At 47.0% G+C, this 69826-nt stretch overlaps 4 protein-coding genes and 1 long non-coding RNA gene across 5 annotated transcripts; 3 read left to right on the plus strand and 2 right to left on the minus strand.

Annotated features, from left to right (window-relative positions):
- The first annotated feature begins 8059 nt into the window (after positions 1–8059).
- Positions 8060–11886, plus strand: PAX4 (paired box 4). The gene is made up of 9 exons (XM_074316212.1): positions 8060–8179; positions 8462–8677; positions 8994–9069; positions 9611–9736; positions 9950–10032; positions 10378–10447; positions 10791–10846; positions 11143–11278; positions 11795–11886. Exons 1-9 carry the CDS (start codon positions 8060–8062, stop codon positions 11884–11886), a joined length of 975 nt encoding a protein of 324 aa, XP_074172313.1.
- A 3198-nt stretch (positions 11887–15084) lies between these two features.
- On the minus strand, positions 15085–23859 carry FSCN3 (fascin actin-bundling protein 3). Its single transcript, XM_019757135.2, has 8 exons — positions 22301–23859; positions 20583–21279; positions 20150–20268; positions 18354–18513; positions 17721–17891; positions 17198–17403; positions 16663–16717; positions 15085–15142 (listed from the first exon to the last, which is right to left on the minus strand). Exons 1-6 carry the CDS (start codon positions 22442–22444, stop codon positions 17198–17200), a joined length of 1497 nt encoding a protein of 498 aa, XP_019612694.2. The 5' UTR covers positions 22445–23859; the 3' UTR covers positions 15085–15142; positions 16663–16717.
- Positions 23860–23957: 98 nt separating this feature from the next.
- ARF5 (ARF GTPase 5) lies at positions 23958–26977 on the minus strand. The gene is made up of 6 exons (XM_019757139.2): positions 26799–26977; positions 26203–26283; positions 25764–25873; positions 25226–25297; positions 24566–24691; positions 23958–24445 (listed from the first exon to the last, which is right to left on the minus strand). The coding sequence occupies exons 1-6, from the start codon at positions 26863–26865 to the stop codon at positions 24359–24361; spliced, it is 543 nt and encodes a 180-aa protein (XP_019612698.1). The 5' UTR covers positions 26866–26977; the 3' UTR covers positions 23958–24358.
- On the plus strand, positions 26362–46824 carry LOC109461151 (uncharacterized). Its single transcript, XR_012490463.1, has 2 exons — positions 26362–26685; positions 41388–46824. It is a non-coding gene; the product is annotated as an uncharacterized LOC109461151 (long non-coding RNA).
- GCC1 (GRIP and coiled-coil domain containing 1) lies at positions 28985–34760 on the plus strand. Its single transcript, XM_019757138.2, has 2 exons — positions 28985–31042; positions 31921–34760. Exons 1-2 carry the CDS (start codon positions 30011–30013, stop codon positions 33214–33216), a joined length of 2328 nt encoding a protein of 775 aa, XP_019612697.1. The 5' UTR covers positions 28985–30010; the 3' UTR covers positions 33217–34760.
- Positions 46825–69826: the final 23002 nt, after the last annotated feature.

Consider the following 69826-nt stretch of genomic DNA (forward strand, 5'->3'; position numbering starts at 1 on the left):
TGAAAATAGGGGAGGCTCTACATGTGTGGGGGCAAAGAGAGTATGGGAAATCTCTGTACCTTCCTCCCCATTTTGCTGTGAACCTAAAACTGCTCTAAAAAATAAAGTCTATGGGTATGTTAATGTCTCTTTACCTATAAGACCTAAGACGTTATTCATGAGAGAAATAATTGATGAACTGGATTTCATTGCAGTTAAAAACTTCTCTTCTAAAGACCAGATCAAGAGAATTAGAAGACAAGCCACAAACTGGGAGAAAATATTTGCAAAAGACTCGTCTGACAAAGGACTGTTGTCCAAAATATCCAGAGAACTCTTAAAATTCAACAAGAAAACAAACAACAAGATTACAAAACGGGTCAAAGACTTTGACAGACACCTCCCCAAAGAAGATGCACCGATGGCAAATTAGCCTATGTCATGATGCTCCGACTCACGTGTCATCAGGGCAATGGAATATTATTTTGTACTAAAAAGAGAGGCGCTACCAAGCCATGAAAAGACATGAAGGAAGCTTAAATGCATATTAATAAGTGAAAGAAACCCATCTGAAAAGGCTATATACTGTGTGATTCTATTATATGACATTCTGGAAGAGGCAAAACTATAGTGGTGGTAAAAAGATTAGTGGTTGCCAGGGGTTTGGGGCAAGGGAGGAAGGTTGAATAGGTGAAGCACTGGGGATTTCTTAGGGTGGTAAAACTGTTCTGTATAATACTGTATTTGTGGATATATAACATTATGCATTTATCAAAACCTATAGAACTTTACAAAGATTCACGAGTGACTCTTAATGTATGCAAATGTTTAAAAATTATGTAGAGGTCAGGGGTTCCTAAGATGAAATGTAGAACGTGATTGTATTACAAATGCATGAAACAACTTCAGTGAAGGGGGGGGGAAGGTGCTGACTCAAGTAACTTTGGAAATGAGTGGGGTCTGTAAGAGTAAAGGTAAAATAAATGGTACATATGTATGGTACAGAGTGTACAGATAAGCAAGGGGGGACACTAGAATGATCCATGTAATAATGGATTTGGAGACATCAGTATGAACTCATGTTAGTTTAATATAGATACAAATTGTTACACATACAGGACTATGGGTAGAAATGTCTATATACGTGGGTTAGCACACACACATGCACACACATATATTTCTTTGCTCTGAGAGAACCTAGATGCACTGACACCCCAGTAACAACAAGCATACTTAGGGCCCAGATCTTTGTTTCTCATACCATTCTCCCACAAAAGGTACAAGGGCTCCTCAGAGAAATGGCTGATATTAGGAAAGGTGGCGCATCTTGCAGTGCCAGAAAGTAAGAAAGTGCGCGCGCACACACACACACACACACACACACAACAAAAATCAAACTCCGCACTAATGAGAGTAAGCCAACGGGACACAGGAGTCAACTCCCAATGGCCAAAGCTGGAACAATTTGAAATCAAAAGAAACAAAATACTATATTGGGTTATAATCCAAAAAGTAAAATAAGCATCCATAATTTCCTACTGATGTAAATTATTGAAAAAATAAATGGGAGACAAGAGAGAAATCTCCTGGGCAGGAGAAATCCAAATGATTTCTGTAGATATCCTGCCCTCAAGCAGGTAAAGCACAGCTCCCACTCCTTAAGTCTGAGCTGTGCATGAGGATTTCCTTCAGAAAAGGGTGGGAAATCCAACACACACGACCTCAGTGAGGTGATCCTGGTCAACTTCCACAGAGATAAGCCAGGTTGACAGTACATGATGAAACGGCACTTTACACCCCACCCGAATCCTTTTTTGGGTCTTCTTCCCCCAAATCTGTGAGCCCAGTCTAGTCATGAGAAAAACATCAGACAATCCACTTGAGGGATGTTATACAAAACACCTGACTCCCCAAAATGTTCAAAGTTATCAAAAACAAGGGAAGTCTGAGAAACTGTCACAGCCCAGAGGAGCCTAAGAAGACATAACCAAATATAATGTGGTGTCCTGGAGGGGATCCTGGGCCCGAAAGGGGACATTAGGGGAAAACTGAGGAAATCTGAATAAAGTGTGTGGACTTTAGTTAATAATAACATCTCAATATTGGTTTATTAATTATAACAAACATACAATGTAAGATATAAATAATAGGTGAAACTGGGTGTAGGGTGTATGGGAACTCTGGATTATCTTTGATATTTCTCTTAAATCTAAGACTGTCCTAAACAACAAGGTTTATTAAATAAAGCGTATTTTCAAGGAAGCACTTCTATCTGCTCCCCCAGATCCTCCACAAAGCGAGGTCGGGGGTAGGGAAGCGTTGGGGCGCGCAGAACAGGCAGTCCCCAGGGAACAGACTGAACTTTAGGTTTCAGTGACGAGGTGGGTCTAAAACCCCAGGCAGGATGCACACAGCACCTTCCCCACACTGGCAGGGCTGGTGCGCACGCAGACCCAAGGTGGCACTCTCCACAGGTGGCTCACAGAGCATCGTCTGACCGCCCTGGTCAGCTGCGGACAGAGGCACACAGCGCCCGTCCTGACGGCTCTGGGCTGGGCTCTTCCCAGCCTGCCCTTCACCTGCCCATGGGTTTCTTCTCTTGGCCTCCGTGGGCCCTTGGCTGTAAGCCCTGAGCTCTGTAGTTCTGCTGGGGTTTGTCCCTGGGAGCGCAGACTCATCATCCCACCAGCAAAGAGAAACGTGGGCAGCGATGAGCTCAGAGGTTAGGGCCTCATGGGGAAAAAGAGGGGAAAGGGGAGCTTTTCCTGTGCCCCCAGTCAAAGCCACAGGTAGGAGGACGTGGTCTTCTCTCCCTTCCAGGGGAGTTCAGAGGGAGGGAGCTGGGTAGCCAGAATTCTAAAAGCTGAGCACAAAAGCGCGGGGGATTTGCTGGTGACCGAGCAGGGTCTGAGCTGGGAGAGGAGGGTGACCGCATAAAACTCTGGGAGTAGAGGGGTTGCAACTTCAGCACCAAGTTTAGGGATATCCAGGGACCTTGAGGATTCCCCATATTTTTGTAGCAAGGAAACTGCTATGACTTTAAACTGGAAGGCACGTGCTGCCCAAGAGTGGGTTTGGAGACGGGGGCGTGGTGCGCTCTGGAAAGTAGAGGGCTGCGTGAGATGGGGTCTCGATGGGGAGAGGCAGGATGGGAGCCAGAACGCACAGCCTGCTAGGAGGCACCACAGGGAAGGGTAGAAACAGCCTGGGACTGGTGTCACCTGCCCCAGGGAGTCCAAAAGTCCGAGGGAGGGTGTCAGACCGAAGCTGGCGGGTCCCTGTGCTGGCTGCGCCCTGCCCTCTCCAGCTTTACGCATGGGCTTGTCTTGTCTTTTGAGGAGGGCTGGGGAACTCCAGCCGTCTCTCCTGAAGACAGATCTTTTCCCACAGCCAAGAGGCTTTATACTAGAGGCTCCCAAGGGCAGAAGAAGCCAGTAGTCAGGGCTCTACGTTAGGGTGAAGGACCAGCTGGGATGGCCATGGCTGCCCCAGAGAGGGGCGCACAGCCTGGCTGGCGGGCAGCAAGACCTCTGAGTTAATGTATAATTGTGAGCAGATGGCGGGGGCTGGCGGCAGCCTGGGGCCTGGGCCCAGCTAATGAGGGACAATTAGCCCCAAACCCAGTGGGGGCGGTTGAGAGAATCAGACGGTGAAGGTAGATATTTGCTCCTCAAACAGTCTGGCGCACTGAGCAGAGGGCTGAGTGCTGAGACTTTGGGCTGGCTAGGCCCCCCTGCTAGGGCCCTTTCTCTCTTTTCCCTCCCCCCATCACCTCTGGGTCGAAAGCCTCTGTTTGTTCAGACCCAAGAGTGCGTTGTAAAGGCGGGGGGAGAGGGTAGTTTATGGGGGAAATCCCTGCCACCACCATCTGCCAGGGCCTGTCCCTTCTCCCCCTGACACCCCTCTCTCCACCCTCATGCAGCTGTCTATGGGCATAGCGGGTCAGCACACGGAGCCTTGCACCCTCAGATGCAGGGGTCGATGGGGGTGGATGAGATGAAGCAGGAAAGGGGAGCTAAGATCAGGTTACCATAGGCTTCCTTGGGATCCCCTCTCACCCAGGCATGGCTCAGTGGAGCGACCAGCAGTCCCAAGTGCCCTGGGATTAAATGGACTGGCAGGCACTAGGGGACGTGCTGTCCTGTCCTGCTCATGGTGCTGAACCACCGCTGTGGTCTCCCCTGGCCCCAAGGCTCTGCACCAGCCTGAGCAGGTTGGAGGAGCAGAGGAGTACCTGCTGGGTAAAGTAGAAAGCCCATTTCCTTGCTTTGCTTGGAGAGCAAGAGTTCCCAGCCCCAGGATCAAGCTGAACATGCAACACACACCTCCACTTCCTCCCAAACCAAAGCACTTACCAGTGAAATCCATTCTCCCCACTCCGGGTCTAGTCTTCTTGCCCCACAGCCTGCCTACTTCCATCCTGACTTTTGGGAGGCTTTCACAGAATCCAAGGTATGGTATGGACCCAAAGGGTTTTCCACGTTGGCTCCTTCGCAAGGGACCTGCCCAAGGTCATGATGGCAACGAAGTTTCTATGCACTGGGGACGATGTTTCGCTACCAGCATCCCACTTTACAAGAACCACTGGTACTGGTGCCTCCACCCGATCAACGATCCAGAAAACCTACGGTGTCCTCTGTGGGAGCAGGAGGGTCATTCATAACGTAGACTCTAAAAGCACCAAATCCTCAGTGGAATGGAGCCTGGTAACACCTAGAGATGGCAGAAGGCAAACCAGGCTGCACACCTCCTCATAAACACCCCACCTGCGTCCTAACTCCCTTCAGAGGCTCGTTCCCACCGCCCCCACTGCTCTCAGTATTATGAAGTCCAGGATCCATGATTCCTGGGTAAGAATTCACACCTGGTGTCACCTCCATCAAGGAGCCAATTGGAGAATTGGTGAGGACCCTGTGGAGAGAATTGGTGCTACGTGACGCCAACCCTTCTAAATGCACCCTAATTCTCTCAGATTTAGGAGTCAACTTAGCCAGTGTTTGGGTCTCCGTCTCTATAGACATTAATCTTTTATAATAATACACAGGACCCAGGAGTTGACCCCCAGACCCAGGCATGTGCCTTCTGGCTGGGAAGCTGCGTCTGTGGTTCTGGAGGTAACTTTGGCGCCCAAGGCTGTGTATTTGAAGCCTTGGACACACAGTCTGCAATTCCCCACCTTCTATAATCACCATTCCCTCCAGGAGTACTGGCCCCTGCACGGGTGCGCTCAGAGCCCGGGGCCTTCGTGAGACTGGCTCTGTACCTGATTTAGGTGGCAGGTGGACACAAGGTGGGCTCTGAGGACTTCCCCTGGGAGGACACAGTGGGTCACTGGCTGTGGTTTGCCCTGCCTCAGGGCTGGTGTCAGTCAGCTCCATGCACACCTCCCTCCTCCTCTCTCCTCTGATCATGGCCTGTGACATCACTGGCTGCTCCCAGAAGGCTGCCCTCTGCTCCTGAGCACAGGCTCTCTGTAGCTCTGGACCCCCAGGCAGGACTGACACAGGAACAGAGTGGAGGCTGTTACCAGGACCAGACCACCAGCACCCCTGGAACCTGCAGGGGTCTTGGGAGCCCACGAAGGAGCCGGAGACCCTCCCACTGAAGCTCCCTCCTCATCGCCTCCACACAGGTAGCTCTCCTGCAGGCTCATTGTCTGCTCTGCCTCCCATGCTGTCTCCACGTCTGTGTGGCCAAACCAACTTCTTTCCTCCTGTCTTTGCAGCACCCACCCACCTGCCCCTTCAAGCCCCTATCCTGCTTTCCCATCTTGCGAGCACCAGTTCTTTGATCAAACAAGTTAATATGAGTGTTGGGATATGTGGTGTGGCTCCTGGCACTGGAGCTTGTTTGTGAGTTGGGGCATGATGATTTTAGGTTTGGAAATGATTTAGGTTTACGTACTGAAACTCTGAGCTCTCGTCACCTAGGGGAGGATTCAGGGTTTGGCTGATATTCTGAGCTCCCACCCCCTTATCTTGGCAAAGCCCCTCACGTTCCCAGCTTGGCTCTCCTCTCTCCATTGCTTTGGTGGCAATTACAGGAACATGACGCAGGGATGAGGGCAGAGAAAAGAGCTGGACCAGTTTCTGGTGAGGAACTGGCTTCTAAACCTCCTTGGACTTAACTCTCTGGGTGGTCCTTGGCTTGTGTGAACCCCAGTCTGTACCTCAGTGTTCTTTTTGGAAAAACTTCTGCCTTCCTTCCTGACTTTCTGTAAAGATGAGAGCTTGAAGGGGGATGTGTCTCCACCCAGAGAGGAGTGGGTGAAAGCCAGTTCAGCTACTGAATTTCAAAAGTAGCTCTGGATTCCATACTCGCTGTGAGCTCATTGTTATTTCACAGGTGCCAGGCTCCTCTCCGCGATGCACTGTAATCTCTTGGAAGGCAAAAACCTTGTCCCTTTGCTTTTTACCCCCTTCATCCTGAACAACTGGCAATATGTCCGTGATTAATACCTTATTCAGGAAATAATTGCAGATTAGTTAACTGAACCAAGATGGCGTGGTTATCATAGGAAAGTTCTATGCCTAAGCTATTCTCTGCAGTGAACTCCAGCCCTGCCAGGGTTCCAGGCATGGAAGGAGGAGACTTACACTCCCGAAAGACACGGTGGTCCGTGACTTGTGTGCTCAGACACTCTCTCGTGCTCACAATGGCTTCTCTGTGGGTCAGCAGACAGCTCTCTCCTGCCTCTGACTCCCTTCCCCCCACATGCCTTCTACAAATGTTACTTGAGTGAGTGAGTGAGTGCTCCCAGAGAGTTGGTCTCGCAAAGTGAAGCTTTCCTGAGCGATCTAGAACTGTCCAGAATTAACAGGAACCAACAATCCCAGCAGGTCAGAAACTGTCAAGAGATGTGTCATTTAGAAGCCAGGATCTCAGGGTCATTTATCTCTACTTCTGATATGTGGGGTCAGAGCCTCAATGCCCGGGGCGGAGCTGAACCCCATGTTTCCCAGCGCTTCCTGGAGAGTTGAAGAAGCAGGAGCAAGACCTTCCCTTAAAGTGCTCTGCAGAAAGCTTTCTGGCTGGTGGTTTGGGGAAGCTAACCTCAGCAGCGACCTGGGAGTGAAGGCAGAGCCTTGAACTTGGTCAGACCAGGGCAACTGGGGTCTTTGGTCACTGGTGCCCTTTTCTGGCTGGACAGAATATCCTAAGTTTTGGGTTTCGACCCTATTGAGCCCGAGCTGAGGAGGCAGGAGCCCAAGTGTGTCACGTGGGGCTGAGAAGGCTGTGGAGGGGCAGAGGTGACACTTGTCCGTTTGGAAAAGGGACACGAGCATGTGGAAGCACCATCCTTTTCTACCTCCTGACCCCTTGTAATGGACGTTTGAGAAATGGGAGCCCTCCCACCCTCTCAGGCCCCATGAAGACACCCGGAAAGATCCAGTCCTCTGCTAGTCCTGTGATGTTTTAGTACATCACAGAAGGATTTAAGAAGATTTGAATTTTCTTAACCAATCTGCTAGCAAATTTTAGAAACCTGACCCTCTACGCCAAAACACTACATCCCAAGACCATTTTAAGCAAGAGACCAAATACACCCTGATTATTGCAGGCCCAGCCCCACGACCGGACGACCGAGGAAGGAGCTATCAGGAGGAACTGCCCACCCCAGGCTTCTTAGTTCCTGCCCTTCCGTGAGGGGGCTCAGCATGCCACAGGACGGTAAGAGACCTGGGGCCTGGGAGAGTGAGGAAAAACAGGATGGTGTCAGGACGGAGGGAAACTCGCAGGGCTTTGCTTCCATCCACATGGTTGACCAGTGTTCTGGGGAAGCTTCGTCCAGTCACCCTCCCTGCTCTACTCTGCTTACCTTAGATGACAAGGGTCAGTACATGTGCTTGCAGAGCACAGACTCACCCAGGAGACAGCTACCAAAGACACTGGCATGTTTGGGGGACCCTGGGAGCAGAAGGGGAGCAGTCCCTTTGGGGGCAGGACTTTATGGTGGGAGGCCAGGCTGGAGGGGTCTGAGTAAGTCTCTCCCAGGAGGCTCCTTCCTGTCACAGGTGGGCCGGGCAGAGGGGGAATATGGTGTGTGGAGGCCTCCTTCTCATGCGCAGGAATCAACAGTATGAACCAGCTGGGGGGCCTCTTTGTGAATGGCCGGCCCCTGCCCCTGGACACCCGGCAGCAGATTGTGCGGCTGGCAATCAGCGGGATGCGGCCGTGTGACATCTCACGCAGCCTTAAGGTAGTGTGCTGGGACCTTCACCTGGTGACGGGGACAAGAAGCAGGGAGAAGGGACCTTTCTTAAGGCAAGTCTGGGGCTGCTGCAGACTCTGAGGGCCGTGGGGGCTTGGGCTACTTCCTACAAGACCCTCTTGGGGGCTGGGATGGGAAACTCAGGTTGGACTTTCAACTCTGTGACCCGGTCCAGTAGGTCTCACTTTGCCTTGTAGCCTCCTGTGTTCCCAGGGACACTCACCCTCTGCCCACCGTGCCATACCTGTCCCTAATTCTCACCTGACCCAGGTATCTAATGGCTGTGTGAGCAAGATCCTAGGGCGTTACTACCGCACAGGTGTCTTGGAGCCCAAGGGGATTGGGGGAAGCAAGCCACGTCTGGCCACACCTCCTGTGGTGGCTCGAATTGCCCAGCTGAAGGGTGAGTGCCCGGCCCTCTTTGCCTGGGAGATCCAGCGCCAGCTCTGTGCTGAAGGGCTTTGTACCCAGGACAAGACTCCCAGTGTAAGTACCCGCCCCTCCCTGACCAGGGCTGGCAAACAGGTTCTCTGGGGAGAAGATCCCTACTTACTTGGTAATGGGGTCATCTCAGGCTGGGGGCAGGGCTCCCAGCCTCTCTTCTGACATATAAGTTTCTCTCCTGAAAAGTAGTGGTGGTGAGATAGGTGAGAAGAAGAAAGCATGGCGGGGAGAAGGGGCTGCCCTTAGGAGCTATGTGCGGGGCAGGACAGGAGGAGAGAAAGGATACTGGGGAAACATCCTTAGGCTGCAACCCTGGGACTGGGCATCATCTCCCCACTCAACACCCGGACACTCCCAGGTCTCCTCCATCAACCGAGTCCTGAGGGCGCTACAGGAGGACCAGAGACTGCCCTGGGCACAGCTCAGGTCACCAGGTGGGTCTTGGAACCAGACCTCAGCATTTTACAGTTCTCAAAGCCCTTTCTTGTTCTGTCATGGATTGCCTGCATAACAAGACAATAGGATGGCCTGGCAGGCATCTTATTCTGTCCTGGCTGAAGAAAAGGACGCCCAGAGAAGGGACGTGAGGTACCCAAGGTCACCAGCTAGTTGCTGGCAGGTCCTGGAACAGAACCAGGTCACCTAGCCCCGATATTCACACGATCTTCCACAACCCTCTCTGCCTCATGCACAGCTTCCCAGAGCACCCTTTGTGTTCTGTGGGATCACACGGACCTGGGCCAAGCGTGCTGCTGTTTCCCCCCCAAACACCAAGTATGGACCCAACCATGGCGTTGAGTGTCCCTCCCACCGTGTGCTCCTATAACGACCTCCTAGTAACTGAATGTGCCACCAGAGCAGCTCTGCTCTTAGACCCATGCTGTCCCCTGTCCACAACGCCAGGGCCTCAGGGACCCCATCTGACCAGACGACTCATCATCACAAACCACCACAAAGCCATTGTCTCCTTTGCAGCTGTTTTAGCTCCAGTTCCTCGCAATCCCCACAGTGGCTCTGAGGCTCCCCGGGGTCCCTATCCAGGGACTGGCCACCGGAATCGGACTATCTTCTCCCCAGGCCAAGCTGAGGCGCTGGAGAAAGGTGCTGGGGCCGGGGCCGAGGTGCTCAGGGTGAGGCATGGAGGCAATGGCCCTCAGGCCTGTGGGCAAAGATTGAGAGGTGGAGGCTATGGATGTCCCTGCTTTGGGGAGGAGGGTAGTGTAGGGTTGTAGCGGGTGGCGAGTGGGGCCTGAGGGGGAGACTCATAGCTTGCTCCTCTCCCCATGCCCTTGCTATGAGCCTCAATCTCTGCAGAGTTCCAGCGTGGGAAGTATCCTGACTCAGTGGCCCGTGGAAAGCTGGCTGCTTCCACCTCTCTGCCCGAGGACACAGTGAGGGTGAGTGAGCTTTGCCACACAGTGTGCGCAAACCACGAGGACAGAGTCTGTGCCAGGAAGGCTTTGGGTTCTGGTGAGGTGAAGAAGGGGGCAAGGTGTGGAAACAAATTTGTTTGGAGCAGAATTAGAGACAAGACCCTCCTGCTGATTTTTCTCTTCTCCTCTCCACTCCATGCCATTGAGTTGAGGAAGGGGCCAGAGAGCAAAGGCCAGAGCAGGAAAGGGAAGATCTCAGGTCTGAGGAAGAGTCTGCACTCTGAGCCCAGCCCAGGACCAAGTGGTGAGAGCAGTAGGTGCCAGGTAGTGGGGGGCACAGCCAGTAACTTTGTTTCTGCCCTTCCTCAGGTCTGGTTTTCCAACCGAAGAGCCAAATGGCGCCGACAAGAGAAGCTGAAGTGGGAAACTCAGCTTCCAGGTGATTTCTCTATCCGTCCGTCCGTCCATCTGTCCATCCATCCATCCACCCCCCCATTAAATATTTAATTGGCACCTCCCATGAGCCATGCCCTGTGTGAAATGCTAGGCACACACAGTCCCTGCTCTTCAGGGATGCACTGTCCTCAGTTTACCATCCCTGGGATTTAACCCTCTTCCCCAGTCTCCCAAGCCTCTCTCTGCCTTGCGGAGGAGGGCAGTGTAGAGTCGTAGCATCCATCTTCTCTTACCCCTTTCCTAGAACCTCCTTGCCTCTCACCACCAAGTCCCCTTTCCACGGACCCCAGTTCTTCCCTCTGAGTGGATCCACCCTCACCTTGTAGGTACTTCCCAAGGTGTGATTGTATCGAGTGCTTCCTCAGGGACCGTGTCTGCACAGGTACCCAGGAATCCAGGAAGAGAGAGGGGAGTTTGTGAAGGGGGATGACTGAGGGCTCACTGCTTCTCCCATTCCCAGGGAAAGCCTGAGCTACATTTCACAGCTCTCCCGGGCCCCCACAATGCACACTTCCAGAACGTGCCACCCTCATAGTCTACTATGTGAATGGCACCCTCTGGAGCTGTACAGATACAGCCAGGGGGTGGGCGTGCGGCATGGGCAGCCCTGGGGTCCCAGTCCTGCTAAACGGGAAGCATTACTGGCATCTCAGGGTATCCTCTTGCTTTTCCTGGCAGTCCCCTACCAGTGTGCCCACTGCAGCCCTGCCTGCCCTGGAATCTTTGGGTGCTTCCCGCTATCAGCTGTGTTGGGGGACAGCACCCGACAGGTGTCTAAGTGACACCCCACCCCAAGCCTGTCTCAAGCCCTGCTTGGGTAAGAATCAGGCTAGGCCTCACTCTTGCAGGTGTGGGGAGGGCTAGCTGATTCCTTAATCCACAGGAGGGCATGGGTCTCCAGTCAAGGTCACCAAAGGAAACTTGATACAGCCTTCCTTCTTCCTTACATGGCCCACGAAGTTGGGGAGACTAGTACCCCTTGAGTCTATAGTACCACTGACAGCCATAGCAGGAAAAGGGTTTGGGGTTGGGATTTGAGCGTATCCATTCAGGGTAGAGAACTGATGTCCGTGTGTCTCCCCAGCGACTTTGGGGGTGGGGTGGCAGCAACAAGCCCACGCTCACCCTCTCTGTCCCTGCAGGCTACCTGCCCCCCACAGCCGAGCTCCCTGGACTCAGTTCTGCTCTGCCATCCTTGCCCTTCCTGTCACTGCCCCCGCCGCCAGTCTTGGTGCCCCTCCGTCCTTGCTCTGGCCTGGCTCCCCACTACTGAAAGGCCTGCGATGAGAGAGGAAGGCCGGAGTGGACAGGAGGCGGAGTGGGCAGGCTCTCACACTGGCCTCCTTCCTCCTCCCTCCGCCCTCATCTGTGGGCCTTGCCCGGCCCTGCCCTGCTGCCCCTCCTGCTCATCGCCTGATTTGAGGGGCTGGAGAAGCCGTGCCCACACATTCTCACAGTGGCCTTACAAGGCCTCCACTTGGCACTAATAAAAACATTTTAAAATTAGTAGTAGTTCCTGCTGTCCATCATGTTTACCCCACGAGCACTCATACTCCCACCTTTACCTTATATCTAACAGTTATAAACAGTTTGCCCTTCTATCTTATCTGTCTATCTATCTATCTATCTATCTATCTATCTATCTATCTATCTATCTATCTAATCTATGTATCCATCTGGTCTATTTATCTATGTATGTATGTATCTATCATCTACCTAAATGTATTTATGTGTCTATGTAACTATGCACGTATGTAATTATGTATCTATGTATGTATGTGTATATGTATCTATCTCAGTGTTTGGGTGCTCATAGGCGCACACTCCTCCCCCCCCATAGTATATCATAGCACGTCACCCATGTCCTCCAGCAGGTGTCTCTGAAAAATAAGAAACTTTTCTTACATTACTACATCTAAAATCTACAAGCATTCCTTAATTTAAAAAAGTAGACATTAATTTCTTAATTGCATATGTATTTTTTGCCTAGTAGCAGAAAGGAAATGCCATTTTTCATATTCTGCTTGTCCCTTTATACATGCTCCTGGGCCATGTTTGCTTGCTGCTTCTTGGCAGTAAGTTCCAAATCTATTCAATTTTGTCCCCTGCAGAGAAATCTCTAGGCTTATCCCTAGAAACCTTGGGATATAGGGGAAGATGATTATGGGGAAAGGGAGTGAAGGAAGGAGTATTTGAAATGGGGGTTGGGCTGAGCCTGCCAAATTCTTTCCCTTTTGAAGATCAGGGATGGAATGATGATGGTGCAAAATGGTACTGGGGAGGGGCATGATTTTCACTCCCACCTGGGACAGGTACTGGTCCGGAAATTGTCCTATAAGAAGTCTGTTGATCATCAAACACTCTAGAACTATGCTGTGCAATAAGTAGCTACCAACCACTTGTGGCTGTTTGAATGTAATTCAAAGTAAATGAGTAATTCATCTCCTCACTCACACTAGCCATATATCAAATGCCCAACAGTTACATGTGGCCTGTGGCTACTGCATTGGACGGTAAACATTTCCATCAGCACAGGAACTCCTATGGGACAGAGCAGCTCTAGAAACTCTAAGGAGAAGAGAGCACACCCTGCCCCAACCTGCCCTCTCTACCCTCAGGCTGGAGGCCCTGCTGGACAGACTGCCCAGGGAAACGGGCGAGACCGTGCGGGCTGACAATCTGTACAGCACAGTCCAAGAAGAAACCATTCACTTCAGTGATAGGACTGACCTCAGCCATGGAAGGAGCTGTCAGCTGAGCCCTCACGGCTGAACACAGTCAACTGGCGGTCGGACAGGCATTGTGGGGGCGTGAGAGACAAAGCACACGCGTGTACGTGTGTGTGTTTCCCCATGCCATGCACGTCCACACATCTCAGCGTGTACATTATTTATGGAATGCTGAGGAAGAGGTCCCGCATCAAATGAACTCCAAGGTCCTCTCTCTCTGAAAAATGTATTCTACTCCATCTGTGACCTGTTCTTGATATTCTCTAGGAAAGGAGGTGCCCTGGTCTCTAGTGTTCTCGACGTTCACTTATTGGATTAAAATATTTACAAAATTCTTTTATAGCTCTTGAGGAGAAACACACGTACAAAACCTTGAGGTCATTTTCCTCTATTCAAATGGAATCTCTCTCACCTCCTGGTTTCAGCTTTTCTGCTCAACGGCCTTAAACACCAGCCACTCATTATAACACAGGCACAATTTTCCCAAAGTGGGGTTGAGGCATCAGTGTTGGTATCTGAGAGCGTTTCAGCAGGAGTGCAGATGCTGCTTTAAATAATAATGAGTCAGAAATGAGAAAATGATTCCCTTTTCAATTCCTTCTCAATTCCGATTGTATCAAAGAGAAAGTCTTCATTTTGGTCCTGATCTTCAAACCTCTGTAACAATTGTTACTGTGTTTTAACAGAGGGAAGGGGAGCCTGGGGCTCTGAGCCTTGGGCAGGGAAGGGAAAATCTAACTAGAATTGATAACATCACTTTGTTTTCATTGTATTTATTTTTTATGGCCACTTCCTGGCAAGGGATTCTGGTCTTTCGTTTTATGGTAGCATTTTTTATTTAAAATACTCTTTTCTAGGTTTTAAGCCAGCCCTGTCCATTGTTCTTGTGCATTTAGGTTAACACGCCTTTGAAATACCCCTTGAAGAGAGCACATAATATCGTTAACTATTCTGTAAATCAACCCCTGCCTTGCTTTCTCTAATCTTCCTTACATTCCCTCCTTCATTTCAAACTCATAAAAGAAGCTGCAAAACTGTTTTTCTCTAGAGCATTTGAGATCTTTTTGCTCCCCAGCATATGTTGTCAAGTTTGGCTCAAATAAACTCATAAAAAAATTTTAAAAATCCTTTTTAAATAAATGTACTTAAGAATCTATGTCAATAAAAACATTAATAGGGCAGATGGCAAATCGATAAATATCAAAGTTAGGAACACAGTACAAGACTGACAGTCACTTTGGAAGCTCTGTTTTCATGGAAAGAGTAGTGGACTTTAGCGTCCTTTCTGAAGAATTGAGTGAGACGTCCCAGTCCTTTTTGGCAAATCCCTCCAGCTCCCTATGAAAGCTGGGCAATGATGGGGAAAGTACCTGCTGTGCCCCACGGACTGGATCGAAGGTAATAATAAGGTAGGATGATTGGTAAACTTCATGGGGTGTTGGGATGGTGGTGAGGGGTAGGCTATACAGGCATATTGGGCTATTACCATTACCCAGTGCCCGCAGGATTAATAATCCCTCCTTCTCTCTAAACCAAAAGGACATTCAGTCATACCTGGATTCTGAATCCTTTGGGGTAAGGCTGACTCTTCATGGGATCACTGGGAAAAGTCTGGTGGTTCTGGTGGGGACGGAGAGGATCAATGGAAGAACTGATTACCGTTTGGTCTCCCCTCTTCTGGCTAGAACTCGGAGCAGCCTGGGACCTCAGTCTCACCGCCCCCGCCCCCATCCAGACCCCTACTATGTACTGAGTCAGACGCACACCAGGGTTTTGGGGGTGGCCTTTTGTGATGTATTATTGCTCGAAACAGGTGTTTTGCAAAACTGGGTAGGGAAAGTTGTGTAACATAATTCTTCTCATGGATCTTGACTCTGGAGTTCCTATTCCATTCAGTGTAGTAGTTTCTCTTGGAGGTATTGGATTTCCGTAGTTGGCATCCCATTGGTCTGGGGAGGGAAGGGGAAACAGAAACCTTCAGTCAGTCATTTGCTGGTCTCTGGCTTTTAGGAAAAAACTTGGTGGGAAGAGAGAGAATAAAGTGATTTGTTCTATTCTTAATGAGGTGAGTGATCATATAGACATATGAAGTTAATTTATAGGAAAAGGCAGCAGAAATTATTTTTAAAAGTCAAATTAATGGTACAAAAATATCATCAGAGTTCGTAGGGAGAATGCAGTCAACAGGTAAAATTTACTAAGAATTCAAAGTGGGTTGGGAAAGACCTCTGATAGAGTGACAATGTACTGGTGCCAGCCTGTTTACTAAGCATTTTGTAATCATTATCTCATGTGACAATAATCCTATAAGGTAAATACTATATTCCCATTTTATCCATGAGAAACAGACTTTGAGAGGTTCATTTGCCCAAGGTCAAACAAGTTTAACTGAATCTAATTAGAACCCAGTTCTGTGTCCAGAAATGAGCTCTTAACCACTACAATACACTGTCTAGAATGAGGGTTTCCAGGTGGGAATTCCTGCCCGTTCTCAGGAATTTTTTTCACTTTTTCTTCCCCGAATCCCGAGATATAAACTGTTTTTTGTTCTCCATGATGAATCGTTTCCACAAAGTGGCGGCTGATACTACCAACCTCCTGGGTTCATGGAGCTGATTTTCCTCATTTCCCGACCAACTTTTCTTGGGATTCAGGAACAGAAAAGCGAAAAAAATTTCTGAGAACGGGTGGGAATTCCCGCCTGGAAACCCTAACTAGAATGTCAGGCTTAGAAGGAGCGTGAGAAGTCCTTCATGAAATAGATCAGAAAACGGGCCCAGTGGGATTTCATTTTATTTTCTCCCAGTTTGGCCATAGTAAAGGGTTTGTGTAGAAAATTAGTAGAAAATGGAGGAGAGGAGTGAACACATATTGGGGGTCTATACCTAGGTTCACGCTGTCATTTAACCTTCACACAACCCTATGAGGTAGATATCATTCCCATTTTCAGATAAGGAAACCAAGGCCTATAAATGTTAACACAATTTCTCTAAGGCTACAGAGCTTACTAGCTCTTGGGACCACAGGTCTATATGATATCAAAACCAAACTCTTTCTGCAACAATCTCATGACTTTTCAAGTCAGGAAAGGGAGGTAGATTGTGAAGGGGCAGGTCTAAGAGCGCTGAGGTGTCTGCCCGAGAGCTGTGAACAGGGAATGACGGCATGGAGGCAGCATTTGAGGAAAGCCAACTTAGTACGGAGAACGGATGAGGTAGGGCTGGCTCCTGGGACTGGGAGCGCTGCTGGGGTCCGTCGTTGCAGAGCAGACTTTTGATGAAAAGCCTGGAAGCACTGGTGGTGACGGTGATTTAGGAGCAAGCATTCCGTTGGCGGTATTAATGAAGTTGCCAAGAATGTTTGTGAAGGGAACGAAAGGGAGGAAGGAGAGATGGTGCTGGGGTCTTGAGCCTGAGTGTCTGAGAGGATGGCAATGCCCTAGACGGCCACGGGGACAGCAGGAAGTTACCTTTGAAGGGGAGGATGAGGAGGCTGATTTTGAAGGGATGGCAGGATGAAGTCAACTGTCAATCAGGAAGGAAATGAGGTTAGAGTCCAGGAGAAGGTTAAGGCTACAGATAAATATCTGGGAGCCATCAGCACCCCAGGGATTGAGGGGGTAAGGATAGAGGTTCATAGGGTAGCAACATGTCTTCAAAGTCACTCTTCCTGAAGAATGAGGCAAAAGTCTGCATCTTAATGAAGAGAGACGGATACTTAGATACACCTCCTCCTGTCCCCTGCAGGCTTGCTTGTGTCAGTGTGGCATAACAGTGAGAAATCTAGACCTGACTGCTCCTCTCTCTAGCATGCCTAGGGTTAGAGGCCCTGAGAGGAAAGGCATAGATGTGGAATAAATGTCTGGAGCTGATCAGGTTGTGGGACAGAAGTCAGCCCAGGGTACGTCCTGGTCTTACTCTCACATGCCTCCCACCCACCTCCCTTCTCCTCTTGCCCCTCAGCTCCTGCTCCCCCACGCCAGGCCCTTAGCCACTGCACCTTACCTAAAATTCCCAAATACACTCCTTGGTAATGTCCTCGCTGTCTGCCAACAGGGTGCCGCTTCGGTCGGATCGCATGTAGAAGCCATTGGGTGCTAGCACTGTAAGCAGGTTGCTCCCCTGAAGCTCGATGCAGAAGTTGAGGGCGAACTTTCCCCAAGGGCGGAAGGTGCCAAAGGATGTGATTGACCAGAAGGCTCCACCCTGTACTGGGGAGGGAAGAGCTCGGGTCCGTGGACTACTCGGAAGGGGTGTCCTCCAGCGGCGCAGCTCTGAGGAGGCTCCCGGGAGACATGCCACCCCCCGGCTGCCTTAGCCTGCCCATGTTGGCAGATTCCCTCCATGGAAACGCAGGAGGGCTGGTTTCTGCTCCGCCAACCCACTCTGGGGGCCGTGAAGCGTGAAAACAAACAGAAACTCTGCTTTTCCTTTTCTCATGAACAGACCCTGAGTGTCAGACCCTGATGTCTGAGCCGGGGCTGAGGCACCGCTCGACGTGAACTGAGGGGTGAGGGTGATTACTCACCCCGGAAGTGATAGATGCCCTGGCGGCAGGGCAGCAGGTGGATGCACTCGGGCTGATCCATGTTGCACTGCATGAGGTCGTGTTCCGATGAGCTGCCCACATACCCGTACCGACCTCGCAACACGAGGAAGGGGCGGTTGGCTAACAGAATCCCAAATTCCTCATTTGGGCCTGAAAGACATGGAAGGAGTTATCCGGGTGGGTTGCCTCTAGATGCTTCTGCAGATGGAAGCAGGTAGGGAGGCACTAATTGCAGACGGGTGTTGTCACTATTTTAACATTCAGTGAACACCTACTGTGTGCCAGGTCTCATGCTAGGTACTCGTGGAATGTTGGTGAATGCACTTAGAAATTTTAACATTCTTCCTTCCTTTGAGATGTATGAATCTATTTAACCTTCATGATACTCCTGTGAGGCAGACAGGTGGGACATCACCTCCATAGATAATGGAGACAATGAAACCAGGCTCAAGGAGGTGTTCTGCCCAAGTGATGACAAAAATTCAGTGACTCCCCAAGTCTACAGACCCAAACCTTCTGACCCCAACTCCAGTGCTCGTTCTAGCATAGCCCAGCTCCCGCTGAAAGCATCTTGGACTTGGAATAAGCTGGCTGGCGGGCTGCTTGGCTCACCTGGAACAGTGGCATTGGCCATTAGCAGGCTGTTTGGTGCAATGCCCAAGAAGCGCCCGCTGGGAGACTGCAGGATGATCCTGCCGCAGTTCCAGTGCACCCGGAAGACGGTGTCAGGCTCCAGCGGGTGCCCATCAGCCATCACTGTCCTATGGCGCCTCTGGAGAAGATGTTGGGAAAAGCAAAGGGAAGCAAGGAATGAAAATCTCACCTTTTTTCCCATCATTTTTATTCCTAGACCCCCTTTCCCACACATCACCAGTAGCCTTTTTCACTCTCCAGAGTATGCTCACGCTTTCAGATCCTTTTTGGAAAACATGGTGTGGCCTCAGTTCTCCCACTTCCCCAGTCTGCACTGTATCCCAGAGCCCAATATCAAAAAGGAACCTGGATACCCCATATGCAGAGAAATAAAACAGCCCAGATGCCAAAATTTCAAAATGAATCATAGACATAAAAGTGAAAGCTAAACTATAAAACATCTAGAAGAAAACATAGGAGAAATTCTTTGCAACTTTGGGACAGGTAATAATTTCTTGGGATAAGAAATCACCAACTATTTGCAAAATGGAAAAATTGGATTTCATCAAAAAATTGGACTTCATTAAAACCTGTTGCTCAAAATACACTATTGAGCAAATAAGAAGGCAAGCCACAGACTGGGAAGGAACATTTACAAAACATATATTAGGCAAAGGACTTGACCTGAGAACATATAAAGAACTATTATGACTTAATAATAAGACAAACAACCCAATAACAAATGGGCAAAAAATGTGAACAGACATCTCACAGGGAAAATATATAAATGGCCAACAAGCACGTGAAAAGATGCTCATACATTATTAATTACAAGGGAAATGCAAAATAAAGCCACAATAAAATGCCACTACACATTCATCAGAGTGGCTAAAATTATTATAAAAAGACAGGCAATTCCAAGGGCTGATGAGGGTGTGGAGCTATTAGAACTCTCATACGTGACTGACGAGAACGTAAAGTGGTGTAGTCATTTTAGAAATCTGCTTGACATTTTCTTAAAAAGTAAACACACGTTTATCCTATGACCCAGTAGTTGCAATCCTAGGTGTTTGCCCAAGATAATTGAAAACAAAGGACCACAAAAACACTCGTACATGAACGTTCATAGCAACTTTATTCATAATAGCCCAAACTGGTAACAACTCAAGTGTTCATCAACAAGTGAATGGATAAACAAATTACGTTTGTGTTTGTGAATAATATGAGGAAATACTGCTCAGCAAGGAAAAGGAATGAACTGCTGATACATGAAACATCATAGATGAATTCAAACACATAATACTGAGTGAAAGAAGCATACATACTGTAATATTGTATGATTCTATTTATATGAAATTCTGGAGTAGGGAAATGGAATCCACAGTGACAAACTACCTGTCAGTGGTAGTGGGGAGGGCAAAGGTGGAAGGGAACTGACTGGAAAGTGGCAAGAGGGAATTTCTGTGGTGATGGAAATATTCTCTAACTTGTGAAATGGTTGTGGCATGGTTGCACGGGCATATACATTTGTCAAAACTTACTGAACTGTACACTTAAAATGGATGCATTTTATTGTATGTAAATTATGTCTCCATAAAGTTGAATTTTTAAAAAAGAGGCCCCATTGGATGAAAATAGGCCCACTGGGCGAAAACGAATGTTTGACAAGAGTTCACTTAACAATCTGGTCATCTGACTTGAAGAAGAGAAAGAGTGTCTAGAGAGGGAGAATTCAGGGCTTAAGGGTTGTCTTGCTCAGAAAGCCAAGACCTTACCTGGGCTAGGTAGCAGCCATTGGTTGAACGAAGCTGCAAGGTGTGGCTCTCCTTGTCACTTTCAAACTGGAACAGTGACATTGGGGTTAAGTGCTCAAAGGCAGCATGCACCTCAACATCTGCAGAGGGAGAACAAGAACGTGTCATAAGAAGCCTGAGTCTCGTCTCACCCTGTCTCAGCTCCTCCTCCAGGCTTTATGCTGGGGTTCCCTCTGCTTTCCCTCCTCAGCCCTCATTACCTTCTGCTGGAGAAAACCCAGACCATTTCCCCCTAAAGCCCATGCCCCTGCTTTATCGCCCTTTCCCATGGCACAGAGAAGCTCTTGGGACCCCAAGATCTTCCTGAAAAGCAGCTTCAAAGATCCTCACTGGTCCCTCTTTTTCATCAGCCAGCTCTCCCCCACTCCGTGGCTGCGTTGGACTCTGCACTTGCCGTAGATGAGGGAGAGGAACTTCCGAGACTTGGACCTGAGGCTGACCCAGGTCGGACAGCGCTGTAGGATGAACCACTCCTCGCCCCTGTGGGGACTGGAGCCCAGGCCGAGGAGCAGGCGTGAGCCCTGTGCATACAGCATGCCTCCTTCTCCATCACTGAGGGCCACGAGACCTCCAGGCCGCACTTGCATGTGAAAAGCTGTCTGTGTTGAGGGTTGGGAGACCAGCCGGTCTAAGTGGGACAAGAAGAAGTGGGTAGAGGTCTCCAGGTGGTAGCATCCATCTTCGAAATGCAACAGGAAGCCACATTCCTCCAGGCAGGGAACTGGTGCGTCCACCCAGACTCGACACGTGGTGGGGTCAGCCCTGGCATAGCACTGGTTGAAGGGACTGTAGAGGATCACGTGGGCATGCAGGGCTGGCCGGGGGGTCCACATGTGGTAAGCTGAGAGGACCCGGGAGTTGCAGAACACATCCTCACCATCAGACTCCAGATAACGACCACTGATTATGCACTGGAGGGTCCACTTGCCATTTCGGTGGAAACGGAGTAGGAAGCATCCATGGTGGCTGGTCCTCGGGCGGCCATAGCACAGACTGCCATCTGCCTCACACAGAAGGTAGAGGCCCTGCAAGCTCCTTAGTCGTACCACAGCCTGTGTGTCATGCTCATTGCTCACCAGGATCTCCCAGGTCTGGAGGCATTGGGAGGGAGGAGAGGGAAATCAGTGCTTCCAAGTGACTAGACCAAGCAGTCCTACGACCATCACCCCAGCACTTTCACTGAGACCAACCGACTTCCCGTCCACGTCAGTCTCCTTGCTGATGGCTCCTCTACTCTCTCACGCAACAGTCATCAAAAGATCTCAGGGTACCTCGAGCACTGGAACCACAGGGATTCTCAGGGTCCCAACAGAAGTTCTAGATGCCCACCTCCTCCAGCTAACAGAAGGTGAACCCCCCTCTCTCTCTTCCTTGACAACTTCCTTTAATACCTAATTTCCCAAGAAATGTTTTGGTTTAAGTCTTACTTCTCTCTTCCTCACTGTTGCCCCTGGATAGCACACTCAGCCAACACTTCCACCCCCAAAGGCCACCTCCCCAACATGACAGGAGAAAAGCAAGACCTCTTATAAGCAGGCCTGGGCTCCAAGGATGAGGTTGGGAGCCCAGACAGTTGAAATGCAATTGTTTGCTTCAGCTGTGATCAGCCGTTATAGAAGACCTTGTTACTGCCTTACTAGTATGTAGTACCATTCCGGATGTGCCGACATCCTTTCCTAAGATAAGAACCAACTCTCCTTAGGGCTTCTAGAGTACCCCATTCTCAAACTATAACCTGGACAGAGACATAGGCCTTGCGATAACGCCACTGCTCCAACTTCCCCTGGATGCCCGCAATTCCGCCTTCTAGCCTGGGCTCTCCACCTCTCCTCTTTGTGATGACACAAGCACTCTGTGCTGGAGTGGAGGGTAGGTGACAGCCAGAGCAAGCCCAAATAGCAAGGCCAGGGCTGGGGCTTCACCTCCTGGGAGAGGTTTAGAGAGGGGGAGATGGAGCAATGGAGACCGTGAGCCAGAGCCTGGCGTAGAAGGGTCTTGTCCTGGCAATGGCAGAGGTTAGAAAAGACATTAGGTAGAGAGTGCACTCCCACCATACACACACAGCTTAGTTAGCCCGGGAAACATGGTCCCAGTACAGGTGTGCTTTGTTACCTGTCTCCGGCCCAAACCCTTGGCATCTGCAGTGACGGTACTTTTATACGGCTCGTAAGTGAGGTAGGCTCCTGCCCAGCTGATGAGCCCGACCCTTAGGTCCTCCGGCTTGGGGTGCCGCGGTGTCCACTCCACCTCATCCATGGGGCCGGCAGCACTGCTGATGACTCCGTCCGGCCCAGCCTTCCCCCCCGCGGTGAGGTTCCACAGGCCATAGGGACCGGAATCAGGCCCAAGTACCCACCAGGCCCAAGATGTTCCCAGGGGGACTTTCCAGGTAGAGACTGGCCTAGGGCCCAGCACCTCTGTGACCCGGAGGGCATTGTGACTGTGAGGGGTGCCTCTCACCCCGTGGGGAAAGGGCACTGGGCCAGCAGCATCAATCCATGGCCCAGAGGAAGTGGGTCCAGGTCTCCTGTATGAGCCTCCCCACCCCACCCCAGGCACCCAGGTGGGCTGACCTGACTGAGCATCAGAGGTTTAGCCGGTGCCAGTGACCACCTGTGACTTCAGGCAAGTCCCTCCCCTTCTCCACCTCTGTTTCTCCTTTTAATCACAGGATAGAAATCAACCCCTTTTCTCCCAGGAAGTGGGTGTTGCCTGGCTCTCTTGGGGCTCAAGTGTTTTTGGAGTTCATGATATCCAAGAAAAAGCTATTGATCTTTATGGCCCTTGGGAGGATAAAGCCACAGTCTCAGAAGGTACTTTTCAGGGCGGGTGAGGAAACCCTGGCTGGATAACCAGCAAGGATCAAATTTCCCATATTAATCAAGAAGGACTGGCTCAGTGGCAGCGTGGAGAATGGTCCAGGTGGGGCGAGTCCTGTGCACCCTTGTCCTAACCCCCAGCGGCACCCCTGCTGCAGTCAGAGCTGCCTCTCAGGATACCAGCCCAGGCCCGTCTGTTGGCCATTAGCCTCCGGACTCACTTCCTACAAAGCTCATGGAGAAAACCAGCCCACGACCTGGAGAAACTGACATGAAAAAAGGGAGAAAGGCAAAAAGAAATAATGGTGTTGATGGTGGGTTTCAAGCTTTGCAGGGATGCAAAGGGAATGGGCGGTGAACCACGCTCGGAGAATTGCCCACAGACTGGTTCCTATTCCCTGTGGCAGGATCTTCCCAGGTAGGAAGTCCCAGTGATGCCCAATGAGGGACTGTAATTCCCGGTTTTATAAAACAAGCCTAAGCGACAGAATCACCTGGGTGATTTTAAAGATGCATATTCTTGGGCCTCAGACCAGTCCCGATGAATTTTTTCTCAAGTGTGCCTCAGGAACCGTATTTTGAATGAATATTCTCTCGCCCCCAAATTTTAATGTGCATCGTAATCACTAAGGACCACGGCTACTTAGGAGGTAAATAAGAATGGGGGTTAAGTAGTTTACAGAAGCATGAAGGTAGATCCTGTTAGCCTCAGCAAAGGCCCCTTGAAATTGGGGAGGGAATGGGATTCCCTACACTGGAACCCCTATGATACTTCCAGCCTCAAGGATCAGGAGGGAGAAGCTAAGCTAGACGAAGGCAGCAATGTGTGTGTGTATCCTTGGGGAGCGGGGGGTTGGCCCTGCAGCCTCAGCTGCTTTGAGCCTCCCCCATATTGTCTCTTTGCACCCAATAACCCAGCGCCCCACTTCTAGGCTACAGACAACACCGTGTACAAACCACAGCAAATTTATTACTCAATATCCAGTGCCATATCATAGCACCACCTGGAGCCCTCACCTTCCCTCCCCACCTAGCCCAAGGGTACACCCAAAATGGAAAAAACAAAAGTGAACCCAGATCCCTGCTCCTCCTCTGGAAGAAGGGGCCCCGGCCCTGGAAGTCCCTTCCACAGGTCCCAGCAGGCAGGAGAGTAGACCCCTCCGTGCCCGGAGAGCAAGGCTCCAGGCTCCAGCGACAGAGAGAACATGCAGGCAGGAGGGGCAGGAGCAGAGACCTGTGTCTGTGGGAGGAGGAGCAGGAGGGAGGAGCGCTGCCTGAGGAGTCCGGGAGTCTGGGCATCCCGGGGATGCACGCGGGGGCTTCCGGGCAGCAGGGGCTGGCCCCTGCTTGCTTAGCGCTTTGACAGCTCATGGGACAGCCAGTCCAGCCCATCATACAGGCCTGTGCCTTGGGTGGCACAGGTGGCCTGGACGTACCACTGTGGGGCAAAAGAAAGAAAGAGGTCAGTAGCAGGGAACAAAAAGGGGGGCGGTGCCTTTACTTCCTGCCCCCCCCCCCACCCCGCCTGTGGCTCCCTTGGGAGAGGCAAGGCCCTCACCGTGCGGCTTCGCAAGTGCTGCAGGCCCAGTTTGTCGGTCAGCTCGCTCACTGGCATGGCGTTGGGCATGTCCTGCTTGTTGGCAAACACCAGCAGCACCGCATCCCGCAGCTCGTCCTCCTGCAGCTGAGAGAGGCCAAGGGAGTAGAATCTGGGGTCCTTTGGGGTGTCCAGGCTCCCTCTTTCCCACTGTGTAGGGGAGCCCCCTTTCCACCTTCTAGCATATTTGTAGGAAAAATATAACATTGTGTAGTCTCCTGCTGAACACAACACATAGTTATAAGTCAGCTGGAGACCATCTTGGCGTTAAGTCCAGAAACGACCTTTTTCTAATTTGTTCTAGTACTTGTTCTAGTCTAAATGACAAAATTTCCCAATGGAAACACAAGAAGGTACGATGATGTTGATCTCCACCGCATGTAACTTCCCTTTCCCCAACTTCTCAGACTCAGATGTGAAGACATGAGAATTCACAGAAAAATTCAATCCTATACTTTTTACCTGACCCAAAGTCAAAACAGGGTGAGATTCTCCATGTACCTGTGTCCACCAAGAGAACTGCACATTCAAGGCCCATGAGGCATTTCCTGACATTCACGCCAGCACAGCGACCTCTGTTTCCAAACTAAGGGCTCAGTTCCCAGGGCCCTGGGTGCTCACCATTTTCTGGAGTTCATCAGCAGATTCTTGGACCCGCTCTCGGTCATTACTGTCCACCACGAAGATGAGGCCCTGGGTGGGAAGGAAGGAAGGAAGGAGGAGCAATCACTCCCACCTGGGACATACCCGAGTCTGGCTTTCTCTCTTTAAATGTGTCTAACCCCCTCTCATCTAGTAAACTTCCACGAAGGCTCTGCAGACATCCTGGCACAAACTGGTGACACCCTGCAAAGGATTCATACAGCTTGTGCCCTCAGACAAGCAGTCTAGTTAGAAGATATGCATGGGAACAGGGAGACATGTGATGAGAGCTAAATCAGCCTGGACCCAGAACCCTGCTTCTCAGAAGATGCCAAAGGTGGCTGAGTCTCAGAAGACAAAGGCCAGTTCTGAAGGAAGAATAGAGGCTTACCCTACAAAAGGGGGGTTAGAAAAGGGTAAGGCTTTTTCCTGCCTTAGGGGGCCCAGCCTAGGCCAACAATTTTCCTAATGCTATCACCTCCTCCCCTGGAGTTGGGGAGACACCCTTGCCCCCCACCTGAGTGTTCTGGAAGTAGTGCCGCCACAGAGGTCGAATCTTGTCTTGGCCTCCTACGTCCCAGACTGTGAAACAGATGTTCTTGTATTCCACTGTTTCCACATTGAAGCCTGAAGATAATTGGAAAAAAATATGAGGAAAAAGTCGTGATAGGAAGGAACTCACTAAACTACAGTGCATTCAGCAGGGACACAAATCAGAAGGTAATGAGCGAGGTCTAAGGGAAGAGAAGTCCAGAAGACTGGCAGTCAGCTGGCAGGGCGGGGCTAGGTCACATCCACCCCTCCTCGACACCATCCAGCAGGTAAAGATAATGTGACCCACTTCTCAGGTAGCTGTATCTGGTGTCAGGTCCCAGCACGGAGATGCACAATGAGGAGCAGACCCTGAGGTCGCCGCCACGCTCCCGCTCCTCCCAGTCTCACCTCCTCTGACTCACCTATGGTGGGGATGGTGGTGACAATCTCCCCCAACTTCAATTTGTACAGGATTGTGGTCTTGCCAGCTGCATCCAAGCCAACTGCAAAGAAGAGGGGCATAGGGCTGGAGATGGGAGCGAGGGAGCCCCCTAGAGACCAGGGAAGGGGAGAGGCCAGGACAGCTGACGGTGACAGGGGCGGAGAGCCCGAGAGCTTCCAGGTGCGCGCTGTTATCTACCTTCCGGGCCTTAAGGGCAGTCCGGGTGGTGAGCGCCAACTCCTGCCCCTGAAGCGGGCGAGGACTGGGGGTGCAAGGGGTACAGGAGGAGGGCCGCGCTCCTTTTAAAAGTGGCCTCCAAGGGCGGAATCCTCCCTTCTTACCATCCGGGCTGGGGCGGAGGGAGCGTCACCCCACCCAGGCCCGCAGCTCCCGGTTTCAGGCCCCGGGAGCGTCGCTGCAGACTGTGACCCGCCCGAGAGCAGTGGCCCCAGGGGTTTAGAAGGTGGGTGACTCAGAGTCAGAAAGCGGGGTGAGCTGGCCTGGAGGGACGCGGGGGCGGGAGGGCTGCGCGGGGGCCGGTGCTCCCGTCCGGGCCGCGCGCTTGATCTGCCTCACCCATAAGGATCCGCATCTGCTTCTTCCCGAAGATCCGCGAAAAGAGCGCGGACACGGTGAGGCCCATGGCGGGGCCCGGGGAGGGGGCACGGACACGGACACCTGGTGCAGGCTGGAACCGGCCGGCCGCGGGGGGATGGGGCGCAGCAGCAGTGGGAGGTGCCGCCACCGCCTCCGCGCGTCGCGGCCCGCCCTACGTCATAGCGGGCCCGCCCCCATCCGCGCTCCGCTCCTAGCTCCGCCCCCTGCCCCGCCCCGCGGCTCGGGCTCCGGGAGAAGCCGAAGCTGAGCGAATCCCCGCAGCCTGGCTGGGTCCCGCGCCGGTTTTAAAGAGGGAAAGGGCCAGGGTCTCCCCCTGTTTCTAGCACGCCTGTCACATCTGTGGCTGTTGCACCGGCAGTTAGAGGGGGGCGGAGGAAAGCCTTCGGTGCTCCGCAGCGGCCGCCACCCCCATCTTCCGTGGCCCGCCGCAGGGCTTTGGTTTGTTGCGTCCAGCTCACTCTGGTCTCCGGTTTAGTTCTTTCTAACTGGCAGCGTCGACTGTGTGCACCACCGTCCTAGAGGTGCGTAAGCTCGGTGCAGTCGTCTTAAGACCTCCCTTTTGCCCCCTCAGCTCCCATTGAGGGAGGGGCTTTGAGCATAGTAGGTGGTTCAGGGACCGTGGAATCGCGAGAGGGCTGTACCGGCTGTGCCTAGAAGCAGTGCTTTTCAGTCTGGACCCAGGCAGCCTTTCTGAAGTCCTTCCTCACTTTGCCACAGACCTGGCAGCCTGGATTATTAATGCACACCTATCCAGGATGTGAGGCTGTTGTTGCCTCCTTAGGCCCGAAGAGCTTCTCCAGTAATTTCCCCATTCATCTTAGCGTTGGAGGGGAAATAGCCAGATTGGAATTCATTTAAATATCTTCTATGGCAAAAACTGGATCATGCCAGGCTTATGCTTAACAAATGCTTGTGAGGTTGAACTGGACTGATAGGTTGCTCAGTGGAGCATGGACAGGTGTTTTGCCTGTTCTGGATCCCAGTTGCTTATGGACTGGACATGGTGAGGTGAGCTGGGAAGCAGAGAACCTTCATTCACTGAGTCAACAAATATTGAATGCCTACTGTATGCCATTGTTCCAGGCCTCAGTTCAAATCTCAGTTCTGTCTTTTTTTGAGGGCTTGCCTTCAACAATCCTCACAATCTGTCATTTTCTTATCTATAAAAGGAGACTGATATTTGTCCTATCTCATGAAGTAAAGATTAAAATAATGAGATACTGTATTTGAATGTTTTGTATAAAACAGCTGGATGTTTCCTGGGCCACTAAGAAACTGGGTCTGAACAGAGCTCCAGGGCCTGCCCCATCTAGATCTGCAAGTCTGTAAAGAGAACAGACTTCGGGCATCAGGTCTGAGTGCATGACTTTACTCTTCAATCACACTTGCATTCCTAGGATGGCTTTTACAAGGTCGAAGAATACATTTAAAAGAGTCCCAATATAATAACACAACTAGTGATGAACAAGTCAGGTCAGTTCTACATCTTCAGCTCTTTTATTAGCCTCTTTCTGTCCATCATTGTTGTCACCGCCGTATTTCACTACCATCTCTTCTCCACGACTGCAATAGTCTCCTCACAGTTCTCCTGCCCCTTGGTATTGCCACCCTGTCATACAAGTCTTGATGATACCACTCTTGTGATTAAAATCCTTTAGTGTCTTTTTATCATATAAGATAAAATCTAATGCCTTAATTTGGGTCCCCACCGCCTATGCCAGCCCGTCTGTTGCCACCTCCTTCACATACCCTAAACTACTGCCTCGAGATGCTTCTCAATGCTTTCCAGGTGAGCCAGCCTCCCTGATGCCACAGGCGTCCTTGTACTCTTTTCCCTCTGCCTGGAATGCTTGTTTCCCTGATCTCTGGTTAGATGGGTAGTCACTACTCATCCTTCACATCCCAAAGTATTTTCTCCGAGAGCCTTCTCTGCCTCCCCTAGACAGGACATCCTCCACTTAACTTCCGTATCACTGAATATACTTATGCATAGCGGTACGATGGCAGGACTTGTGTTTGCATGCCTGGTTCTTCACTAGATGGGAACTCCGTGAGGGCAGGACCTTGTCTCCTCATAGTGATCACCTGGCACAGCATTTGGTATGTTGAGAGTTGGATTGATCTGAATAGCACCCCTAAACTTAGTAGCTGTGTGACCTTGGGCATGTTACTTACCTCTCTGTGCTTCATGTTTCCATATCTGTAAAACAGTGCTGATAATACCCACTGAGCAGAAGTATTGTAATGACTACATAGCAAAACTCTTGCAAAGCTCCTGGAATATAGTTGGCACTAAGGACAGACGTCCTGGCCATACGGATGCCCTTTACAAACATTTGTTGCATTAACTCAGCAGAACTCAGGAAGGGTGCTAATAATTATTATACTATACGCCTTCCAGGTGCCAAACACTGTACTAGAAAGGGTTGCAGTGTTCGTGGTTTGAATGAGAGTCTTAATTGTTGTTCTTTAGGGACAAACGTACTGAGCCCCCAAATAGTGGGGACGCGTTGCGAGCTGTTCAGTAAGGACACAGTGCGACGTCGCCCCGTCCCTCGCTGATCGTAGCCTGAAGGAAAGCTCGGGCGAACCTCACGAAATCAATGTCACTCGCGTCCTTAGCTCGGCTTGTTCTGCTCTTCCAGGAGCGGGAAAGCCCCGCCAGTTTCCCAACAGGCCGCGGCCGAGCGCTCCCTGGCTGCGGTGGCCACGCGCTCCTCCGGCCACTGGGGCGGAGCCTGCGGCGTCTTGCTGTCGTCATTTCCAGCGGACCCGGAAGCGCCCATGTTGGGCCGCTGTAGTTCGGAAGTGGTGATGGGGCTGCGCTCCGCTTACACCCCTGGCGGACAGTGGGCCGACGTCCTGCAGGGGCTGCCGTGGCCGGGGCAGGCGGGAGCGCGGAGCAGCTTCTGGGACAGGGCGGGGGCGCCCTGGCTGTGTGCTCCTCTCTTGCCCGGGTCGCCCCGCCTCTAGGTGGGAACCGCCCCCGCCTTCCGTACCGGGACCCGGTGGCGCTTCTGCCCCGCCGCCCCGCCTCCCCGCGTCGGTCTCGGACTACTGGGAGGAGCGGGTGTGCGGCCGCGGGGACCACAACGCCCGCCAGTGTCCCCGCGACCCTCTCCCGGGCTGCCCCAACGCTGACGACGTGGAACGGCGCGTTCTGAATCCTCATGGAGAAGTTTGGAATGAATTTCGGGGGTGGCCCCAGCAAAAAGGACCTGCTGGAGACCATTGAGACGCAGAAGAAGCAGCTCTTCCAGTACCAGGCACGTCTCAAGGATGTGGTTCGCGCCTATAAAAGCCTACTGAAAGAGAAAGAGGCGCTAGAGGCCAGCATCAAGGTGCTGTCAGTATCCCAGGAGGCGGATGTGGGCCTGGCAGATGGCCCGCCTCCAGGCCTCACCTGTCCTGACAACGTGGATGACCGATGTTCCATTCACAGCGAGGATAGCACTGGGACCGCCACTAGCTTGGATACTGTCGCCAGTCTCACTAGCACCAAGGGTGAGTTTGGGGTAGAAGATGACCGACTGGCCCGTGGACCACCACCTGCAAAGTCGGAAGAGGCCAGCGGGTCGGAGAGTGGTGTTAGCAGTAGCAGTGGGGATGGACCGTCTGCAGCTGGGGAGGTGGACAAACGATTGCATCAGCTGAAGACTCAGTTGGCTACTTTGACCAGCGCTTTGGCTACAGTCACCCAGGAGAAGTCCCGCATGGAAGCTTCTTACCTGGCTGACAAGAAAAAGATGAAACAGGACTTAGAGGATGCCAGTAAAAAGGCAGAGGAGGAGAGGGGCCGTCTGGAGGGAGAATTGAAGGGGCTGCAGGAGCAGATAGCCGAAACCAAAGCCCGACTTATCACACAGCAGCACGACCGGGCCCAGGAGCAGAGTGACCATGCCTTGATGCTGCGCGAGCTTCAGAAACTGCTGCAGGAGGAGAGGACGCAGCGCCAAGACTTGGAGCTTCGGTTGGAAGAGACCCGAGAAGCCCTGGCGGGGCGGGCATACGCAGCTGGTCAAATGGAAGGGTTTGAACTGCAGACCAGACAGCTGACCCGGGAGGTGGAGGAGCTCAAAGGTCAGCTGCAGGCTCTTCAGGAGGAGAAGAATCAGCCAGACCCCCGGCTGCAGCAGCTGCAGGAAGAGGCTGCCTGCCTTAAGAGCCATTTCCAGGCTCAGTTGCAGCAGGAAATGAGAAAGGTAATTATCTTCATCTCCTTCAAAAAGTCATTTAAGCCTGAAGTGGGAAATAATTTTTTTCCTCCTTTGATAGATCTGAGTGGCTGCACTGTCAATTCTGATGCTATTCAAAACGTTTTATTGGTGAGTTGGAAATTCTGTTCTATGTGGTGTTGATAGTATCCACAGAGCACGTTTCCAACAGGATGTAGAGTTTCTAAGTGTAGGCTGGGTTGGAGCCAGACGGATCTAGCATTGGCGTCTTACCCACTGTGCTCTGTGAAGCAGTACTGAGGCAGACACGCAGTGAAAAGGTCGTGTGTCTGACTGTAGCTATATGCCTGTGTGTAGGTAGTGGTATATCCCTATAGGTAGGATGGCTGACGGGGGAAAAGGGAGTTTTCTCAGAAGAAATGACCTTTTGTAACTGCTTTCAGCCAAGATTTTGCCAGCTCTGGAAAGGTATTCTATTTTATAGTGCTTCCATTCCATGTGGAGAGAGGTCCAACTCAGTTGTGATTTTCCAGGAATATTGGAAGAGGAAGAGAATGTCATATGATTCCTTAATAAGATTTGGGGAAACACATGATAAATGAAGATAGCACTCTTTATATGTGAGTTCGGTGTATGATAGGAGACAATGGAAGTGCTAAACCAGAATAGGAGCAGATATGCAGAGGTTCTTAATTGTCTGGTATAACATGTGTCTGTGAGCAGAACCCAAGCAGATTACAGGAACTTTTGTTAGCTCCCAGATCAACCAAAAAATCCCCAGTTCCCATTCTTGCCAGGCCATCCCATTCGGTGCCTCTTTTGCTCTCCTCTCTGTGCTCTCGAAGTTTGCCATAGCGCTTTGTGGCGTTTCTGGATGCATTTCCATCTGTTTCCTTGTTTTACAGACAGCCCTCGCAGAGGATCAACGACGTCAGCAATCTCAGCTGGAAGAGCAGAGGGTGGCAGCCCTGGAGAACCAAATATCTGAGGTGTCGGAACTGCTGGGCACGTATGAGAAAGCCAAGCAGAAGGACCAGCTGGCCATCCAGAAGCTGAAGGAGCGCATTATGCAGCTGGACCTGGAGAACAAGACGCTGGCTCTCGCAGCCTCCAGCCGGTCCCCTCTAGACAGCCATGGAGAGGAGTCCAGTCTGGACGTCAATGTCCTGAAGGACAAGATGGAGAAGCTGAAGAGGCTACTGCAGGTGGCGACCCGGAAAAGCCAGGTGACCTTGGATGTGGAGAAGCTCTGCGACCTGGAGATAACGCCCAGCTCCGAGGCCGCTGATGGGGAGAAGGCGACTGCGCTCTACTACCAACAGGAGCTAAAACAGCTGAAGGAAGAGTTTGAGAGGTACAAGGTGAGGGCCCAGGTCGTCCTCAAGAGCAAGAACAGCAAAGACGGTAACCTGGCCAAGGAGCTGGAGGAAGCCCAGGAACAGCTTGCAGAGCTCAAGGAGAAGTATATTTCCCTGCGTCTGTCCTGCGAGGAGCTTGAGCGCCAACACCAGCAGGAGGCCGAGGCCTGGAAGCAGGAGCTGGCCCGGCTACAGCATCACCACCGGCAGGAGCTGGAGCGGAGCCAGCTGGAATTCAGGGACCGCACGCTGAAACTGGAGGAGGAGCTGCACAGGCAGCGGGACCGGGCGCTGGCCGTGCTGGCCGAGAAGGACCTGGAGCTGGAGCAACTGCGCTCTGTGGCCTTGTCCTCCGGGCTGCCGGGACGCAGAAGCCCTGTGGGTGGCGGAGGTCCTGGGGACCCGGCCGACATCACTTCCTCGGAGAGCCTGACCCAAGCCCTGCAACTAGCTGCGGCCAACGAGCCTACTTTCTTCCTGTACGCCGAGCAGTTGGCCCGCAAGGAGGTGGAGATCACGTTGCTGAGGAAACAGAAACACAGGCTGGAGGTCGAGGTCCGTCAGCTGCAGGAGCGGCTGCTGGAGGAGGGGGAGCGGCATCGCGAGGAGGTCGGGGTCCTGCAGAGCCACATTGAAAAGAACTTCAGGGACCAGAGCCGGGAGGGAGCCAACCTCGAGTACCTCAAAAACATCATCTACCGCTTCCTGACCTTGCCCGACAGCCTGGGCCGCCAGCAGACGCTCACAGCCATCCTGACTATCTTGCATTTCAGTCCCGAGGAGAAACAAGTAATAATGCGGCTCCCACCCAGCGGGAGCTGGTGGCCTTCTGGCAAGAGATGATGCTATTTTCACTGACTGGAAATTTCTGTGCCTCTTCTGTGGGAAGGAACAGGCTCTGGTTTCTACTGCCTCTTCTCTTAACCTTTTCTTTCTTCACTGTGTTGAACTGGCAGGAGTCTTCAACGTAGGGTGGGATTTTCCGCCAAATGCCATTAACACCGCTTTACCCCTTGGGCCCTAGAGACACTGGAAGAGTTGGGACAACATCTTCTGGTGGTGTGTGTGTGTGAGGGGGAGAGGCAGGAAGAGGTTGGGATTGAGAGGCGCAAAAGTTGGGGAAGTGGTGAAAGTCTTTAAAAATAAGACTTCTCTGTTTTAATATTATGCTCCTAGTGCAGAGCTAGGAGTAAATGTGACTCCAAAGGGAGTTCAGTTAATTTCTAAACACGCACAAGGACCAGCTGTTTTCTCCATCAGCACAATCTGAGTCTGGTCCACTGCCGCCCCAATTCTCTGGGGACACACATCCAGGCTGAAGAGGGACCAGGAGGTTTGAAATAGTGACAGCTTGCCCACTAGTCCAAGGGGCCAAGGAATAGGGAGTTCACCCTGGAACTGGGAAGCTTGGTTCAGTTAGGGCTGGTACGACTTAACCGGTCTGGACAAAACGCTCCACTTGTGCCCATTGTAGAGAGAGCCCTGAGCACCAGTTCAATCTGAGGGATTTCCTGAGTGACCTGCTTTTGGTCTGGTAGGGTTGTCATAGACCCTTCCTGCTTGTCCCTGCCTTAACCTGCCTGCCTAAGGTTGGCCTGACATTGTACGGGAATGACTTTGCTATCTTCAGTGTTGAACTTCCATTGCAAAAAAAAATTCTAGCTTCTTACAGAGAGGGGTCTTATCCGGAAGCTGTGGTCCTGCCTGGATGCAAGGAGTTAGTTCAGAGATACAGAGGGCAGAGGGGGAAGACCGACTGCAGAGGATTCCAGAAGATTGCTGTGATCCTCGTAGGAAAAGTGGCGGGAGTTCAGCCAAGGCTGGGCCAGGGTGCTTGCTGCTCCGTGGACAGCGTTCTGGCTAAATGTCCAGGTCCCTGCAGCCATGGTGTTCATGGGTGACTGTTACCCGGGTATTTTGCCCACTCCCTTGAGGAGGTAATTGCGTTTCAGCCCAGAGTCCTCGTCTTCCCCACTTGTGTTACTATAACTTCTCCTCCTCCCACGGAGTTTCTTACATTTGGTGTTGCATAAGTAGATACATTCTGCCCTTAAGGAAAGGAGGACACAGACTTCTAAGTCAGGTTCAAACAGTATCTATGCGTTCCTTGCCCCCATCTGCTCTTGCTGGTCTTTGGAGCTTAAAGACCAATGCTTTGCCACTCACTGAACGAATATGTTTTTTTTTTTTTTTTTCTTTCTGTTATTTCATCATAGAGATCTGGTTTGTGAGGGTTTGGGGTGCAGAAAACTTTGATTAAATGTTCTGATTGGGAGGCTGGGCAACCTGGACTATCTACAAACAGTGAGTGGACTTAATGGAACAGAAGTGATGTGTTCAAATGATAATACCATAAACCATGGAATCATTAAACCTGAACAACTTGACCTGTGTGCTTTTGAATGGTACACACACACACACACACACACATGCAAACAATGCGACTATAAATGGTAAGTTCAAAGGATGGAAATAATATATTAATCCATGAGCTTGAATCTAGGGAGGAATGCCTCAATGCTTAAACAGTCTCAATTACAACGCACATTTTTTAGCCTACAATTATGTGTGTATGTGTATGTTTGTGTGTAGGCAGCTACACTGGAAAAAGATGTTTCACAGATTTAGTGAGTGGGCTTGAAACTTCCATAATTACTTGTAAAACTTTAGAAGTAATCTCTTTATGAATGCTTTGCTCTGCTTCCAGTCCGGATTCATGGTATCCCAGAAAAGTTTCTCAGTACATCAATAACTAAATCATCATCTCTTCATTTTCTTACCTGATCCCTTTACATATAGGATATATACTTGTTGTTTCTAGGTGGTTTTAGACAGAATACAAAGATCCATAATCACAGTTGCTTTCCTGGGACTAACAATTCTTGTGCTTTTTACTTTTGAGAAGATTCCATATGAGCAAAGAAGCAAGTCAATTTCTGATTAAATATCGATTTACATAAGGCTCTGAATGCTCCCCACTGAAAAAGTCTTGGACCCTCCCAACCCTTAAGGTCACAGGTTCCTTGTCGCTCCACTCCTTTCCCCCAAATACAATTTTCAGTTACTTGATTGCTTTGCACTCGGAAAGGGAGAGAAAGAGAAAGAGTGGAGATCAGCCTCAGTCAGAGGAAAATACACTTTCCACAGGCCCTGGCCCCAGAATGTCAGACAGTGTATGAGGTATGTCAATAAGGTAATGAGACTGCACCTTCCTTGTTTAACTTGTACCACATAAGTCAGGAGGCTCACGGGAGAAGAAGAGATGGGGGGAGAAAACAGCAGGAAGGCAAGTTGACAACGGTAAGGGCTTTCTGCTTTGGTTCCCTCTCTCTCCTGTTGGGTACCTCTGACCTGGGGAATAAAGGTCCATTAATTGTGCCCTTGATGCTGTTAAGTCTCCATCTGTTACCTAGAACCCCAAGGTTCTCGGCTTTGTGCTGCAGAACTGCTATTACAGGGTTGTTTTGCTAACTCTTGTGAAGTGTGCCAGAACCATGTTGAGCCATTTATGCCCATTACATCTTTTACTCCTCGCATTTTACAGATGAGGAGGCAGAGGCTGAGATGGTAAGTTTGCCCAAGATCGTGTAACTAATATAGATCTGAGCCAGGTCTGATTAACCTGAAAGCCTGCTTAATCTAGGTGTGCTCCTGTCTCCGGGACCTGGAAGTGCCTGGCCTGTCTCCATAGGTGATTTCTAGGGACGGAGAGAGTGATCTCTAGACTGAACTGGGCTGGTTCACATGGAGAGAGTGTCTCTAGCTATAAAATGCCATCTAGCAAAGTTGCTGCACTATCTAGAGGAACAGGCAACATTAGTTCTTCCTAAGAGCCCTGAAGCTGCTCTGTGCCCCAGGTTCTAGATGACTGCTAATTTTAGAACTTGGATCATTCTAACAAAATAAAAGGAGGGCTGTGGACTAGCTCTTGTTAAGCTCCTGTTACAGTGTGTTCCAACTATAACCTCTAGGTAAGCTGGGGAAACAGCGCTGGGAATGGGAAATAGAGCCCTACTGAGTGGTCACTTTACCCAACCTTCAGCCACCTTTCCAACTTTCCCTTCGCTCTTCCACTGCTGCCCCCAAGTAGCCTGATTATTGATGATTTTGGGAGCAAGAAACTAGATTCAGGCATTCTGGATTGAAATCTCAGTTCAATATCCTGCCAGCTGTGTGACCTTGACGCATGCCTTCCTCTCTCTGAACTTAATTTTCTTATAACGGGGATAATAATACCTTTTTCAGGGTTGTATCCTCAAGATTAAAGAAAGATGCCTAAAGAACCAGCAGAGCACCTAAAGCAAGGTGGGGGCTAAACTGCGTTTCTTTTTTTTTCCCAAGAATTTTTTCCAATAAGTGGGAGAACTGGAAGTCAGACTGAGCTCTTCTGGATCTACGTCCCGTGCTTCTTAATCACAGATGTCGCTGTAAACAAAAGGAATAACGGCTGTATTTTAAGTGCCTATTACGAAGCGAACGGCTAGCATTTCCCCTGCATGATGTTACTGATTCCCACAGCAGTGTTGTGAAGCAGGTCTGTTTTGCAAATGAGGAAATGGAGGCTTGGCAAGATGAATTGCCCAAGGCCCAGAGTCAGTGATAGCAGAACCCGAATTCAAACGTGTTTCTGTGAACCAGTGGTCCAGGTTCTTTCTGCTCTCTAAGCTGTCTTCCAGCAGAGGGCAACGTGGAATACCGAAAATGCGTGGCTCCCTGGAACTGGAGGGGGCCGTGTTTCTGGCACAGGCTGGGGAAGAAAGGGCACTTGTCCAGGTAGTGCTTGCTTTAGTGGCACCTGACTTCCTTATAATGTCCCAGAAGCTTCATTCTTTCCTAGCAGCACAGCTCTTTCACACCGAAAATTTGAAATGGACTCTTCCGTTAACAAGTCAGTTTTATGTTTGAGTAGAGACCCTTGTTTTGCCTGGGACCCAGACCTCCTGGATGACCTACAGATCAGTGTTTCTGACAAACCCACAGTGGAAGGGAGCCCAGAAAAGCAAAGGCTACTTGGAGGCCCATGACCCTCATAAGGAAGCAAGCCCTGTTCCTTGACTTTGGCCGTGAGAGCCTCTCTGGCTCAGTGCACATTCATCCATCCCTCTGGGCCTGCCACCGAGGGACTAAGTATTCTCTTTCATATCGGAGAGAATGAAGACTGATATGACTTTACACGAATATGAGTGTTTAAATGTAGATTACACATTAACTTTTAATTACCAGAGGCCGTGCTGTCCACATGGTCAGAAGTTTTGGGAGTTAGTATTTAGCGGAGGGTCCATTGCCTTTCCCTTAGTTTACCAGCTATCAGATGTCTGAAAATGAAGCCGCAGTTTAGGGAATTTCACAGGCCCTTTGAGGGACGTCCTGCCCTGGTGTCCTGTATACTCCGCCGGGACATCTGCCTGACCTGCAGCCTTAGTCAGCTGCGTGAGATCTGAAAGAGCCTGCAGGCCAAGCGTGTTTGTGCTGGTTTTGAATACCTGCAGTATCACTTGGTCAGTGTACATTTTCCAGTGTAGGATCCTTAGGCACATTGTTTCTTCTACCTTTAAAGTGCCCCCCATCCCTGCCAGCCCCATCCCAAGCCTCTGCAGTATGATCCTGTCCTTTCAGACTCAGTTGGACTGTCACTTCTTCTGTGCTGATTTTTCTGCTCCCCAGGGGTGCACAGGTACTTCTCTGAAATCCTTCAGCACTTTTTTTCATACTGACCTTGGGCACAGTGATTTCTTGTCCTTTCATTTTTGAATTTACTTCTCTGCTCTTTGACTACTTTATACATCCCTCAAGGTCATGCACAATTTATCCTTGTGCTGTCAGGACTGTTCATAACCTGGCACATACTCAGTGCTCCATAAATAGCTGAATGAATGAGCAAGAGACTGAAAATACCGATCTCGTACAATTCTATGATATAATGCTCCATCTGCATTCCAATTTGTCAATTAACGTAACCTCCTTTATGGGATTTTCCCTCTAGTATAGGACCCTGTCTAGGATCACGTACTGCATTTACTCGTCATCTCTCTAGGCTCCTGTAATCTGCCACAGTTCCTCACCTTCTTATGGTCTTTTATGACAGGGACAAGCTTTTGTTTAAGAATATAGCCCTCCCCCCTTTTCAGTAGAAGGTTTCTCATTTTGAGTTTGTCTGGTGTTTCTTCATGACTGGATTCCGGTTATGCAGTCTCTGCCAGAGTACAAGGGCACGAGCTTATCAGGACATCACCTCGGGGGGCAAATTAGATCCATTTGCCCCTCACTGGTGACATTAATTTTGATACGTAGACAAGATGTCTGATTTTTTCACTGTACAGAGTAGGATGGGCCAGAGGGATGATTTCCTGGCAGAGGTTCTTTGTGTCAGGGTTGCCTCCAGGGCTCAGAGGAGGGTGGAGGCTGGGCAGGGAGGGAGAGCCAGTGAAGAGTGAGTGCACCCTTGGGGGAAGGAGCCTGCGGGTTCTGAGGGTTCCCTTGGCCCTGGGAACCACGCATGCTACAATGGTAGGTCTGCCTGACCACCAGACTCCAGGTCATTTTCTAGAAGCCCAATGGTGGAAACTTTCAATTAACTTAATGGCTTTGAACTCTTTCCGTCAGTGCTAAATATGGTGGCAGAATGCCTGAAAACATACAGGAGACTTAGGAAAGTGGGCTTTTTGTTTCTAGCACCCTGGGATCCAAGTTCTTTCAAAGAGTAAGATTAAAGAAAAAAGGCTGAGAACAACACCCGAAAGAGAGAAAAACAAGATGCTAGTTCTGTCATTATCTGTCTCTGGGACATTCCTGGTGACTCATTGTTTTTTATCTGTCAAAAAGGGGAGTGAAAAAAAAAGGGGAATGAGGCATTTACATTAGTTTTTCAAAGTTATTGTGATGATCGAATCAAACAATATATTGAAAGTTCTTGGAAAAGTGTAAAGTACTATAACAAGTAATTACTATTAATGTCTGACATCATATATCCTAGCTAACATAACACAATGATAGAATAACTATATGTTGGTGAACTGTCATGTAACCCTCACCTTGGCTCCCCCATCACCCTGTTTTCCTTAGATGTAGATTCATACTTTCAAAAGGATGAAGGGGGGGAAGTATTAGTATGTGTATTGATTTTCTTTTGCTGTCATAACAAATTACCACGAACTGAGTGACTTGAACACAACACAAATTTATTATCTTACAGTCTGGAGGTCAGAAGTCTGAAAGGGGTCTCACTGGGCTAAAATCAAGGTGTCCGCAGGGCTGTGTTCCATCCTGGAGGCTAAAGGGGAGAATCTGTTTCCTTGCCTTTTCTAGCTTCTAGAAGCTGCCTGCATTCCTTTTCTCATGGTCTCCTTTCTCCATCTTCAAAGCCAGCGATGTTACATCTCTCTGTGCCTCTCTGCAGAGTCACACCTTCCTCTCTCTTTCACTCTGAAGGACCCTTGTGATTGCATTAGATAATCCAGAATAATCTCCACGTACATAATCCAGGATAACCTCCCTATTTTAAGGTCAGCTAACTAGCAACTTTAATTCCCTTTTGCCATGCAACCCAATAGGTTCTAGAGATCAGGTTCGTGAGCATCTGTAGGGGGATATTATTCTGCCTACCACAGTATGTATTTTGTAAATATTCTATCTGGAAAGAACTTTGGCAAAAGCCAAAATGGAAAATCAAAATTCTTCCTTACTTCTTGGTAACAAAGGTTTATGGTGCTATTGGGTAATTCCTAACAATATTCTTTTTCATGGGAAAGCAGCAACACCTAGTGTCTCTCCATATAATTTCAACAGAAAATATAAAGTGTCCTGTAATTAAAAAGGTAGAATAGAAGATGCAGCTCAGTGATCGATGGTAGAGAAGGAAATTCTCACTCATCACAGAGGGTGAAGGCTGGTGATTCTCTGCATGTTCTTTAGACTCAGTGTAAGCCCCCACATCTGTGCACATAAACAGAAGTTATTTTAGTTCATTCTATTTGGGGGCGTGGCACCATCCTGGACTCTGTGATAGATGCAGGAATATAAGAACACGATCACCATCCTCAAGTTGCTTCCAGTTTGACTGGGCAGACGAAAAACACCCGGCAATTAAAGGCTATGTAACCACTGAGAAAACACTAAAGATTAATGGTCAAAGGTATCGGTTATAATTAGGCTCAGTTGTACATACATCCAAACCCAAAAGAACTCTGGCTTAAACAGCGGGAGAGTTTGTTTCTTGCACACGTGAAAAAATTGGTGAAGCCACAGTCCTCAAAAAGTTAAACATAGGGTTATCCTATGACCCAGAAGTTCTACTCATAGGTATATATCCAAGAGAATTGAAAACATACTTTCATACACAAGCTTGTACACTAACGTTCATAATAGCATTAAAAACCAAATGGTGGAAACCTATGTCCGTCAACCAATACATGGATAACGAAAATGTGGTATATTATTCCACATTTTCCACATTATTCCACATATGTGAATAATACGGTGGCATATTATTCAACCATAAAAGTACTGTTACATGCTACAACATGGCAAAACCCAGAAAACATTATGCTAAGTGAAAGAAACCAGAGACGAAAGGCAACCTATTGTATGAATCCATTTACACGCAGTGTTTAGAGCAAGTGAGCCTTACAGACAGAAAGCAGATCTGTAGTTGCTAGGAGCTGGCAAGTGTGGGGGCTGAGAATGGGAGTGACTGCTAATGAGTACAGGGTGTATTTTGGGGTGAGGAAAATGTTCTGGAATCAGGTAGTGTTGATGGTTGAACAGCTTCGTGACTATACTAAAAACCATTGAATTATACACTTTAAATGGGTGAATCATTTTATATGTGAATTTTATCTCAGTAAAGTTGCTAAAACATACTAGGAAAATCGAGGCAAAAATGGGTGATGAATAATTAGAGAACAAGAAGAAGAGATTGGAAAAATACTTCCTATTAGTTTTTTGTCCCCTGACCCCCCACCGCTGTTCCTTCTCCAGGCCTCAGAGTGGTCACCCCTTTCTTTCCTGTGTATTAGGTCTTCTTCCTCTTCCCATCCCGAGTGAGAGTCAGCAGAAGGTTGACTGTGAGGCTGTGAGGCTGGCCTGGCCCCAGACGAGGAGAGCGATGGTGGCTCTGATCCCCATGGAGAGAAATGGAGCACGTGCTGACGGAAGTAGATGATGGAATAGAGTTCATGCCCTTTGACTCCTGAGGGTGTCCCCACTTGAGAGGTACCTCTGGTCCTGGGAAACAATGTCCTTGGGAGTCCCTAGCCTTGGTGGCACAGGGGAGGGGCTCGCTGAGCCTGGTACATCCCTGTGGCCTGCCACACAGTTTCCCCATCTGTTTGGAGAATGAAGATCTCTTGGGGCGGATTGCCCGATGGTGCCTTTGTCCGTACTCTTCACAGAGGATGTGACCTTGCAGTGTTGTGTCTGCTCGCCTGGCTGGCTTTGCTCTGGGGCCTCAGGCCAGTGACACTCCGTCCAGTTCCATTGTGGGCAGGTCCTCATCAACACACTTTCCAATGTGTCCTTTGCAGCCATGTGGCTTTTTTCTTGATCTGTCTCCTCTTCCTCTTCTTGTATGGTACATACCAAGGGACTTTTTCTTTTCTTCTTCTTTTTAAAGAGTATAAGTCAACATTTAAAAAAAACAAAACAAAAAACACTTTTATTTATTTAAGTGTATTTTTCCAGGACCCATCAGCTCCAAGTCAAGTAGTTGTTTCAATCTTCTTGTTTCAATCTAGGCGCAGCTCACAGTGGCCCATGTGGGGATCGAACCTGCAGCCTTGTGGTTAAGAGCACCGTGCTCTAACCAACTGAGCTAACTGCCTGCCCCAAGGGACTTTTTCTTACAGGACAAGGTACCACCCTCACACCACTGTAAGAAGTATTTCACTTGTCCTGATAGAACTTTATCAACTGTGCAGATTGGATCAGGCTCCAAGTATTACCTTGAGTGACTCATGTCTTCCCTCTTACCTTCCTCCCCATGCTCATGGGTTCCTGGGTAGCCCAGAGAGACATAAAAGTTGAGTCTGAGAGGGCAGAGCCATTGTAAAACATAGTGTCCCAACTGTCACAGCCAGGAGAAGTGGAAGGAGACTTGATGACTAAATGTAATGTCCATGATGGGTTCCGGGGACAGAAAAATGACATTCAGTAAATACTAAGAAAATATGAATAAAGTATAGACTTTAGTTAATAGTAATGCATCAGTATTGGTTCATTAATTGTAACAAATGTGCCATACTAATGTAAGATGCTCATCATAGGAAAAACAGTTTGGAGTATATAGGAACTCTCTGTATTGTTTTTGAAAATTTTCTATGAATCTAAGATTCTCTAAAATTAAAACTTTGTTAAATACCCCAAAATAGAGTGTTCCCACCCCCATTAGTACATTCAGCTCTGGCCTGGCTGGGTCATTTGAAAAAAGAGTGTCATCCAATATGTCTCCTTTGAAGGGTAGTTACCAGATCCCTGTATCATCAGGGCAGTAAATGGAACTTTTCCATTACTGTCTATAAAAGATAGAGTTTTAAAGTCCTGGGTGAGTGGATAGGAAAGTGAGAGCATGGAACACAAGTGAACAGCCTGGTCCTAGAGTGAGTAAGGACTTCAAGGACAATGAGTGACCTTGTGGTCATCCTGTGCCATGTCCAAAGGCCGTTAGGGAAGGATCAATCTGTGAAGGGAGTTGAGGTTAAGTTTTGTATCTGGGGTGGAACCAAAAGTCAGGATCTGAAAGTGTAGCCAGCCTTGAGAATTTCGTCTGAGAATGAACAGGAGCTGAGGGTGTCTACACCATACAACTGGGTCAGTCAGGAGTGGATTCAGGGCCCTGGGTTCTCTGATTGTGTGCACAATGTGCCAGCACACTTCTCATGACAGACTGTTGAAGGTAGATGGACAGTCTGGTCAGACACGATGCCTCTGGAACTCTGCCTTCAGGCCAGGGTGAGCCCTTTAAAGGCTCTTAACTGGATGGAAAAGTAGTCTTTTCCTGTCTCTACCCTCTATGTTGCAGCTAGGTTCTGCCCTTCCTCTCTGCAATCACACCCTCCCGGTCTAGCTCTTGGTGAGCTCCAGCAGGCTGATGAGCCTAGAACCTCCTGTCTGACCTATGGTCCTGGTCTTGTGCTTTATGGCCCTCACACTTCCATCCCCACCCCCTCCCTGCTCATGTTAACTACCTCGGGTTAGAGTCCAGGCCAGCAAACACCACCATGAACTCATAAGAATGATCAAAAGTCTACAATAGTCCAACGGCCATTTTTCTTTAAACTTAAAATGTTTATGGATCCAGAAGTGGGTTGGGAGTTGAGAAGAGGGATGAGAACCCCATATAATAACATTTATTTGCAGATGTTGCTGATGATATTAAGTCCTGACACTAGAAGCTCAGGAATGTACTGAAGATATTTGGGGGGGGTAGCACTGGGTATTCCCCCAGCATATGAATACTCAGTTGGTTTTTGAGACATCGAGTAATGATTAGAAGTGTCCCCCTAAGCAGCTCTGGGCTCAGCTCTGGCACTCTTGTCTTAATTAGATAGGTTTTGACTCATTATTTAGTTACCCATTTGTCCTTAACAGAGGGTTTTAGTTGTTTTATGCATTAGAAGGAGAAAGCTCACAAAAGTCATCCCCTTACAGAAGAGATATGACAGGAAAGATCATTAACTCTATCTTACTGTACAAGACCCAGCAGTAATTAAGAATGTACATAAACAGCACAGCTTAAATTATTTAGTTGGCAATCCCCAATAACAACACCAGCAGTGTGGTATACTTTATTCTTCATAAAAGTGATTCATTTGCGATATAACCTAATCATCATCAAAATGTAATTCCCACAACAACATTTGTTATTACTAGCTTGTAAAAGATCACATTAAAGGCACAATTTTGACATATCACATTGTACTGCAGCACAAAAGCCAAACTGAGTGTTTCCTCCACTAGAGGGCTGGTACCCACGCTGTTTCTGGAAGTCCTTCCCCGGGAGGCAGGCAACGTGGATGGAGTTGGGCAGAACCTAATTTTCAGTATGTTCTTATCTTGTTCACTATCTGGATGAATTCTAGGAATAAATCCTGCAGAAGCTAATTCTTTCAGGAGAGGAGTGATTCTAGAAAGATAATTGAGGTTCATATGAGAGATTTGGGGGGATTTAAAAACTGCCATTTAGCAAACAACTCAACTTAAATATTTATTGGGTTCTTTGGATATGTGAGAATGTGGGCCAGTTACTAGATACAGACATAGTGAGACATGGCGCTGGCCTCTAGGAGCTTCTTTCTAAGCCCAGATCATTAGCCACTGATGTCCAGTTTCCCAGGCACTTGGTTAGGCATGGTCATGGCCCTTGCTTTGACCTATAGGAACTCTTGTGTAATTCTTTTAGTTCCCTGTAAGTGGTCAGTGAGTTTTCTTTTTAACTCCATCATATCTAGCCCATCCTGCCTATTACAGAAAGTAAGTTGGACTTTCCACCACTCCTGCCGATGGACCATCAATGAAATGACAGATGCAAAGGCACAGCGGTTGGCATGAAATAGGCCTCAGTGAAGGGTATTTTATCTTTTCCCTTTCAAACTTTCATGAAAAATGTGAATTCTTATTTCTTAAAAGAAAGCTGAATCTATGTGTATTTTTACTATAGCAATGTCTAGAAATTTTTCACACAGAGATTTTTTTCATTTGAGGGTTATGTAATGGCAGGGATGGTTTTATAGTTATCATATGTGACAGAGTCTGCTAATTGTCTCCCAATATTTATTCTCTTCTTCTTCCTTGGTAGTAGCATCTCAATATTTAGGTAGGCCTATTGTGCCTCAAACTAAAAAACATTTGCCAGGTTCCCTTGCAGCTATGCAAAACCACGTGACTACTAGACAATAAGATATTAAAAGGAAGTGTTGTGTGGGATTTCCGTAAAGCCTCTTCTTAAGGGGCAGAGTAGCCCTGTTTTTTACTTTGATCCTTCTGCTGCCTGGGATGGAGATGAAGTGGCTGAAGCTCTGGCAGCCTTTCTTGGACCATGAGGATGAGGTTCCCATACTAGGGATGGTGGAGAGTAAGCGGGAAGGTCCTTGGGTCCTTGGTCACTTAGTGGAAGGCCATATACCATGTTTCCCTGAAAATAAGACCGGGTCTTTATATTAGGATTTGCTCCAAAAGACACAGTAAGGTTTATGTTCAGGGGATGGCATCCTGAAAAATCACGTTAGGGCTTGTTTTCCATTAGGTCTTATTTTCAGGGCAACATGGTAGGTCATGGACTGTCTACTTCTGGATTTCTTCCAGGTGAAAGACAATAAATTTCTAATTTGTGTAAGCCACTGGCTCTTTTAAATTTTAATTTAATTAATTAATTTTTTAATTGTGGTAAAAAATACCACAAATTTACCACCTTAACTATTTTTAACTGTACAGTTCAGTAGTATTAACTATATTCACATAAACTACTGTTGTTTTCAGTTTTTTATTTATATGAAGTCAAATTTAATCATCACTAAAACATAGTAGAAGCTCTTTTAACTGACCTCCAATGAACTAACTTATTAAATTAACAACACTCTCTGTTTCTACAGTAACGTGGACTAGTCACTGCCCATCTCCTGGCTACTAGACTATTCTCTCCGACAGTAGTTCTCAAACTAGCACATGCATCAGAATCGTCGGCAGGGCTTGTTAGAACAGAAATTTCTGGACTCCACTCTCTGCGTTTCTGATTTAGTAGGCCTGGAGTGGGGCCTGAGAATTTTGCATGTCCAGCCAGTTCCCAGGGGATGCTGATGCTGCTGGTTTGGGACCAAAGTTCGAGAACCACTGATGTAAATAAATAAGGACACCACCGTCTTCTGTCCCTGTTGGTGGACTTGAATGTTACCAGGAATCAACTGTGTTTGTCCTCAAACCTGCTTATATGTATTTTCCTTGGTTGCCCTTATAATTGTAATGATGTAACCCTGTTTAAATGTCAGCCTGTTTATATGTAATGTCTTTGTGATTGTAACATAATTAAACATTATATAAACCTATGGAAAAGTCGTTGAAAAGGAATTGTTACCATGAAACTAAGCTGAGTGCTTTGGAATGACTTCATATTCCAAATGATATGGAATCACTAAAATAATGCTACCAAGTTATGTTTGGTGGGGCAACTGCTAAACATAAGAAAAAAAGTTTATAAAAATGTAAAGGACTTATGCATTCAAGTTGCTTTAAAAGGGTCTTTAAATTATTGTTTTACTTTAAACAAATCAAGTCTATAAATTGCAAATAATATGTGTGGCTGTGATTTAGTCAATAAAGACAAACTAGGACTCCAATGGATCCAGTCTAAAAAAAATACCTGTGGAAAAATGGCAAACAAATGCATCCTTAAACGTATTAATGAAAATAACATTCCAAAGTAAAACAAAACATTTAAATAAAAATAAAATGTTTAAAGTATGATTCCTTCCTTACTTTCCAGTTAACTGATGGTTGTAGCCTGGGTTACCCAAAATGCGGAGACTATGGGAAGGGTGTAAGTGATATTACTTTCATCAGGAATGCACTCCAAGCAGGAGCGAGGCCAGGAGGACGTAGAGCTAATATGAAAATGCCCAATGGAGGTGCCTGCACTTGGAATTGAGTGTGACTAACTTCTCAATCTTACAGAACCGTTTTCCAAGAGGCTATACAAGCGACTGCTTTTCAGGACAGCGCGTCTGGAGTAAGGAGGGAGAAGAATTTACTTGTTGTCTCCCATCTCCCATTGGTTAAAAGTGCTCCATAGGGTGTGAATTCTCTTATACTCCCAGTGAGGCACGCCTGGGTGCCAGGGCGGGCTTCTTGGGCTGGTAAGGGACTGAGCTCAGAAGGGGGCCCAGCTCTTGGGGTTTAGTGCTCTGTAGTCACTGCCTTGAAATTCTTAATAATTTTATTTCTGCATTTGTGTTTTATAAGTGAAGCATGCACTGGGGGCTTGGAACATTTGTTAGCAAGTGGTCTCTTTTCCCTGCCTCCCTGGGGTGGATGGGTCCTCAGCAGCCTGCTTCTCCTTCCTGCTGCTACCCTTTGCCCCATGGGGACCTGGATTCGTGCATTGGGTAGAGCTGGTCGGGAATAAGTGCTGTGTGCACTGAGTCATGGTCAAGGTCCTGGACTCGGGAGGGTCTGCACTCACCCAGGGAGAATCTCTATGCCCGAGGGAGAGCAGCATTAAGTAACAAGTAAAATGTACCAGGACAGGTCAAGGCAGCCACTGTGGGAGAAAGAAAAAAGCTTTTTTCCTGCTTTCTGAACAAGCAACCACCCAGTTTCACTTCTGCTGGGCCCTGCAAACTATGCAGCTGGCCCTGACGGGCACTGTGGGTCTGTGCATCATACCTCGGTGCCAGGAAGGATGCCTTGGGGGGGGGGGTAGGTGCAGCATGGACATAGGGCAAAGTACTACCAGGTTCTCTCTGCCTAAAGTGGGTCAGAGACCACAGGGAGGAGGTCACTGCCGCTGCAGTCCCACCCGGAATAACTGGCCAGAGGCCTTGAGGGCAGGTGAGACCCAGGAGACCCAGACTGGCACATAAGAGGTGTGGATACAGTTGTTTCCTTGCATCTCTCAAATCACCTCTGCCCTTCCCGCTATATCTGGCTCTCGCACTATTATAACATGTGGCCTTCCTTTGCGTGAAGTGAAAATGTCTTTAAGTCTTTCCCGAGAAAGGAGGTGCAAGTTCAGTAATTCACAGTCACCTTCAAGACGGTAGCCAACCATCATTTCTGAAAAGATTTAAGGCAGGAGAGGAAAATGAACTGAGGTCCCCAATGCTATAGCTCATTCCTTGGCAGTAATAGATATTCATCATCTCACTTCTCCGCCACTCATTCTAGATTTCTCTCTCCCATGGCCAACATGTTGCCTGGTCTGGGTTTCTTCACAGGTAGAGTGACCTAGACCTTCATCCTTGAGGGATCTGAATACTTAGTTGCCTCACCTCGTTCAGGTACTGGTTGCTCTGTTTTCCATCCGTTGTTATCACTGGGCATGGAAGCAACCAGAGATACCCCAGTGAGCCCCTGGGTTTCAGACACACTCGTCTTGGCCCCATTCTGTAGCTTGGATCCTTGCTTTTTATGGCAATTAGAAATAAACTCATGTATTTGCCTGTTTATCTACTGGGATGAGGAGATGAAAGTGACCAAGTCAGAGTTGAGGCTTCAAGGTTAGTCCCATGTTTCCCTGAAAATAAGACTGGCTCTTATATTTATTTTTGCTCCAAAAGGTGCCTTAGGGCTTATGTTCAGGGGATGTCATCCTGAAAAATCATGCTAGGGCTTGTTTTCTGGTTAGGTCTTATTTTTGGGGAAACATGGTAGAACTCTACTGTGTTCCTCGGTAGAAGCAGCCTCACTTAGGACCAGAATTTCTAACACAGCAGAGCCTGAAGCTAAAGGACTGGGAAGCACAAATTCTGTGAGTGAGTCACTGGGAGTGATGGTGATAAGGGTTAATCCTACTTCTACCCATTGGCTCTTGGTCTTGAGTATTCTAGATATTGGAGACACAGAACCGCGTACTGCCTATTGGTTCAATGCCTGTACCATGTGCTGGAGTAAAGCATGATAATTCCATGACACTGCATGATAACAGGCCATTATGCTGTCTACTAGCCTGAATGTTTCAGGGTGATGAGGCACATGATAAGACAGTGGAGTCTGGTCATGTGCCCATCGTCACACTGCCTCTGCTGCAAAATGGGTCCTTTGGACCAAGGCGATATTTGTGTGATATAATAGCAACAGAATGGACATTGCAGACCTTAGATGGTGGTGCTGTTGGAGGCACTGTGGAGAGGAAAGGAAAACCTTGTCTAAAGCCTACTGGAAAGAACCACTACTGTTCCATGTCAGGCGGGAGGAAATAGAAGTGTAATTCCTGGAGCAATACTGCCACGTTAGTGTCTCAACGTCAGTCTCTGCTGTTGGCAGATTGGCCATTCAGCAGTGGTAGTAGCTACATCAATGTCGTGAGGGGTAATTTATGCTTTTTAGCCCATCCATAGTGTGGTAGCAAGGATGGAAGTGATGGTGTAGCATGGATCTATTGCACAAGCAATAGCAAGAAGGACTGGCTCATGTCCATAAGACAAGTCACCCTGTCCATCTGGTTGGCGAGATCCTTATATGGGAGGGACGCTGTCTAGTAGGGACACATAAGACGCAAAGATCTAAACACTACGTGTCTACTTCCATAGATTCATCCACATGCTTTTTCCTCAGACTTCTTTATTCCCAGTATTCTAATCTTGTTCCCATCAGGACTTGACCAAACAGTGAAGCCACTGTCCAGAATCTCAGTATATCTATACTTCAGACCACTCCATGGGGAGGAGATTATCCAGTAATCCAGCTCAGAGCTCTGCCTAAACGGAGAATCTCTCTTCATTGCTTTCCTTTATGTCCGCTCCTGAGAAATGTAGCTGCAGTCTTTTCTTTTCGAAGTTTTGTTTTATTTTATTTCTTTGTCTTCTTTTGTTTTGGTTTTGCATTAAAATGTTGTTACTGACCCATCTATGAACCAGGCCTGGAATAGTTCTTGGCACAAAGCAGGCACTCAATAAATATTTCTTGACTGAAGTCATGGGTACTGATACTTGTAATGGAAGTATTTATAACTAAAACAAGACTTCCTCTTTACAAATACGAAATGCCTAAGAGATATGTTTGTCAAATAAGTTTCAAAAATACCATCCTGTTTTCCCATTTGACTGAAGAAAACACAGAGACTGTTTCTAGAAGACTAACAGTTTGGGCCTAATGGCCAGATATGTAAAACAGGCTTTCTTACGGAGGATTCAGATTTGGGGGTCAATTGGTGCAGCTATCTGCCAGAAACCTCATGGCTAATTTAAAATTGACCACATTAAAGTTAATTTATGTGTAGCAGAGAGATGCCAAGAGTAGCAGGTGAAGAGATAACTTCCCCCTTCCCATCCTGTTCTAGTGGAGCTATTCTGTTACATAGAAAGCACGTAAGAAATTTATTTTGGAACCGTTCTATTACTATTAACTGCATTCTTCAGAGGAACACGCTTGTCACTCTTTGATGTTACTTCTGGGTTGGCCCTTAGAAATCACCTAGTTTACCTTTATTATTTTACAGATGAGGAAAGGCCTGGAGTGGGAAAGTGAGTAGCCCGGGGTCATTCTGTAAGTTAGAGGCAGAGCCAGGACCAAACTTCAGATCACCTAACAAAGAGACTTGTACAACACACCACGACACCTTTCCCCCCCTTATTTCCCTGCCCCTCTAAAAAAAAAAAAGCAAAACAAAACTCAAAGGATTTGCCTCAAACAATGTTCTCATGACTCCTCGTGGGACTGAATCCTGACAGTTGTGGTAACAGGGAAGGCACTGATCCTCTTCTCTTGTTTTTCTTGGAATATTCATGACTCATCAGCAAATGAATATTGACCGTCAAAGGGAAGTAATTGTATTTTCAATGAGGGCTCCAGTGACATCTACATAAAAAGTCACAGGAAACATTCCCATTCAATTAGTTAACAGTTCACTGAAATTCCGCTAGAAACAAATGACGGTGGATAGGTTTTCTCACAGTGCCATAGTTTGTCTCAATAAATTGATAGATGTAGTTGTCTTTTCCCTTTTCTTTATAGGTTTAGGTTTGCAGAATTTCAGAAACTTTAACAGACCTCCAAAAACCAGAACCATTTTTCTTCAGACTGCGTTGCTGTCCTTAACAGTTAGCACGGTCAGGGAAAGGCTCCAAATAATTTGTTTAGAAGACTTGGGGGGCAACTGAATGTTTCTCTTCACTGCAAACAATTCGAATTTATATTCCCTCTGCTGTATCTGTGTTCACCATTTCCTTCTTTCCTTGTCTTCCTGACTTCTGGGGTGGGAGGTGGGGCAACATTTCCAATGTGACGAGTTTTTTTTTTAAATGCATATTTGTTTTTTCTAGATAATTCTCAGGATGATGATGAGGATTTGGTTGTTGGGGGTGGGGCACACCTATGTGCGATTTGAGTAACTTATTAGCCCTGTGCATGTTTAGCGAAGCACGTGACCAAGAACTTCAGGACCCGTGTTTTATGGTAAGTGTGCCCTTTCTAAACATTATATGTGATGTGATTAGAGCAGCATGACGTTCTTTTGTGTCCAGGGTGGGTTAGGGGAACAACAGACAGCCCAGGACGTTGAGTGCATCCCTCCTGAAGCAAAAGATTGAAACAGCCGGCTGAAATCATCACCCGCACTTGCTCCTGCAAATGACTTTTCTATGTGTTGCAGCTGTCTGTGCTTTCAGCACCCTCCTGGCCCGGCTGGGTCCCTGAAGAGGCAATTGCACATCTTGCCGCACTCGTCCTGTAGCCCTACCTTTGTGCAGCTGTTTACCGAGGAGTAAAATGTTCTCAGCGCACAAAAGCAGCCGCTGAAGGGAACAGCTACCCGCCCGGGGAGGGAGCTGGCGGCTGCAGCGTCGGCTGCACCATCTCCAGTGGAAACGGACGCTGCTAACCCTACCTAGGAAACTAAATGGAACGTCCCTAAGAAACCCAAACTCCAGCTTGGCTCACCCCAGCTTTCTCCCCCACCTCCAGACCCCCAGGTGAGACTAAAACAAACCCACAAACCCCACGACCGACCCACAGCTAGTCAGCCTGCCTGGAGAAAGTGGGCTTGCAGCCTGTTTATAATCCCGGAGTTCCCCTCCCCCCGACTTGTACTTAGCATGTTTTGTTTTGTGCAAAGAAATGCTGTCACCACCGTTTTCTTTCGTTTTCCAGCAATTTATTTTCTTGTGGTAACTTCAAACATTTCCTCGGGGGATGGGGTGAAAAGAAGTCAGACATAAATGTTTACAAGTGCGAAGTGCTTTGGCTTGCTTGATGCAGTGTTTGAGATTACAGAAATGCCTACGGCTCCCCAGGTTACCCATGCCAGGCTTCAAACTGCCTCCTAAGAATGGTGGTGGAGAGCCCAGGGTTACGAATGTGGTGCTGCCATTTGTGGGGGTCTGTTTCCGCATTTATATTTAAATATATTTCCCTCCAAGAATTTTTAATTGGAGATGTCGCCTTGAGGTGCTCAGACAAATCAGAGAAGGCGCCAAACCTAGTTATTTCGCTTCGTAACCAAGCTTTATTTCAGCGCGTTCTTTCCCCTGAGGTTCTTGCCCCAAGCGATCTGTAAAGCGAACCCACTCTGATACAATTTGAAAAGTGCATTTTGTACTTGGCTCTTTCTTTGATCGAATTAATCTGGGCTTTTTTGTAGTTCTAAATGAGGCCTATGGGCTGACAATGTAGCTGTTTAAAGGGGATTTTAGGGGATAATAGCCAATGCAAATAGTGGTCAAGAGAATGGCAACTTGGTTTTGCACTTTCAATCACATAATAACAGCAAAGAAAGCTTTTAAAATGAATTGAAATTTTGTGGCATGCCATCTGGGATTATTTGGGGGAAACAGTTCTGAATACTGCAGTTGGGCCAAAGAATGGTGGTAGGGTCTGCTCTTAAGCTGACATGTTTCAGATGGCATCCTTATGCTAACTGGTGCGAAGTTGGCTAGCATTTTTTTTTTTTTTGATTTTATTATTTTCTTTCTCTTGGATTATCTGCAAAAATTCTCTTTGATTGCTGGTATTTGGGTCTGAAAAACTTTTCTATTGTTGAAGACTTCAATTCAACCCCTTGCAGCTGCTGATCCGGTCATTGTTCCACTCGTTATGTGTACGCGTCTCAGATGAATGTAGCCAAGCCTTTTAGTGCCTTAATAGGTGTCTACATAAAGGTCATTTATTCGGCCGTACTTGTTTTAACAAAAGTTTATACACAAACAACAACCACAGCTAAAACATTCACATTCATCAATTTCCTCCTGATGCCGAATGCAAAAACTGCCTCAAGCCATGGCCTGAGCGCGAAAAATGTGTTCTGTGTGTGTATGATGTAAAGAAGAAAATAGGTTCAGCACTTCTATCCAGGGCAAAGCGTAATTGTTTCAACACTGTTTCTAGCGGAGAGAGCTCTCCCAGTCTGTGTTTCCGTGTCTATGTAGCGATGTTACATTGAGGGCTGAGAGACCCTTAGCATGGAGTAAGTTGAGGGTTTAGCTCTTCCCTTGATGTTCAGCTGGTTGGGGAGCTGTTCTCCATGTACTTCTGATGGGTGTCAGCTATTGCCTCTGCAGGAAAGGGTGCGTAGGTAATGCCAGAATCTGGAGAAAATATGCATAAAGAGGTACAATTGGTATCTAGAATTTGCAAAAAATAAATCTTTTCCTCACAGGTATAAGTTTCCCGGTTATACAAAACAAAAGACAGCACAGCCACTCCTTTCCTTCTGCAAACCCCATAGCAGGCTGCTTTTAGGATGAAGTAAATGGAGAAAATAATAGCCACCAATTGCAAACGCTGGTGAGGATGTTGACATGCTCACTATACCACTGGGGGCTGGCGGGAGGCAAGCAGGAGTGTCTGAGGGATCTTAGTGCTGTCCTTTGGTGCTGTGAGGGGATCGCCCAGCACAGTGGACGTCATATGGGAATTACAAAACTCTGGCCACGTGGGGGAGGGTGCGGGGCAGCCCACCTACCCTGTGTCCCTGAGCAAACCCCCAAGAGCTTGCCTCAGCTGCAGGGTAATTCAGAGACAGGAGTGCATTCTTCCATCCATCTCAGGATGGTGCTCACTACCAGTTTGTGGCCTTGTTTTCTTCCAGAACCTTCAGGAAGTAAAAATAAACACGCTCTTTGGTATCTCTAGATTATTCTCCTCTGCTGTGGGTTTGCCGGTTCATTAATCTTTCAAGCTCAAGGCTTACACTTGAGAAGTTAAGAATTCAAGTCCTTAGATGACGTGGGGGGGGGGTGGTTGTGAAGGTCGCAAAGCTCTGGGATTTGGCCTCTGGGTGTGGCTCTACCCCCTCCCCCAACCTAACTGAGGGTCTCTTCCCTTCAAACACTGTCCCAGGCCGAGGCCCCTCCTAGTGGAACCAGCTGATTCTTTCCCACAACTTCTCAGCCATCAGACAGGGTGCGTCTCAAACTTTAATGAGCCCATGAATGACTTGCGATCTTGTTAAAATGCACATTCTGATTCTGCTGTTCTGTGGCAGGCCTGAAAATCTGCATTTCTAACAAGCTCCCTGGAGATGCCGCTGCTGCCAGGAGCTCTAGATTCGAACTTACCTGGAGATGTGTTACAGCTCTCACTGTCCCAGAGCCGAAGAATCTATATGTAAAGTGATGGGAATAAAAATGCCCATTGATGCAGTCAGGGATTTCTTGACTTTTCAGCTCCAGTAACTTTTTGGGAGACTGGGAAGGGCTTGGGGGCAGTTGAGTTTTAGGCAGTTGAGTTTTAAACCGCTTATTTTGCGGTTTATCTTGATTCTTCAGTTCCAAGCAGAGGAGACAAAGTAAATGGTACTTGGTCCCAATCTTTGATCATTTCTATATTTGTCACTCATTTTTAAAATGACCAAATATATGTATATCAGATGCCTACTAGATGCAGGCACTGAGTTAGCTGCTGTGGGTACCATGGTGGCAGACAGAGCTCATCTTTGTTCTCAAGCAGTTTACCTCCTAGGGCAGAGGGTCTCAATCCTGGCTGTTCATGGGAATTACTGGGGGAGTCTTTTCAACTAAGAAATGTCTGGGCCCCATGTCCAGTCTCCCAGAGTCACATTTAATTGGTCTGGGAGGGGCCCAGTCATCAGCATTTTGAAAGCACTCCTCGGGAGTCTGGTGTGCAGTGAGGACTGAGGACTCCTGGCCCAAAGGGTTGAACTAGATGTGGGTGGGAGCTGTGAGAACTGCGGCCTCAGGTACAGACTCCAACCCAAAGCTCGGGAAGGGCAGTGGGATGACCAGGTAAGTGGAATTCTCCTTCCCGGCCAGCCTGCTTTTCCAGGGCATGGTACCCATCATCGTGAGAGAAGCAATGGTGATTCCACGTGTGCCAGTCAGAACGTGGTAACATCATAACTACTTGTGTGTCTGTCACATCATGTCCTGATTCGGGGTCATAGGATGTGGTCTCCCTGATACCAGGCCCCCTGCTATGCCGTTGAGGCTGCTGTGGAGCAAAAAAGGGACAGGATTCTGTTGGGTCTCGTTAGGGTGACCAACTGTCCCGGTTTGTCTGGGACGCAGGGGTTTCCCAGGATGCGGGGCTTTCAAAGCTAAAACCAGGAAAATGCTGCACAAACCTGAAGGAGTTGGTCACCCTCATCCTAGTGCAGTGACTCTTGCTGCAGGGTTCTTAAAGTTGACACAAGTAGCAGGATTCGTAAAAGGAAAATTGGAGAAATTGGACCTCACCAAATTAAAAACTTTCGCTTTTGTGAACGACTCTGTGAAGAGCATGAGAAGATAAGCTACAGACTTGGAAAAAAATATTTGCAAACCACCTAGATTCTTTACAAGAATTTTCAAAACTCAACAGTAAAAACCAAACAGTGCAGTTAGAGAACGGGCAGAGAACATGGGCAGACATGTCACGGAAGAGAATATACAGATGGCAAAGAAGCACATGAAAAGATGTCCAATGTCAGTAGCCATTAGAAATATGCAAGGGGCTCATTTTATGTTGGTCATGCTACAACGGCACCCTACTGGAGCCCTACCTCTAGAATCATAGAAATAATAACAACTGACTCCTGTATAGTAAGTATTTTCCATCCACCAGATGCTGTTCTAAGTGTTTTACAGATGTCGACTCATTTAACCCTCCTTACAACCCATGAGATATGCACTATTCCTATCCCCATTTTTCAATGAGAAAACTGAGGCACAGCAAAAGTTAAATTGCCCAAGGTCATATAGCTTAGCAGAACAAAAGTTCAAACCCAGTTCATCTGGCTCTGGAGTTCATTCCCTTTCAAAAAAGGATGCAAATGTATAGACCTTATAATAAGTCATTTATATGAATGCCAAATATTTTTATTTTATTTTTAAATTAGTTTCAGGTGTACAAAGCAGCGTACTAGTTAATATTTTTATTTTACTATGCCCCCAAGTTTTTAGAATTTGTTTTGGTTCTCTTTTTGTGAATCAATTTATCTATTAAGTGTCTATATCACAAAGCCTGTGGACCTACATACAATATTCCAGTTCAACAAAATGGTAAATCATGGTAGGGTATGTTAATTGTGGAGTCTCACAGATGGCGAAACAAAATCAAGATGGAATAATGTACTTCTCAATGTCATCGTGTTTGTCAACTGTTTTGATGAGGCCTGCATAATATACCAGTTACTGGTGCTGTGGAATAATTTATTGAATGGTATCATTTTCATTGATTCAAAGTTATGGTTCATCATAATGTGTCACTTGTTTGTCTTCATGGTTTGTTATTTCCCATGGGTACCTTTGAAGATGAAGGACAAGCTTACTGTAGAAGCCCTAGTAAGTTTTAGAGAAATTATCTGAAGTTTGTATCTGCTCTCCCTCTCCCCAGTTTAGCAAATTTACTGCAGATTGGCTGACCTAGGCACACCAGAATGTTTTTTTTATTTTATGGTATGTTCACAGGCTTAGAGGGATTGTTTTAATCATAGGGTGCTGTTTCTTAATGCAGTATGTATTCATTTAAAAATGAAATGAGACCAATTCAGTCTAAGGGATTTTTTTCTTGCAGGAATTTGTTGTTATTACTGAGACTCTCCTTTAGTATTACTTCTGTTTCTCTATTTTCTGAAAAAACCAGTGGCTGCACTAAAGGTTAAGTTGTATGATTTCCCCCTTTCCTTTACTCTCAACTTAGACTGCTGGGCTAGCTCAGCGGGTGAACTAATGGCTGGTGATTAACTTTTAGATAAACTACTGCTTGAATCAAAGGGAAGACACCTTGAGAACCAGAAGTCAGTCTGTCAAAACAGTTGGTGGAGACGTCCCTGTAATTTTGTCATTTTGCAAATGATCCCAATAATGTTTGCTTGACAATCTAAGAAATAGCATCTCAAACATGCAGGCCTCCAAATTAGTAGGAAAAAACCCCCCAGCCATCATCAAAGTGTCGTCTCTCTGACTCAGAACATAAGGAGCAGAGAGAACAGAATGTGTCACTGTGGCTTACCAGAGACGTACACTTGCATATTCATCCATTTTGTGACCCGCCCAAGCAATCTTAAGTATAAGAAAGTCATGGAAAGATTCTAACCAGATACGGAAAAAAATGTTTGTGTGTTCAGGAACAACTTAACGGCCATATCCAACCTTACTGAACACTATTGTTTCTGAGAAATCAGACAACTGGAAGAAGATGGAAGAAAGCATTTGAGTACATCCTGTTGTCATGGAAGTGTTTGTACAGAATGACAAGAAGACTTCAAATTCTTATGATTTTAAGCTCTAGGTCAAGTCAACTTAAGCTATAATTCTGTGTTTTTTGATATTTTTATTACATATACTATTTAAATTGTAATTCTATTAGATATCTCAGAATTTTAGAACTGGAAGGGGTCTTTGAGCTAATACCAGCTGCAATTATAAGTGCTTACTTCCCATTAGGGACCCGAATAAATGCTATGTATATTGTCTCATTCTCTACAGTCTGTGATTTGGGTGTAATTATCTGCACTTTATAATGAGGATAAACAAGGCCTGGCAAGGCTAAGTAACATGACCAAAGTCCCCAACTGGTAGAGCTGCATTAAAAGAGTAACAACACCGAGTGTAATGTGTATTCTTCACGTTAGGTTCTACCTCTCTTGGGTGAATACTTTAGGAAAGAAAATGGAGATCAAGAGAAGCAAATTTACCTAAAGTAAGATCAACACAGGGCTGATTTTCTGAATGAATTAAATAAAGAAAAGAAGGGGAAGGCCCAGGGTAAAGCTCTGGTGTTCTGGAATGGAACTCTGTCCCCTCCAGGTCTTAGACACCCCAGATTTCCATCTCCGGAGACTCCTTCACTGATCAGAGCACAAAGCACTTCCTCGCAATAAGCACTCACAAAGAAATAGCAGCTTATTGAGATACAGCGTACATATCATAATGTCCACCCTTTTGAAGTATACAATTCAGTGGTTTTAGTATGTTCACAGAACAGGACAACCATCACCACTATTTAATGTCAGAATGTTTGAATCACTCCAAAAGGAAATCTCACTGCCCATTCCCAGCTTCCCCGGACTCTGGCAACTTCTAATCTGCTTTTTGTCTCTATGGATTTGCCTGTTTTGCACTTCTCATGCAAATGGAATCATATAATATGTGGCCTTTTGTGTCTGGCTTCTTTCACTTAGCATACTGTTCTCAAAGTCCATCCATGTTGTAATAGGAATCAGTTGCTTTTTATGGCTGAATAATATTCCATTGTGTGAATATACCACATTTTGTTTATTCCTTCATCAGTCGATGGACATATGGGTTGTTTCCACTTTTTGGTTATTGTGAATAATGCTGCTATGAACATTTATGTACAAAGTTTGTGTGGATGTATGTTTTTACATTTTAGGGGTTGTTTTAAGGGGTGGAGTTGTTAGGTCATAGGTTAACTCTATGGTTGACTTGGAGGGATGCCAAACTATTTCCCAAAGTGGCTGCACCATTTTACATTCCTACCAGCAATGTTGAGAGTTCCAATTTTTCTACATCTTGTCAACACTTGTTATTATCTCTCTGCTTTATTGTAGCCATCCTAGTGGGTGTGAAGTGGTATTTCACAGTGGATTTGTATTTCCTTAAGACTAATGATGTTGGACATCTTTTCATGTGCTTATTGGTCATTTGTGTATCTTCTTTGGAGAAATAGCTATTGAAATCCTTTGCCCATTTTTAATTGGCTTGTTATAAGAGTTCTTTATAGATTCTGCATGCTAGGCCCTTATCAGATATATAATTTGCAAATATTTGTCCTAATCTATGGGTTGTCTTTTCACTTTCTTGATAGTAGTGTCCTTTGAAGCACAAAGTGTTTAATACTCACGAAGTTCAATTTATCTATTTTCTTCTTTTGTCACTTTTGTGTGTGTGTGTGTGTGCGTGCGCACGCGCGCGCAATATCTAAGAAACCATTGCCTAATCCAAGTTACAAAGATTTACTCCTGTGCTTCCTTCTAAGAGTTTTGTAGCTTTAGTTCTTACCAGTTATAGTAAGAACTGTAATTTTAGGTTGTTAATAATATTACAGTTATATTCCATTTTAATTTTTTGTATAAAGTATGAAGTAATAAAAATTTTTAAATGCATATTTATGGGAGTTAATCAAGTTGGCAGTTATCACTGATTACTAAACTGATGTATTTAGAACAGTATAGTCCATTACTTGAAATTATGTTAATCTATTAATCTGATTATGAAGAAATATTAGAATTTTGGCTCCAAATTTAAGATTGATTCTAGCCCTGTCTTTTCTAACTTTAATTTTCTTAACACAAATAATAGGAAAATGTTATATGATTCCTTGATTTACATCTGTTAAGCCATTATACGAGGGAGGGGAAACCATTTTCTGTTAGGGATTTTGCTAACTCCCAGGGGGAAAAAAGCAATTCATGAGCCACAGCAATAAAATGTAACTTTAATGCTTATTTTAAAGAAAGAAATAAGATGATAAAAAGAGTGCATGACTCTGGTTGTTGCATTTGGAACAGGCAACTGGAAGTACTATCGAAGCCCTTAAGAACTGAATATTTAAGCATGCTTAGTTCTATATGGTGGCCCCCGCTGAGGAAGAGAAAAAAGATAAGTGAATTGGGAGGGAAGATGAGGGCAGTGAAGACAGATGACTCGTCAGGGAAGCCACACCAGGTACCTCGTGTGGCCTGGCAGTTCACATGGGGTGTGAGCAATAGGGAAGGGGACAAAGTGGGACACAGGGGCAAAGACCCACCCAGATGAATGGCACTCAGTTACGAACCTGTCAAACTTCCTGTGCTGTTCCAGATACAAAGGTAGGTAGAATAAAAAAGGAAAGAAAGAGACTAAATAGGAATTATTCACAGCCATGAAGAGGAAACCAGGTTTCATGAAGTCGTAAACATTTAGGGAGATGGAGAATAAGTCATTTTAAAGGGGAGGAGGAGTCACTTTATATAACTGAAAGCTCAACAAAAGATGTCCCATGTTGGGACTACCACTTTGGGTACAATGACATTCAGAGCCTGATTCAGCTTCACAACCACCTTCTATATCCTGGGGGGTCTGTGTCCTGCATCATAGCTAGACCACAGCGCAGAAGATAGAATTTCTTCTAGTGAGTTCATAGGCATCACTTTGTATATTATGCTGCTTATTTGATATATTTCATGCAGCCTTAGCACGCCAGGAACTTATTAGGATCAAATATAAATAAATCTTTTTTTTTGCTTTCAAGGAAATTGCTGCTACTATAATGCAGGTCAGTAGGCACAAGAGTCTAGGTCTTCAGCACAGCACGAAACATGGACTATTATTATTGCAAACTCGAATTCAGGTTGTAAATTTACTAGAATTCAGTTGTACTGAACTGACATGAGCTACAGGCTCGACAACTTGATGAAAGGGTTTGAGATCATTAAAACAAAATGTTGATAAATAGCCCGCAACATGAGACTCTGTCAGTGTGCAACAAGTTTTTAATTTAAGAACGTCACATTCTTTTGTATGAAGTCCTTCAATAATATTAATTTTCAAGAACATTAAATTCTGTCTAGTGTACTGAAGCTGCTAATTATAATGTGTAGAAACAGCAGAATAACCAGGGTAGTGCCAATTACTCTGTCACTCATGGGGAATCAGTTATTTTTGGGCAGCGCAATATATATCTGATGCCTGCACAGAAACTGATAACGGACAACACATAAATGAGAAACAATTTTCAATGGCATGGCAAGGCCTGTCTTAAAGCTTTATAACACATTTACTTGAGAGCTAGGCTCTGTCTCTTTGAGGAGTTTGGAAGCGAATGGTTTGAAGAGATTGGGTCCTGGGCTGGCCTATACGTCAGCATTCCAGGAATACTGGTGGCACAACTCCATGGGCTTAAGGTAACCCATGACAAGTGGCAGACCAAATGTGTGATGCGCGGAGCATCCAGAATGGGTGGGTTCCAGAGGTGATTGTGGTGTCTGTATGAGGGATGGGTATTGCAGCTCCAGGATTCCCTGCAACTCCCCAGCAGCCTCCCTGTGAAACTGGGAGAGGCTTCTCTGAGTGGATTGCCCCTGGTGCTTCTTCCTCTGGAATATTCTAGCATGCTCACCAAACCCCTTGCCTTGTGGAAGGCCGCAGGAGTGAGCCTTTCAGATGTCTCAAGTATAGCCCCCTTCCTCTGTGATGGGCTCTTTCAAGAACGGACGCTCAAGAAGAAGCTGATAAAATTCAGAAACAGCAAGAAGACCACTTGAGAGGGTTGTTGTTAGAATTAAATGAGATGTTTATAGAGCACTTACTATGTCCCAGGCACTGGTTTGATACATGAAATTATTATTATTATTACTATTCATTGTTATTAATGATAATCATACATTAGAACTAATTGCTTATTTCATGTTCTGACAATCTATTGCCCCTTTATGGAAAACTATAGTCACAGAGGAGGTAAGAGATACTTTTCTTTGTAAACACTGTGTTTCTCTTCAGATTTAGGTGTAATTTTCATTTAAATCCCTCAAATTGAAGTATGTGAGAAAAAAAAGATTGGACCCAGAGGCATTTCAGAAGACACTAGGTAAAGTCTTATACACAGCAAGTTATTGGATTCAGAGAGTGGCATTTATTGAGCATTCACCGAGGAGTTCTAAATGAGAGCGGAGTGTAACACGGCATGGGAGGTGGAAAAGAATACATGCCTGACACAAAGGATTTATCACAAAACACAAGCAGAGGGCTTGGACAAGGCACATAAAACAACGCGATAACTGGATGTTAGAATAATCAGTCGTGGAGGAAGTCAGAGAAAAATTCACAGAGGTTGAGCTATTAAGCAAGTTGAAAGAGGGGAGGGCTTTGGTAGGAAGAAACGGGAGCATGTGAGGGAAGGGTCAGCATGACGACTGGAAGGAGGGCTCGTCAGCCCTTGGTGAAGGTGTGTGTGAGTGTGTTTGAGTGAGTGTGTGTGTGTGTGTGTGTGTGTCTGAGTGTGTGTGTGCTCGCATTGGGATAAGAAGGAGAAGGGCATTAGGTAATGAAAACCAAGAGAGGAGAGTAGGAGCTAGGGAATAATTGGGAAGAAAGGATTCTAGTCATTTTTATTGCATACTAGGCACTGTGCTACATGACGGGTCACTGTGACAAGCAGAGCCAGCCTCTCTGCCTTCATGGAGCTTACAATCTACAGGGGGATAAAGGCAAGACTAAAGGCACAGAGATCAGCTCAAAGTCACCTGCAGTAACCTGGAGGAGAAATGTGATGGCCTGAACTAGGGAGTGTCAGCGAGTGCTATAGATACTGTAACAGATAACTCAGAATTCTCCGTGGCTTGACACAATAAGTTTGTTTCATGCTGTGTCACCGTCTACTACGGGTATTTCTGGTAGACAGTCTTCCAAGTGCTCATTCAGAGAGGTGGGTTCCTTCTAACTCATGACCCCATTGTCCTCTGAGACCAAGAATCCACTCCATTCAGCTGGTGGATGAGGAAAGAGTCTTGGCAACATGCATCTGCTCCATAAGTGTTATACTAAGCAGTACAAGTAACACCGGCTTACATTCCATGGGCAAGAACTAATTATACACCCTTTTCTCACCCCAGATGCTAGGGGCTTAGGAACATAGTTTCTGTCTGGAGAGCTGTTTTCCTGTGGCAATTCCACACTATAGAAGAGGAGCACAAATATTGGGTGGTCAGGTGGTGTCTGCTACCGTTGGTTGGTGAGGCATGAATGAAAGAGAGAGTAACGCAGGAGCGGACTCAGGCAAATGAATTAAGCTTTTGTGATTGACTGAGTATGATACCTGAAGGACAGGTAGGAATTGTGGATGGCTCCCAGGTTTTTGGCTTGGACAACAAAATCAGTGGTCTCTTTGCAGAAATAAAGAGCACAGGAAAGGGAGGTAGGTTGTATTAGAGAAGGGAAAGAATAGAAATTTAATTTTGGGTATGTAGAATTTCAAGTACCTGGGATATCTAAGAGCAGATGACCAATTATTATGTGGATCTGAAGTTGAGGGGAGAGGTCTAGGTTGGAGAGGGGAAGTGGGGGTCATCAGGACATGGGTGGTAATTGGTGCTGTGGAAGAGGACGAGCGTTCTGTTGTCTTTGTCCAGGTAGGAAGCAGTGGGATCAGGGACCAGGATTCCTGCTGCAGAAATGGTTAGGGAATGTTGCGGGGGAGAAGAGAGAGAAGCCAGCCGTGGAACCACATCCAGCTGTGATGAAGGAGCTGGGAGGACAGCACTGCATTTGATAGAAATAGAGGAGTAGGGCAGGGGTGATGATTCAGAAGGGGGGGCAGTAGCTCAGTGTTTGTAATGCTAAAGCTACAGCTATTGATAGGGTGTAAAATTATAGCATTAAAGTAGGGACTTTGCAGGTCATCACTCTTATTCTAAGTCATTGAAACCTCAGGAGATCCAGGAGAGGAAAGGTCAGGGAGTTCTTATTCAATGGCATATGAAACCATGTACTTACAGTCGCCTGGATACCGCATGGGAGAAGAGGCCGCCCAGGACAGCACAGGGAGGATCCTCTACCCTCCATGGGTAGTGGGTAGAGGAAGAGAAAGGAGTGTAGGGTCACAGACAGGAGAAGAACACAGTGGAGGTCAAGAAAAGAGGGTTCAAAAGGAGAGTCAAGGAGGAGAGACTCATTAGCAGGGTGAATGGCAGGACGCTTCTGTATGGAGGACAGGACTTGTGTGGATAAACGTGTCCATGTAAATCTTCCTCATAACTAACATTCCAATATTGTGTCAGTAGAATGACAGTTCTTATTTATGTAGCTGGTGCTTGGAATCATGGGGCTGTTGCCTACATGGGGGTCTGATTTTTGTTTTAGAAAAGAAGTAGAATGGCATTAAGTCTCGTTTCATAACAGTTGAAGGCTAACACGAGAAACCACCATGAATGTGAGTTTGCAGTCTATTCGGAATGAAGGGTGTAACAACCCTTCAATGGAGTGCTGTACAAAGCAAGGCCAGTAAGACATTTGATGTAGAAGTAAGTGCTCTGCAGCTGATGAGAAAGGAGGGACTAGACGAAGCCTCAGTGTGCTTGTAGCCAACAGATGTCAGTGTTGTGATGTGATACACTGCGGAGTTGGGGATTCTCCTCTCACGCCACACTTCAGACTCTGATTTAATGTATGAGTATTGTCTCTCCCCGGTAAAAAAAAAAAATGCCAGGAAAAGTACATTATAAGGAAAGCTTTTCTTCATACAGAGAACTGTTTCTCACACCCTGGCAGCTTCATCTGATTGTGAGAATGGACAAGAGTTGGTGTCGTCTCAGTGCATCTTTGCAGCAAAGTGCAAAATGATAGCATGCATCTGATGATGCATATCTTGGCAGGAGCAGGAGAAATACACAATGAGGAAGGATACATTAGCTGCATGTTGGCACAGATCTTTTTTTTTGACAGTCACTGACTCTGAAGATTGTCGTATTTATTCTTTCATCAAGCTCCGCTGTATTCTTTGAAAAATTATGATCATAGAACATAGTATGCTCAGTCCTTCTCACATGATGCCTTCATGTGTCAGAGGCTGAGGTCCGGCTGTTTTGTAGGGTCCAGGCAATCCCGAGAGATTAAAAGTGGGGAAACCGGGGATTCCTTCTTGTTCTTTGGAGAGCCTGAAACTGTGACCCAAAGCACATGTTGTTAGAGGCGGAACAGAGCTATATATCTTACCAGGCTGCTGCTGTTTCGACCATTACTCAAAGTGGTGGTCCAGTCGAATGGGGAGAAGCTTGCAGACTGAATTCTTTTTGGCCTAGTCTAATTTCTTTTTTCTCTGTGGATGGGACAGAGTCACTGACAGTGTAAGCAGCTGTTTGGTGAAAGCACAGGTAAGGAGAGGGGATGATACAGCGGTCAAGGTCAAGGGAAGACAAACTATACTCCTGACCATGACAGCTGCCTAGCCATCTTGTATTCTCAAGTCTATTCAGGTATTTGGTCTTTTTTGTTGTCTGGGTCCCTGGATATGACCAACTGCTCTTTTGAGCAACATTCTGTCTGAAAGGAAGGAAACGTGGTACTAGAGAAAATCATCCTGATTTCCAGGACTCAGTTTTCTAGTTACAATAGCGAGGTAATATTGACTTCTCAGCAGCTGGAAGGAGTGATATTGTGATTTATAATAGGAAATATGTATTTGGTGTTCTTTGCAGTTTCTTGCACAGGGCGCCTAAAAAACCCTTGGAATTTCCTAAGTGATGAGACCACAAACGTGTCTTCTGTTATATTAATGAAGTAACTTTTGGAAAGTACCTAAGGGTGGAGGCTGGTAGCCAGGACTGCCAACCGTGTGATTAGAGGGTTGAAACTTCCAGTCTCATCCCCTGACCTCTGGGGAAGGGAGGGAAGCTAGACATTGAGTTCAATCACCAGTGGCCAATCATTTACTCTGTCATATCCAGGTAATGAAGCCTCCGTAAACACCCAAAAGGACCAGTTTCAGAGAGTTTCCAGGTTGGTGAACATGTGGAGATTTGGGGAGAATGACAAGCCTGGACTGGGCATGGACGCCCCGTGCCTCTTCCCAGGGAACCTTGTTCTATGCATCTCTTCCATCTGGCTGTTCCTGAGTTCTATCCTTTTATAAGAAATTGGTGACCTAGTGGGTAAACAGGTTTCCTGAGTTCTGGGAGCTGCTCTAGGAAGTCAATGAAACCTATGGAGGGGGTCATGGGAACCTCTGCTTTGTCAGAAGTACCATAACAACCAGGACTGGTGACTGGAGGCTAAAACACAAGGAGGGTCTTGCAGGAACCTCTAATCTGTAGCCAGTTGGTCAGTAGCAAAGGTAACAACATGGGCGTCTGAAGTGGAAGGAGAGCAGGAAGCATCTTGTAGGACCGAACCCTAAACCTGTGGAATCTGATGTAGATAGTGCCATAATTGAGTTGAATTGTAGAACATCCAGCTGGTGGTCTCAGAATTGCTTGTTCTCCCCTCCACCCCACCCCCAGCGCAGCACACTGGCACATTGCGATTGGGTCCAGGAACCTAAAAGAGAAGGATTTGCATTTGGTAGTGGCTAAACCTGCTGACTATGAAATTGCTTCAGGTAATAGTAGGATGCAACCTTAGGCTATACGGAAGCTGATTCTATTAGCACACAAGGGGAGGATCTTAATGACACCATCGTGCCTTCTGAGGTATTTTCCTGGATGTGGCTTCGTTACACTGTGTCATGCTCACTGTTCATGGCTGAAGCTGAGATAGAAACCAGAAATCTGTCAGCTGGATGCTGAGGGTAGATCTTAAATTTACAATTGCATATATTTGGCATTGGGCATTTTGCTGGGATAACACCAGGAAGTCAGACGTGGAGGAAGAAGTGCCCAAACTCTGATTATGACTCAGAAGCCCAAACCCAAAGACACAAAGTGAAAGGCCAGCTGGGAGTGGCAAAGCTACCAATGGTGCTCTATTCCCTTCTGAGCGCTACTACCGTGTTTCCCCACAAATAAGACTGGGTCTTATATTCATTTTTCCTCCCAAAGACGCATTAGGGCTTATGTTCAGGGGATGTCTTCCTGAAAAATCATGCTAGGGCTTATTTTCCGTTAGGTCTTATTTTCGGGGAAACACGATAGCCAGCAACTGGGATGGGGTTGTTCAGGGAAGCAGTTGTGGAAGAATCAAGGTTTGCATATCATGAAGCTAAGTGGTCGATTTGGGGAAAGAACTGACGACCTTTTGCTCTTGTGTTCTCGAGGGTCATGACCAGGTTTGGGTCCCAGTGGGTGGCTGTTATGGCTGCCTGAGCACCATAGGCATTGAATTCAACCCACAAACTTTCTGTTGATTTAAACAATGACCAGGATTACGATTTGGGCAGAAAATGTGGGGGGTGAGTAGGAATTCCAGCCTAAGGGAACAGCGTGAGGAAAGGGGACCCTTGAAAGGCATGACCTGTGTGGATAAGGCAGGTTGTCTAGCTGAGCAAGGTGCATGAAAGGACAAAGGAGAAGACAAGGCTCCAAGGGTGCTTTGGAGTTAGGTCTCAGAGAGCCTTGAAACTGATGCTAAGGAATCTAGGCACAAGTGATGCCATTTTGGGTCTGGGGTTTTCTCTTTATCAAAACCTAAATTATCTCTTCTAAGTTCCAAAAAAATCAAGCTACAAATGAAATGTGGAAACACAATCTGTTACTACTTGGAGGTACCCTGAATGCAATTTAATTAAAGAGATTAGTTTGTATCATAGGAATTTGGGAGCATGGGCATCGAGAGAGGAAGGGAGAGAGCAAAGTGGCTTTTTAGTGTGAAGCATAAAGAGATTTCCAGAAATTAGTCATTTGGCTGTCAACAGACCGTCCCATTCACGCCATCACAAGGAAGGATGCTCCTTCGTCATGCAATGGTCTACACTCTATGGTTTCTCCGCTTAGATCTGTGGATCTCGTCTGTGTGCAATCACAGTATATACCCTGATGGTAATAAAATAACACAGATGGTACTACCGTGTTTCCCCGAAAATAAGACCTACCCTGAAAATAAGCCCCAGTTAAGATCATCAGCCAGACTGACACATTTAGTACGTTATGACGATGTTCCAGAAGAAGATGACATGACTTTATTTGAATAAATATAGATTGTTGTACATGAAAAAATAAGACATCCCCTGAAAATATGCCCTAAGCCATCTTTTGGAGCAAAAATTAATATAAGACCCAGTCTTATTTTTGGGGAAATATGGTATAAGATCCACTCTTATTTTGGGGGAAATATGGTATGTACTGGAGTGATAAGTGACATTTATTGAGTGCTTCCTCTGTGAACATATTAACTCATTTAATTATCACTATGACCCTTTTAGGTATTAGATATCAATCTATTTCTCAGCTGAGGAACCTGAGTCATAGAGAACTTAAGGACACATAAATCATAAATAGTGAAACTTGGATTTGACCCAGTTAATCTTATTTTAGAGCCTGAGGCCTTAATTACCATCCTACTAGAGGTAGTAGATGTGAAGAGCTTAGTTGAGTAGGACATTCAGAAATGTATACATGATAAAAATAAAAGCAAATATTTAGAGTATTGCATCATAGCTGACTTAAGAATAGTTTTTCTCTATGACTAAAAAATTGACTTACCAGTCTATAACTACATATTTGTAATAGACACAAAAACAGTTCTATTAAACATTTAATAGTATTTGGTTGTATGAGGGGCACAAAATGCCTATTAAAGAGGAAGATATTATTTTAGTATGCCGATCATAATAATTGCATTTTTTAAAAAATAATTGCATTTTTAAGTACAATTTTATTGAGATAGTTGTAGAATCACATGCAGTTGCAAGAAATAATACAGAGACATCTCGTCTACCATGTACTCACTTCACCACAGTGGTAGCATCTTATAAATCTATCCCAACCAAGATATTAACATTGATACAATTTATCGTTCTTACTTCCTCTTTTATTTATTTATTTATTTATTTATTTATTTATTTATTTTTTGTGTGTGTGTTTGGTTGTACATGGTTTTATCACAGGTGTGGGTTTATGTATCTACCCCTACAGTCAAGACCCTGAACAATTCCATTGCAAGGCCCTCTGTGTTGCCCTTTTATAATCACATCCTTCTTTCCCTCTCACCACGCCTTCTGTCCCTGATCTGTTCTCCATTTCTATAATATTGCTATTTCAAGAATGACAGATGGACTCATACAGTCTGTAACCTTTTGGGATTGGCTTTGTTCCCTTGCCATAATTCTCTTGAGACTCATCCAAGTTGTTTTGTGTATCAATATTTCATTGCTTTGTATTGCTGAATAGTGTTGTGTGGTATGGATGTACCCCTGTTTGTTTAACCCACCTGTAGAAGGACATCTGGACTGTTTCCAGTTTTGGGCTGTTACAAATCAGGCTGCTGTGACCATTTGGATACAGGTTTTTGTGGGAATATAAGCTGTTCATTTTTGGGGGATAAACACCCAAGAAGCAATAATGATGTCATATGGTAATGGTATGTTTAATTTTATAAGAAGTTGCTTGTATTAGTTTTTTTTTAATCATTGCTGCAAATTTAGTGGCTTAAGACAACACAAATGAATTATAGTTCTGGAGTTTAGAAGTCTGAAATGAGTTTTATAGGGTTAGCAGGGTTGATTCCTTCTGGATACTCCAGAGGAAGATCTATTCCTTGCCTCCACCAACTTTAGAGGCTGATGGGGGTCCCTTTCTCCATGTTTAAGGCCAGCTTTGTAGCATCTTTTCTCTGACATCCTGCCTTCCTCTTCTAAGAACGTTTGTGATTACATTACACCCACTAGGTAATCTAGGATAATCTCCCCATCTCAAGAGTTTTATTTAATCACACCTGCCAAGGATCTT

This window comes from Rhinolophus sinicus, linkage group LG11 (genome assembly GCF_036562045.2).
Source record: "Rhinolophus sinicus isolate RSC01 linkage group LG11, ASM3656204v1, whole genome shotgun sequence".
Taxonomy (NCBI): domain Eukaryota; kingdom Metazoa; phylum Chordata; class Mammalia; order Chiroptera; family Rhinolophidae; genus Rhinolophus; species Rhinolophus sinicus.

Coding starts and splice junctions, on each gene's coding strand:
- PAX4 (XM_074316212.1), top strand. CDS start 8,060: ATGAACCAGCTGGGGGGCCTCTTTGTGAATGGCCGGCCCCTGCCCCTG. Junction 9,070..9,610: donor GGCACAGCTCAGGTCACCAG/GTGGGTCTTGGA, acceptor TCTCCTTTGCAG/CTGTTTTAGCTCCAGTTCCT. Junction 9,737..9,949: donor AGCTGAGGCGCTGGAGAAAG/GTGCTGGGGCCG, acceptor CAATCTCTGCAG/AGTTCCAGCGTGGGAAGTAT.
- ARF5 (XM_019757139.2), bottom strand. CDS start 26,865: ATGGGCCTCACCGTGTCCGCGCTCTTTTCGCGGATCTTCGGGAAGAAG. Junction 26,284..26,798: donor GCAGATGCGGATCCTTATGG/GTGAGGCAGATC, acceptor TCTTCTTTGCAG/TTGGCTTGGATGCAGCTGGC. Junction 24,446..24,565: donor AGCACTTGCGAAGCCGCACG/GTGAGGGCCTTG, acceptor TTTGCCCCACAG/TGGTACGTCCAGGCCACCTG.
- GCC1 (XM_019757138.2), top strand. CDS start 30,011: ATGGAGAAGTTTGGAATGAATTTCGGGGGTGGCCCCAGCAAAAAGGAC. Junction 31,043..31,920: donor TGCAGCAGGAAATGAGAAAG/GTAATTATCTTC, acceptor CTTGTTTTACAG/ACAGCCCTCGCAGAGGATCA.
- FSCN3 (XM_019757135.2), bottom strand. CDS start 22,444: ATGGATGAGGTGGAGTGGACACCGCGGCACCCCAAGCCGGAGGACCTA. Junction 20,269..20,582: donor GTTCCTCTCCCTCATCTACG/GCAAGTGCAGAG, acceptor CTCCCTCTGCAG/ATGTTGAGGTGCATGCTGCC. Junction 18,514..20,149: donor ATGGCTGCTACCTAGCCCAG/GTAAGGTCTTGG, acceptor CATCTTCTCCAG/AGGCGCCATAGGACAGTGAT.